We start from the raw sequence: 64724 nt of genomic DNA on the forward strand, positions 1-64724 counted from the left end.
TTTGAAGGAGTCGGGGAGCAAACCCCCCATGGTAATGTATCCCCCGCCCCGGGGTCCCAGGAGTCCTGCCCCAGCCCTCGCTGCTGGCCTGGCTGCTCGCAGACACTTCCTTTGCCTCTTGCTGCTGCCCTTCCCCCGCTCCAGGCTGGCCCCACTCTGGCTCTGGGTCCCCCAGCTTCACGCCCCCTCATGGCGGATACCCCAGGCCCCCCCACCCAGCCTGCATGACTGCTCACCCGGGGCCAGCCTGACCTCTGACCTAACTTGGCTCCTGCCCACAGATCCGATACCGCAAGGACCGAGCTGTGGCCCGACGCGCCCCCTGCTTTCCAACCGTGACCACCCTCCAGGATCTGGCAAGTGGGGCCGCGCTGGCTGCCACAATCCACTGCTATTGTCCCCAGCTCTTGCGACTCGAGGGTGAGTGGGTGCGGGTGGGCCACACTTGTCCTTGGGAGCTTGGCACCCAGGCATCTGCCCCAGAGTGGTGCAGGAATTGTGAGTGCATTTTCCAGAACTAGAAGGCCAGGGTGTGAACATTTCTCCCCCTGCCCCGCCCCCCCCCCCCCCCCCCCCCGCAAGTAGCTGTGTGACCTTGCACAAGTGTCTAAACTTCTCTGTACTTCGTATAATTCATTCCTGCTGCAAGTTTATAGAACTCCAGATCCTGTTTTAGGTGCTGGAGGTCCAGTGAGAACAGTATAGACTGCTCCTGACCTCAGGCAGCTCACATCCTAGTTGGGAGGGAAAGACACTAAGTGAATCCAGAAGAACATTCTGGATGTTAAATGCTCCGGTGGGGGCTGGGTGGTCGGGAAGAGCTTTCAGATTTGAGTTCCTGGGGGGACTAATTCTCCAGGTAGTTGGGAACAGATGCAAAGGCCTGAAGGAGCAGCTTGTCCTAGTACCGGTGTTGTGGAGGGCACCTAGCGTGAGGCTCGGCCTGTAGGAGGCCCTCGCTTCCCCGGGGCCCCGTCCTCCTTCCCATAGAGCTGGGGACCCAGGTCTCTTGTCCCCACAGAGGTGTGCCTCAAGGACCCCATGTCTGTGGCGGACAGCCTGTACAACCTCCAGCTGGTGCAGGATTTTTGTGCCTCCCGCCTTCCTCGCGGCTGCCCCCTGTCCCTGGAGGATCTGCTTTATGTCCCACCGCCCCTCAAGGTAAGGCCGTCCTGAGGCCTCGTGGGCTGAGGCCGGCGTCCCGAGCCACGGGTCCCAGCGGCTGACCCTGCCTTCTGCCTCCAGATCAACCTGGTGGTGCTGCTCGCCGAGATGTTCATGTGCTTTGAGGTGCTGAAACCTGATTTTGTACAGGCCAAGGACCTGCCTGACGGTCATGGTGAGGCCTGGCCCCTGGGTGCGGGGCGGGGTAGGGAGGCCGGGCCCTTGCTCACGTGCTCTCTCTGCTGCAGCGGCCTCCCCCCGGGCCTCGGAGGCCTCTCCCGCTCAGAACAGCAGTGGCTGCAGGTACAGTTTCCCTGTTGGGTGAGTCTCGGTGGCCGTGATGGGCCCTTCCTCCCGCTGGGCTCTGCGGCCGGGCTAGGGGAGGCTCTGTTCTCACTCCTGGGAGAGGTGAGCAGGTGCGGGCGGCGGGGCTGGGGGGGTCCCTCTGCTGACGCGCGTCTCTTGGCAGTTCTCCTGTCTTCAACTTCCGCCACCCACTCCTGTCACCCGGCGGCCCCCAGTCCCCACTCCGTGGATCCACAGGTGAGGGCAGGGGTACGGCTTGTCTCTGGAGAGACCCCTACCCAGACACGGCCTCAGCAGACATCATGTCTCCTCCTGATCCCTCCGCTGGGTCTCCCTCTGGCACCTCAACGGCCCCACGGTGACACTTGTTGACCCCCACAGTGACCCCCAGCTATCTGTCCACATAATGCCCCATCAGTGACACCTCTGACAGACCCCACCCAGGGACCCCAGTGACTCCATAGTGGCCACTGAGTGACCACTTGCCAACCCTCCCCAGGGTCCCTGAAGTCCTCCCCGTCCATGTCCCACATGGAGGCCCTCGGCAAGGCCTGGAACCGTCAGCTCAGGTGAGTGCATGTCCAGGGCCTGGCCGGTGGAGCAGGCTGGGCAGGGGTGGGGCTGGGGCTCGTCCCAGGGGCTGACCCCTCCCTCCTGCCGCCCAGCCGTCCGCTCTCCCAGGCAGTGTCGTTCAGCACCCCCTTTGGCCTGGACAGCGATGTGGATGTCGTCATGGGAGACCCCGTCCTGCTCCGCTCCGTCAGCTCAGACAGCTTGGGCCCCCCGCGCCCTGTGCCAGCCCGGACCCCCGTCCAGCCACCCCCGGAGCCTGGCGACCTGCCTACCATCGAGGAGGCCCTGCAGATCATCCACAGTGCCGAGCCCCGGCTGCTCCCAGATGGGGCTGCCGACGGCAGCTTCTACCTCCACTCCCCTGAGGGCTCCTCCAAACTGCCGCTGGCTTCCTCCTACCCACTCGAGGGCGCCTCGAAGCCACTGCCCGATGGGCCCACCAAAGTACCCACCTACGTGCCCCACCCCGAGGGCCCCTTGAAACCATCTCCCTGCCCGGCCGGGGAGGTGTCGAAACCGTTGGCCCTATCCGAGGGCTCCCCGAAGGCAGCAGCCTCGTCCCCTGCGGCCGGCAATTCCGAAGTGAAGATGACCAGCTTTGCAGAACGCAAGAAGCAGCTGGTGAAGGCTGAGGCCGAGGCAGGGTCCCCGGCGGCCACCCCCACAGCACCGGAGGCCCTGAGCTCAGAGATGAGCGAGCTGGGAGCCCGGCTGGAGGAGAAACGGCGGGCCATCGAGGCTCAGAAGCGACGGATCGAGGCCATCTTCGCCAAGCACCGCCAGCGACTGGGCAAGAGCGCTTTCCTGCAGGTGCAGCCACGGGAGGCCGGAGGGGAGGCAGAGGCCGAGCCGGGCCTGGTCCCCGGTGGGGAGCGGCCGGCGGGTGAGGGCCAGGGTGAGCCGTCCCCACGGCCCAAGGCAGTGACTTTCTCACCCGAACTGGGCCCGGTGCCCCCCGAGGGGCTGGGGGACTATAACCGGGCGGTCAGCAAGCTCAGCGCTGCACTGAGCTCCCTGCAGCGGGACATGCAGAGGCTCACGGACCAGCAGCAGCGGCTCCTGGCCCCGCCCGAAGCCCCCGGGCCCGCCCCGCCGCCCGCTGCCTGGGTCATCCCTGGTCCCACTGCGGGTCCCAAAGCCGCCTCTCCCAGCCCCGCTCGGCGAGCCCCAGCTGCCCGGCGCAGCCCCGGGCCCGGCCCCAGCCCGACGCCCCGAAGCCCGAAACACGCACGGCCGGCGGAGCTGCGGCTGGCGCCCCTGACCAGAGTGCTCACGCCTCCCCACGATGTAGACAGCCTCCCCCACCTGCGCAAGTTCTCGCCCAGCCAGGTGCCCGTGCAGACGCGCTCCTCTATCCTCCTGGCGGAGGGGTCACCTCCGGAGGAGCCTGTGGCCCGGCCCGGCCTCATCGAGATCCCCCTGGGCAGCCTGGAAGAGCCCACAGCCGAGGACGAGGGAGACGGGAGCCCCCCCGGTGCTGAGGACTCCTTAGAGGAAGAGGCATCTTCAGAGGGAGAGCCCCGGGCCGGGCTGGGCTTCTTCTACAAGGTGAGAGGCCCCGGAGTGGGTGGGGAAGGGCCTGGGGGAGCGGGGTCGCTGGTGGATAATCAGGAGGGTGATAGCTGGGTGGGGGTGGGCAGATGGATCAACTGATGGGTGGGTGGTGGGCAGAGGTACACAGGTGGGTGACAGATGGGGCAGGAGTGGGTGGACAGACAGGGCCGGGGTCTGCCGTGGCACCTCCTCCCTCATGTTCTCTCCTTCATACAACCTCCACCGCGGCCCTGCCAGTTCCCCATCCTACACCGCATAGCACCCCCAGCCCGGGCCAGTGGTGTCGCCTGGACGCTGGCAGTCATGTCCTGACTGGCCTCTACTATCCACCCCACCCCTCCATGCCTGGCCGTTTTCTTTCTTTTCTTTTCTCTTTTTAAGAGTTTATTTATTCATGATAGAGAAAGAGGCAGAGACAGGCAGAGGGAGAAGCAGGCTCCATGCCAGGAGCTGGACGCAGGACTCGATCCTGGGACTCTAGGATCGCGCCCTGGGCCAAAGGTGGCGCTAAATTGCTGAGCCCCCCAGGGATCCCCTGCCTGGCCATTTTCAACTGAGGAGCCAGACATCTCTCTCTCTCTCTCACACAAACACACACACACACACACACACACACACACACACACACACTTAAACCTTTCTGTAGTCCCCCTTGTTCCAGATTGTGGAACAAAGTCCCCCTCCTGGCTCTGGGCTCTGCTCACCTCTCCCACCTGCCCTATCCCCTTCCCAGCTCCACACCCCAGCCACCCTGGCCCCTGCTGTTCCAGGCCCGCAAGGCTTGTTCTAGCCTCAGGGCTCTTGCACTTGCTGTCCCCTCAGCCTGGAATATCCTCTTCCCCTCCCAACCCTCCCCAGTGAAGCCCGAGTCATTCCCCCCCGGGCTGCCTGCCGCCTCTTCCGAGAAGCCTCGCTTAGTGCCCCCGGGTGAGGACACGTCCCTCCCCGTGCTGCAGCAGGCAGCTACTTCTGCTCGGTTAGGTGGCCTTCCTCACTGGGTTAATTCAGCGCTTGGTGTGAACAGCACCCAGTCTGCCCAGGCACCCAGCATAGGGCTGTGCACAAAGCAGGAACCGACTAAGCGCCTTCGGACCAGTTACAAAAGTGAAAGGAGGGGTGGGTGGCAGGCGGGGTCGACAGAAGTACTAGGGGGAGGGACAGCCGCTGGACTCGGTGCCTGTCCCCAGGATGAAGACAAGCCCGAGGACGAGATGGCCCAAAAGCGGGCCAGCCTGCTGGAGCGGCAGCAGCGGCGGGCAGAGGAGGCACGGCGGCGGAAACAGTGGCAGGAGGCCGAGAAGGAGCAGCGGAGGGAAGAGGCCGCTCGGTGAGGCTGGGTGCTGCCTGGGACCCCTGCCACCAGTGAACCTGTGACCCACCTGACTGCTTGATTAACTCTTGACCTGCAGGCTGGCCCAGGAGGAGGTGACCTCAGGCCCCCCGGCCCCCCCAGCTCCCGTGGCCCCCTCAGCAACCCCAGCCCCTGCTGCCAGGGCCCCAGTGGAGGAAGAGGTGGGCCCCAGGCGGGGGGACTTCACTCGGCTTGAGTATGAACGCAGGGCCCAGCTGAAGCTGATGGATGACCTTGACAAAGTGCTGCGGCCGCGGGCTGCGGGGACCGGGGGGCCGGGCCGGGGCGGGCGGAGGGCCCCCCGGCCACGCTCTGGTTGCTGTGATGACTCGGCCCTGGCACGAAGCCCTGCCCGTGGCCTGCTGGGTAAGGACCCTGTAGGGCTGGGGCATCAGGGATGGTGCCTGCCCCACACCCCTTGTCCAGGGCTTATTGAGACCCCCCATGAGGACATGGGGGTGATGGGGGCCTTGGGGGGATGGCCCATGCCTGGTGGACTTCCAAAAGGATATGGGGGCTACGGCGGGGTAAGGCGTGCTGGACAGAACCGGCCCAGAGTCCTCTCTAGGGCTTAAGGAATGTGAGGCCCTCTAAGGGCTGTTCAGGAACGAGAGCCTCCTGGGGTGGGGGTGGGGGGAGGGGCTTCCTCACAGCCGGCTGGGCACAGCCCTCTCCCCCGCGGGTCGGGGGAGATCCATCTCAATTGGAGTGTACAGGGTAAGGGTCTCGTGCGGGGCTGACCCCACATTCCCTCCACAGCCTGCGGGTGAGCATACCCCTACCCACCCCCCCAGCCCAGTGGAGGGTAGGGATGACCCCGTGCCCTCTTCTCCCAGGCTCCCGGCTCAGCAAAGTCTACTCTCAGTCCACCCTGTCACTATCGACTGTGGCCAACGAGGCCCCCCATAACCTTGGCGTGAAGAGGCCCACGTCTCGGTGAGTTTGGCGCAGGCAGGTGGGTGCCCTCTCGGTCCGTGTGTGTCTTCCACTGAAGCGGAGGAGAGGGCACAGTCCAGTGCATGTGTGCAAGGGGGGCTGTGGCCAGGCCTCAGGAACACGCCTGTGTGCCTGAGCGGGACCAGGTATCTTACGGCCAGAGTATATACACGGACGTGCACGTCTCCCACTGCAGGGTCCTGGGCCCATCTCTCCCTGGTCCCTCTGCCTCCAGGGAGGCTTCCCCTGCCAGTGACCGCCTCCCTGTCCTCTCCTGTCCCCCCACAGGGCTCCGTCCCCATCCGGCCTCATGTCCCCCAGCCGCCTGCCTGGCAGCCGTGAGCGCGACTGGGAGAACGGCAGCAACGCCTCGTCCCCGGCGTCGGTGCCTGAGTACACAGGTAAGCGGAGCCGGAGCTGGCGAGCCCCGGGCTGGCCTGTGCCCCGTGGGCCCCGCTGACCGCCCTGCCCTCTAGGTCCGCGGCTGTACAAGGAGCCCAGCGCCAAGTCCAACAAGTTCATCATCCACAACGCCCTGTCTCACTGCTGCTTGGCGGGCAAGGTGAACGAACCGCAGAAGAACCGCATCCTTGAGGTGAGCCTGCGCCTGGGGCTGGGGGGCCAGCGGGTGGGCGGGGCAGGGGGTCCCTGCCGGCTGGCCAACCGCTTCCACCACCCAACCAGGAAATTGAGAAGAGCAAGGCCAACCACTTCCTGATCCTCTTCCGCGACTCGAGCTGCCAGTTCCGAGCCCTGTATACGCTGTCCGGGGAGACAGAGGAGCTGACGCGGCTGGCAGGCTACGGCCCGCGTACGGTCACGCCCGCCATGGTTGAGGGCATCTACAAGTACAACTCAGATCGCAAGCGCTTTACCCAGATCCCTGCCAAGACCATGTCCATGAGTGTAGACGCCTTCACCATCCAGGGCCACCTCTGGCAGAGCAAGAAGCCCACTACTCCCAAGAAGGGCAGCAGCACCCCCAAGTAGCCTCATCCCAGAGGTACACAGGGCGGGCCCCAGCCGTCGCCCTCCCGGAGGACAGCCTGGAGGACAATCAGTTGGTATTCCTGGGTCTCGTCTGTCCCCAACTTTGTCTGGGTAGGGCTGGAGTCCCTACCCCCTAACTTCTGTCCTGTCCTGCTGTGGGGGCTGAGCTGGGAGGTTCAGGGACTCAGGGCTCAGCTCAGTCTCCTGTCTGTCCTCCCCACCTTCTTGAATAAAATAATTTAGAAAGAGCTTGCGTGTGGCATCTCCCCAAGGCTGGCTGGGGCGCCCTGTGACATCTCTACCCGGGTTTTCCTTTCTCAGTGGCCCTGATGCGGTGCCTGCCAAGGCTCCTTGGCCGCCTCTTTCTGACCTCCCTCTGTGGCCTCACCACCCGCCCCTCACTCCACTTTCCTCCCAAGTGTGGATGTTACTGGCCTCGTGGTATTTTACTGTGGCCAAGTGCTAAGCTCGACCTTCTCTCCTTCCACTGCCTGCCTCCGTTTCTAGGCTTGGTTACCACCACTAGAGGATTCCCATGTTTCCCTCCTACGAGCTCTACATCCAAGGGTCTGGGCCCATCCTTGGCATGGCCGTGGACGGCTCAGATCGAGGAGCTCCGCCCTGAGCTCTGGCACAGAACCAGCTTCCCCCACCCCACCTCATACCTAATGGCCTCTTTGGTCTCACGCTTCTCTCCACCCCCATGACCCCCCCCCCACCCCAGGCCAAGGACCTGCCCCTCTCCCTCCCCTTCCCACCACAAGCCAATCCCTCACAGCCCACATGGCCTGCTTAGGGCACAAATCTGATTACATCCCATGATGCTTAAAATCCCTTAATAGTTTAGAGCCCACTAATGGCTTCCCAGAGCTTAGGCCTAACGACCACACCCTGGCCCAGGGCTGAGGTCTAGCTCCTGGCTGCTGTCCAGGATGAGGAGTACCTTGCTAAGCTCGCTGACCTGCCTTCCCTTGGGAGGAGGTCAGCGCCCTGGCTCAGGAAGAAACAGTCTGGAGAGCAGAGGCTGAGTGTATCCACCTGCTTCTGTGGGGAAGGGCTGGCAAGACTGGGCAGTCGGGGGCCAGGCCAACCAAGAGGCCTCAGGTGGCAGAGACTGGCCTCTGAGTCCAGAACTGGCTCTGCGGGGTGAGGGTGGAGCATGTGTCCTGGCTTGGAGCCCAAAAATCCCACCTCCTGCGCCAGCCAATCTGGGGCTGGGGTGGGGGGGTGCAGGGAAGGGGGACTGGGCCCAGGGCCAGAGCACTACAGAGCACACAGTCCCTACAGGCACCTGGGCAGCAGGAAGAAGGCTCAGACGGTGACATACAAATACAGGCTGTATTGGAGGATGGGGGGGGTGGGGCACAAGGGCCATCAGGGGTCACGTCAGTCCTCTTTCAGGCTCCCGAACACGGCGGCCGGCACACTCTGCTGCTCCAGCCGCACCTCTGGGGGAGGGGGAGGACATGGTCACTCCAGGAGAAGATCCTGCCCCGGCCACCTCCGAACCACCCTGCCTGTCCAGCTGGTCCCTTACCGTTGGGCTCCAGGTCCATCTCGTCCTCATCCTCATCCTCACCCAGCTCAATCTCCTCGGGGTTGGCTTGCTGCGCCAGCTCAGCCAGCTCCTCCCGGGAGGCATCGCTCCTGTGGGGGGCAGGTCAGGGATAAGGGAGGGGGGTCCCACTGCTCGGCCTTCCTGGCACCTCCCCTCTTGAAGTGCCGCCTCACTCCCTCTCCTAGGCTCCTGCTGTGCCCCCTTACCTCACGAACAGGATCTTGCTCTGGGCCCGTGAGGGCTGATCCCGCTCAGCTTCAGCCGCCAGCTGCTCTGCCCGTTGTTCCAGAAGCTTCATGTCATCCATGCCACTCTGCCCGGGGGCCAGGTCTGACACTGGGGTGGGGAACGTGGGGGTCAGACACCATAAGTGGGTCCTGCCCTCCCTGTGGGTCCTGCCCTCAGCCCCTGGGCCCACCTTGCTCTGGGTGCCCCAACCTGTGTGAGGACCCAGCCCTCAAGGAGTTCCCAGTCTCCAGTGGGGGAGGCAGAGGTGAACCCCAATGCTCCCAGACTGGAAGGTCAGGCTGGGCAGAGGGCAGAGGCCAGGCCTACCGTTAAGGCCTGGCCGGGGTGAGGAGTAGCCTGCAGCTGCTCACCGGTGCCCGTGGCGCTGCCTGACACCTTGAGCATCTGAGAGGCCATGAAATTGACCTGAGTGTTGTATGTGGCCTGCACGCTGCGGCGGATCCGCAGCATCTCCCGGATGGTGTCCTCGTTGCCGTGCCGGACCTCGAAGTCCTTCCATGTTTGCCAGAAAGCGCCAGTGGTCTGTGGAGTGTGAGGGAGCCAGTGCATGAGCTGGCTGGCCTGTGCAGCCTCCCACTGCCCACTCACCAGGTTCTTCCCCTACCCTGGGGTCGCAGATCTGGGAGCAGAAGCTGTAGATGGCACGCGCACGGTCAATCTCGCCAAGCCTGCACTCCATGTCCGCGAACCGCAAGCACATCTCCCGGGCGTGCTCGTCTGACAGCACCTGCGTGGGGGCGGGGTAGAGGAGGTGGGCGTCAGTGGGGCCCCCACACTCAGGGACTCCAGTACGCCCCGTCTGAGTTCCCTTGCACAGGCATGCTCCGATCCTCTAGCCACCCCCATCTGCCCCCACAGGGCACCTCGATGGCCTTCTGGTAGATGCCGCGGGTGTGGGTAACTCCATAGATCTCGGCTGCACGCTTGATGTAGATGTTGAACATGTCATACTGCTGCGCAGGCTCCACGGCTCTGGTGGCACGCTCATACACGGCCATGGCGTGCCGGGCCAAGCCCCACTCCTCCTCCAGCTGTGCGTACAGCAGGTACAATGCTGTGACGGGAGGAGAGCGGGTCAGAGGCTGGTGCCTGGCCCCGAACGTCCCTCCCCTCACCCGCCCTGCCTGTCTTACTCTTTGCATATTTGGGAGGGCAGCCGTCCAGCGCCTGTTCAAAGAGGTCCCGTGCTCGCTCCAGCTTGCGGCCCCCATAGCGGGCGATGAATTTGGTCAGGTAGGTGCTCCAGATGTCAGACACGTTGGGCCACTTGAACAATGAGATGCCACGCTCATACGCCTGCCCCGAGAGAGGGAGTTGTGTGTGGGGACGCACAGCGAGAACAGCTGGTGCTCAGAGTACCAGGAGCTTGCCCACTTCTCCCCTGAGCTGACCAAGGTGGCCTCTTCCCTACTCACCCTTCCCTATAATCACAGCACAGTCAAAAGCGTCTATATGCCTCCCTTAGGCTCCCGGTGACAGGGCAGGACTAGGACTTACCAACACCAGGAGGTGATGTTATGGGCAAAAGAGGTGGGAGTCGGGAGTTGGGGAGGAGTGTAGGAGAGGGGACCCTCAGCAGATACTGGAGCCCAGAGCCCTGCGAGGAGGCTCACATGCCCGGGGCCAAGAGGCACGGCCTGCATTACTCAGGCAGGGGGTGGCACGTGTGTATGCTGCGTACAACCTCGCCATCTGTATCCGTATCACACGTCACCAAAGCTGCCCAAGCAGCGAGGGCCTCACAACATGTGCATGTGCACAGACCTGCAACCCACAGCCTGAGTGGCAGAGCAGGAGCAGCCTGCACACACCCACACCAGCCCCCCCCCCCATACACACAGAAGCCGGACTCAGGCTTCTACGCCATTGAAGCCATAACCTCAGACCTCAGAATGGAACTGTATGTAGAGATGAGGTCTTTAAAAAGGAAATGAAGGTGGAGCCCCTGGGTGGTTCAGTCTGTTAAGCATCTGCCTTTGGCTCAGAGGTCATGATCCCAGGGTCCTGGGATGGAGCCCCCTTTGGGCTCTCTGCTCAGCGGGGAACCTGCTTCTCCCTCTGCCTGCCCTGCCTATGTGCACTCTCTCAAATAAATAAACTCCTCTATAAAAAATGGAATAAAAAGGAAATGAAAATGAGCTCATTACAATGGACCCTAATCCAACGACTGGAGTCATTATGAGGAGAGTAACACACACGCGCGCGCACGTGAGGATGACGGTGGGAAGACAAGGGGAGAAGACGGCCGTCAGCACACCAAGAAGAGGTGCCTCAGGAAAAACCAGCCCCGCCAACCCCATGATCTACTTCCAATCTCCAAGACTAAGACAACGTGTCTACGTTGTTGAGGCTCCCTGATCTGTGACACTTCTTCAGGGTACCCAGAGCACACTAACACAGCGACCGCGGCACTAAACACGAGACTGCTGTCTGGGATCTCAGGATCAGCCCCCCTCACCTTGAAGCTCTCCTCAAAGTACTTATGCTCCTCCAGGAACATGGCATAGTTGATGACGATCTGGGGTGTGGCGATGCGTAGGTCCAGGATGCGGTCGTATACAGCCTTGGTGGACTGTGGGGCAGGGGTGGGTCGGAGTATGTCCTGGGCAGAGTCTGCAGCCCCATCCTACCCCCTGCCATAGGCCCTTGGCCATGCAGCTCACCTGGAAGGTGCCTAGGCTCTCCTCCAGGTCGGCGAGCATCGACCACACCTTCAGTGACTTGTACACACGGTTTTGCACAGGCTCCGAGCCATCGAAGTACTCGGCTCGTCGGGCGGGCAGTGCAGTGGCCTTCTGTGGGGAGTCGGCAGCGGAGGGAGAGAGCTCAGGGACTTCCCGGGCCTGGACAGCCACACAGCACAGCGCACATACACCCCCACCCTGCCCCAAACCCGGGCTGTGTTTACCCGCAGCAACCGCAAGGCCTGATCGTAGTTTTCGTGCCGGAGCTCCAGCTCGCCACACTCACACCACACGCTGGCCAGGTCATCCACCTGTTTGAAGCTCACCTTGGTGGCCTTCTCCAGGATGATGCGGGCCTACCGAGCGGAGAGAGGGCAGGCTAAGACCCTGCCTGCCTGCCCCTCCTCTGGCCAAGGACGCATCTGTGCTCTCGCACACACACACACACACACACACACGCACACAAATGCACAAATGGCACAGCACTCACATCGTCCAGCTGCCCATTGTCTTCATAAAACTTGGCAAATGCGACCCACAGTGTGTGGGGCTTGCCTGTAGCCTTGAAAGGGTCCACCGTCTGCACAGCCTCCGTGTATGTGTTGATGATCTGGGTGAGAGGAATGGAGTCAGGCTGGGCAACCGGGGCCCTGGCAGATGGGGGTGGGGGGGTTGCACGGCTGAAGGGGTGGGGCCATCACACACCTCCCGGGGGCGCCCCTGGTGCAGGGCCACGCGCTTGTGCCACTCGTGTACATGGTGCGGGTTCTGGCGTAGCAAGACGCTGTTGAGGAGCAGGGGCCGCCGGCCAATGAGCTGCTCGAAGCGGGCCAGGCGCAGCTCCAGGTCCACATCATCTGGGCTCCAAGAAGGGGGCCGGGGAGCAGAAGTAAGGGCCTTGGCACACAGCCACCTCTGCCCCTCCACCCTCTCCAACCCCCACTGAGTGCTCTGGCCTTTGCAGAATCACCCCACTGGACACCCGAGGCCAGAGGTGTACCCCCAGTCCTAGTTACTCACTGAGGTTCCACCGGCACTGGCCACTCAGCCGGCCTTCCTCCCTGCTGGCCCCCAAGTGACCTGGAGACATGCCTCTCCCCTGCCCCAGCCACTCAGGACCCTCTGTACCCTGCCAGCCTGCCTGGTCTTCTCTCCTCACCAGCCCAGGACTGCCCTGGCAGCTCACCTTCCTCCTCACGCCCCAGTTCTGAGGCTGTCTCCATCTTGGCTGCAATCATGCTCTCCTCAAACTGGGCATAGCTGTCGAACACCTGGGTGAAGTCCCGCACGGTCATCACGGTCCGGATGGCCTCCTCATACACATCTCGAGCCTGTGGGCACAGGAAGAGTGAAAGAAACATGCTGGCAGGAGGAGGCACACGTGCCCACCCGCCGAAACACAGGGAACCTAACAGCACCACCCCGGCAGCAGTCCAGACCCGGGGTCACCCAGCTCCATCAGGCTCTGAGCAGTGACACTCAGCAGAGCCATGACTGGAGCCGTTCCCTGCCCCTGGCCCCGCTGCAGTGATCTGGGACCCCAGCTCCTCCCCAGTAAACTGACAGTGACAGTCCCTTGCACAGAGTGAATGAGGCTCAAGGGAAATGCAAGGTGCCTGACACCCAGTAAGACTCATGAGGTGACCAACCCCAAGCCCCTACAGGTGCACACTGCAGGGACCCTAACCTCGGCTCAGCCATGGAGGACTCCACAGGTGCTGTGGAGCACCCCTCTTGCCTGCCAGATGCCACTTTTGAAGCTCATATTCTCCTAGTCACTCCCCACCTAAGCCTGGGCCCCATCTCTCCACCCATCCCTGGCTGGTCATGCCCCACTGCTCCCCATCTGGCCACTGGCTCCAGCAGCCTCCTGGCTGGTCTCCGGCCACCAGCCTCAGCCTGTGGTGGCTCCAGGGTACAAAATGCATAGCTGGTCCTGCCTCTGTCCCGTCACACCTGGCTGGCAGATCCCCTTAGCAGGCACAGCCAGCCCCTCCTTGGCTTTCACCAGCCCCCTCTCTACTCCAGCTCTATTCCCTTCTGCTCCCACTTCCCCAAGGCTCCAGCAGCCCCAGCCAGCCCCTCTGGGGACCTCTTGGAGCCCCAGGCACTCCTTGACCCCCGGGCTTGCCATTACATTGCCCCATGACCAGCAAGCTAACACGGACACTGACAGTAACACTAACAATTCAGGAGTGGCCCTCGTGTCAAGCACCTGCACAGCATCACATTCCTCTAAGGTGAGGGGAATTGTTACTCTCATTTTGCAAGTGAGGACACCCAGGCTTAGCGGGTCCAAGGCCACACAGCCAGGAAGAACTCCGGTCTGGCCAACCTGACGTGGGCATGCCTTCAGGAAGGCAGGCAGACGTGTGCAGGGCATGCACCTGTATGCACCAACAGCACGTCTGCATGTGTTGTCTGCTCCCACACTTGTCCACACGTGTCCCCGGAATGCCCTGCACTGGAGGTACCGCCCCCCTCCCCTCATCGGCTCCCGTGCCTGCACACCTTCTCGAAGTGGCCACTGCGGATGTAGTAGTCAGCTAGCGAGCACCAGAGCTTGCCTAGCTGGTCAGTGAAGCGAGTGAGGCCTCCGCGGATGATGGCATCCACGTTGAGTGACTGCACCTTGTCTGGGTTCTGGGAGATGAGGTCACAGAGCTCGTGCCACAGCTGCAGAGCCAGGAGGACAGGTCTCAGCCTTGTGCCCCCGCGGGCAAGCCTTCCCGCCCCACCCCCACCTCCCCACAGGCCCACCTGGTAGTTGGACTTGCCGGCCTTGGACACAAAGCGCTCATCATTCACCACGGTGGCCAGGCGCTGCGCAGCTTCGTCCAGCCGGTCACTGGATTTGAGGTACTCGATGTACTCCTCTGCACTCTCAGGGCTGAGCTGCGCAGTGACCAGCCCCATTAGCAGTCAGGGGGGCCGAGGAGCTACACCACTATACCACTACACCCCCTCCCACTCGGCAGCTCTAGGGCAGCCACTCCCGCACTGTCCTGATTAAGATCAAGCCCGGCCAATCCAGCCTTAGCCACACCTGTCCAGCCTGGGTCCCACTGGTCTGGTTTCAGCCCTGCAGGTCCAGCCTAGGCCCCAGCGATCCAGTCTGGGCCCCAATGGTCCAAGCCCAGCCCTGACTGGTCTGGCTTAGACGACAATGTACATTCCAGGCCCTGCTTTTACCACAAGTCCCCCAGCCGGAGAGCACTGTGTTAAGAGTTTCAAAATGTTATGACAGTTGCTACAAGTTTAAGAAAGCTGCACATCACCTGCACCTTGTTTCCACCTGGAAATACTCCCACAGCCATTCGTCTTATATTACCTGCCCTCTTGTGGTAGCAGTTTTACTAGTTTATGTGATCAGCTCAGGGGCACCTGTCTGCCCAGTTAGACCAAAAGCTTCATGTGGGCAGAGATGGTCTCTGTCGCATTGTCCCACTACCTGTCTCAATACTGGGCTTGCAGCAGATGCTAGTAAATTGTGTGGAGAATAAACAAATCACAGACAAAAGCCTGTCTCAGGAAGCCTTTTCCCCACTTTCTGTCAGGTAACATCCTGCCAGGGGCTAGTGTCTGTTAAGCCAGTTCTGGGGACCTCTTGACGTGAGGAAGCGGCCCATCTGCAGCCCCACCTTGCCCCCCATAAGCTTACTTTGAGAAAGCGCCGGTAGCCCCGCACAGCCGTCTCAGGCAGTGGGTGTGAGCGGAGGAAGCGCAGGTACAGGGGCCAGATGCGAGAGTGCTGTGTAATGGGCAGCGCCCGGAGGGCACGGTCAAACGTACGGCGGGTGTGTGTGACGCGGCCCTGGTCCATCAGGAATTGGCAATAGTCTAGCCACAGACGTGGCATCTGGAGGTGTGGGGGAGAGGCATGCTGTGAGCTGCTGGCACCACGGCCCAGCCACAAAGACACTGGATGTCCTATGGCAGCACCATGGCCCAGCCACAAAGACATTGGATGTCCTATGGCCAAGAATGCAGCAAGACCCAGAATCCCCCCCACCCCAGGACTAAGTCGAGCTCAACAGCAAATATGTAACAGCAGCAGGACTCCAATCCCCCAACTTCGTCCATTTCCACGGGGGGCGGGGGCCCACCTCCCACTCACCCCCAGCCTCTGCCCTCCCCACCTTATGCATGAACACAAAGGCCCTCTCGTGGCAGTTGTTGACATCTTCATAGGCGGGGTCAGTCACACAGCGATGCTTCACCTGTGCCCGGCGTGCCTTTAGGTACCGGTACCAGAGTTTGTAGCTGGGGAATGCAGGAGGGGGCAAAGACTGGTCAGCTTTACAGCACCCTAGAATGCTTTGCCCTGCCCCACAAAGCAACTGTTGGGAGAAGGGGCCTGGGGAAGGATGATAAGTCTCAGCAATGGGCAGGGGAGGGCTGGGACATCAGGGAAAGTGTGCTGACCCGTCAGGGGACGGATGCTTAGTGCCAGAACAACAGCAATCACCTGGGACCTCCTGGCCAGTTCTGTTAGAACAGAATTAGCCGGGGTGGGGGCTGGGGTGGGTGGGGTAGCTGGAATGGTTCCCACCTGCAGGGCAGCAGCTTCAGTGCCCGCTCATACAGCTGATTGAGCCTGGGCTTCGGGGCACCTTGCTTGAACTCAATGTAGCGAAGCCAGCACTTGACGGAGAACTGGTTCCGCATGATTTCCTCCTCATAGGGGAGGTCCTCTTCTTCCTGCAGGAGCCAGGGAATGAGGAGAAGAGAGACCTGCCCTCAGAGCATGGTCCCAGGTCCCACTGTTCATCAGAGCCAGGTCACCAGACACCCAGATACTAGGACTCAGGATTGGATTTTACTCCTTAGAATTCTACTGCCCACGATCTGACCCAGATCATCAGATTCCTCAATCAAGGTTCTAGGGCCATACTTGAGATTGTCACCCAGACACCAAATCAAGCCATCCAGTCTCTAGCCCAAATCACCAGATTCCTTAGACTCCCTGGTCCAATGCCAGGCCTTGCTGGGACCTGGACCCCAAGCTGTAACTCCGCACAACATGCCTCTTCCTGAACACCAGGCCTTTGGCATCTTAGGCTCCCGCTAGCCAGAGCGTAGTTCAACTCTGCCCCAGAACTTGACAAATGAGTAAAGAAACCTCGTTTGAAATGCAATCAGGAAGCCCCAAAGTGGGAACACTCATGCTCTATGATCTGTCAACTGTAGACCCCAAAGGACGACAGCTACTTTGCATCCCCAACAGAAAGCAGCTAACTTTTCTACCCCAGCAGGAAGATTATCTCCTCGCCTGCCAACAGCCAAGCCAATGAGAAACTGCCTGAACTATCACCTTCTTCTCATAGACTTTCCTTCAAAGGAGCCCCTGCTAGCTCACTCCTTTTTCCGTCAAGTGACATTCCTCTCCTTCGTTCTCCAGACTTGCCTCTGGTTTTACCAAAGCTTGCATATCTCTATATTTAAAATTCCTCTGCTGCTCCTGAATAAACCCGCTTTGCTGGTAAAATTACTAGCAGTTTTATTTTCAGGGTCAACAGAAGCTAAACCTTTACCTCGGGAAAGGCATGGACCAACACCAAGCCTCACCAATACTAAACACCAAAAACCTGGTGAAGAGGCCAGACTTCAACAGGCATACCTCACGGATACCGCAGGTTCGGTTCCAGACCACCACAATAAAGTATCACAATACAAGTCAAATGAACTTTTTCCTTTCCTAGCGCATGTAAAAGTTACGTTCACACTATACTGTAGTCTATTAAGTGTGCAGTGGCATCATATCTAAAAAACTGACGTACCTCGATGAAAAAAGTACTTTATTGCTAAAAAATGCTAACCACCACCTGAGCTTTCAATGCATTGTAACCTTTTTGCTGGTGAAGGATCTTGCCTCCATGGTGATGGCTGCTGACTGATCGGAATAGTGGCTGCTCGGGGATTGGGTGGCTGGAGCAATTAAAAAAAAAAAAAAAAGACAAAATGAAGTTTGCCACGTCAATGGAATCTTCCCTTCATGAATGACTTCTCTGAAGTCATGTGGTTCGGTTTGATAGCTTACCCACAGTAGGACTTCTTTCCAAACTGGAATCAATCCTCTCAAACCCTGCTGCCGCTTAGTCAAATAAATTTACGTAATATTCTAAAAGCTTTGTTTCATTTCAATAATCTTCACGGCATCTTCACTGGTAGATTCCATCTCAAGAAACCCCTTTCTTTCCTCATCCATAAGAAGCAACTCCTCCTTCATTCCAATTTTATCATGAGATTATAGCAATACAGTCCCATCTTCAGGCTCCAGTTCTTTTAAAAAATTTTTTTAAAGATTTTTATTTATTTGAGAGAGAGAAAGAGAGAGAGAGAGAGAGAGAGAGAGAGAGAGAGAGAGAGAAGCAGGCTCTCTGCTGAGCAGGGAGCCTGAAGTGGGGCTCAATCCCAGGACCGTGGGATCATGACCCGAGCTGAAAGCAGACACTTAACCGACTGAGTAGGTTACACTTCTAATTCTGGTTCTCTTGCTGTCTTCACCACATCTGTGGTTACTTCCTCCAATGAACTCTGGAACCCCTTGAAGTCAGCCATGAGGGCTGGGATCAATTTCTTCCAAAACCATGTTAATGTTGATATTTTTACCTCTTCTCAGGAATTAGAATGTTCTTAATGGTATCTTAAATGGTGAATCCTTCCCAGGAGATTTTCAATTTGCTTTTCCCAGATCAGAGTAATCGCTACCTATGGCTGGCTGCTATAACCTTATAAAATGTATTTATTAAATAATAAGACTTGAAAACTGAAATTACTCTTTGGCCCGTGGACTATAGAATGGATGTTATGTCAGAAGACATGAAAACAACATTAATCTCATTGTACATCTCTGCCAGAGCTTGTTGGTGACCAGGTGCATTGTCAACAAACAGTCATATTTTGAAAGGAACCTTTTTTCCTGAGCAGGTCTCAACACTGGACTCAAAATATCTAGTAAACAGTGTTGTAAACAGATGGGCCATCCTCCAAGCTTTGTTGTTCCACTTATACAGCACAAACTAGATTTAGTGTAATTCTTAAGGGCCCTAGGTTTTTTTTTTTTAATTTTTATTTATTTATGATAGTCACACAGAGAGAGAGAGAGAGAGAGAGAGAGGCAGAGACATAGGCAGAGGGAGAAGCAGGCTCCATGCACCAGGAGAGCCCTACGTGGGATTTGATCCCAGGTCTCCAGAATCGCGCCCTGGGCCAAAGGCAGGCGCCAAACCACTGCGCCACCCAGGGATCCCCCTAGGATTTTTAGAACGGTAAATGAGCACTGGCTTCAACTTAAAGTCACCAGCTGCGTTTGCCTCTGACAATACAGTCAGCCTGTCCTTTGAAGTGCTGAAGTGAGGCACTCACTTCTCTCTGGCTATGAACATCCTAGATGGTATCTTCTTCCAAGAGAAGGCTTTTCCACTTATATTAAAAGTCTGTTTGGGGCGCCTGGGTGGCTGTGTCGGTTAGGTGTTTGATTCTTGATCTCAAGGTTGTGAGAAATAATTTTTAAAAAATGTTTTTAAAGTCTGTTTTGTGTAATCACCTTCATTAATTATTTTTTTAAAAGATTTTATTTATTTATTCATGAGAGACACAGAGAAAGAGGCAGAGACACAGGCAGAGGGAGAAGCAGGCTCCATGCAGGGAGCCTGACGTGGGACTCTATCCTGGGTCTCCAGATCATGCCCTGGGCTGAAGGCGGTGCTAAACCGCTGAGCCACCCAGGCTGCCCTGCATTAATTATCTTAACTAAATCTTCAATCAGCTTGCTACAGATTCTACATCAGCCCTTGCAGTTGCACTTTACGCTTTTGTTATAAAGGTGGCTTCTCTCCTTAAACCTCATGAACCAGCCTCTGTTCGCTTCAAACTCGTCTCCTGCAGCTTCCTCACCTCTCTCAGCCTTTGTAGAACCAACTAGTTACCGACTTGCTCTGAGTTAAGACTCTGGCTTACAGGGATGTTGTGGCTGGTTTGATCTCCTACCCAGACCACTAAAACTTTCTCTTATAACGGCAATAAGGCTGTTTGTTTCGCTTTTTTATCATTCATATCTTCACTGAAGTAGCACTTCTAATTTTCTTCAAGAGCTTTTCCTTTGCATTCACCACTTGGCTGTTTGGTGCAAGTGGCCTAGCTTTCGGCCTATCGCAGCTTGCAACACGCCTTCATTAAGCTTAATCATTTCTAACTTGTGATTTATTTATTTATTACGGAAAGATGACAGATTTATTTTTTATTATTATTTTTTAATTAAGTATTTTTTTAATTTATTTATTCAGAGAGAGAGAGAGACTGAGAGGCAGAGACACAGGCAGAGGGAGAAGCGGGCTCCATGAAGGGAGCCTGACGTGGGACTCAATCCTGGGTCTCCAGGATCAGACCCCGGGCTGCAGGCGGCGCTAAACGCTGCGTCACCGGAGGTGCCCTATTTTTTATTTTTAAAGATTTTATTTATTTATTCACAAGAGACACACAGGGATAAAGGCAGAGACACAGGCAGAGGGAGAAGCAGGCCCCATGCAGGGAGCCCGACGTGGGACTCAATGATCCTGGGTCTCCAGGGTAACACCCTGGGCCAAAGGTGGCACTAAACCACTGAGCCACCCGCACTGCCCTAGCTTGTGATTTAAAGTGAGACCTGTGGAACTGGAGGGTATTATGTTGAGTGAAGTAAGTCAATCGGAGAAGGACAAACAGTGTATGTTCTCATTCATTTGGGGAATATAAATAATAGTGAAAGGGAATATAAGGGAAGGGAGAAGAAATGTGTGGGAGATATCAGAAAGGGAGACAGAACATGAAGACTCCTAACTCTGGGAAACGAACTAGGGGTGGTGGAAGGGGAGGAGGGCGGGGGGTGGGGGTGAATGGGTGACGGGCACTTGACAGGATGAGCACTGGGTGTTATTCTGTATGTTGGTAAATTGAACACCAATAAAAAATTAATTTATTAAAAAAAAATGAAAGAAAAGAAAGAAAAGAAGAAAAGAAAGAAAAGAAAAGAAAGAAAGAGGAAAGAAAGAAAGAAAGAAAGAAAGAAAGAAAGAGAAAGAAAGAAAGAAAGAAAGAAAGAAAGAAAGAAAGAAAGAAAGAAAGAAAGAAAGAAAGAAAGAAAAAGAGAGAGAGAGAGAGAGAGAGAGACCTGGGCAGCCCGGGTGGCTCAGCGGTTTAGCACCTCCTTCAGCCCAGGGCGTGATCCTGGAGTCCCGGGATTGAGTCCTGCATCGGGCTCCCTGCATGGAGCCTGCTTCTTCCTCTGTGTCTCTGCCTCTCTCTCTCTCTCTCTGTGTCTCTCATGAATAAATAAAATCTTTAAAAAAAAAAAAAAAGTGAGAGACGTGTGACTCTTCCCTTCACTTGACCACTTAGAGGCCACTGTAAGGTACTAATTGGTCTAACTGCAATATTGTTATGTCTGGGGGAGAAGGGAGGCCCAAGGACAGAGGTGGGCAATAACCCAGGAAGCAGTCCTGAACACAGTCCACAACATTTATTAACTTCCCCTTTTATATGGGCGTGGCTCCTGGTGCCCCCAAACCAAAAGTAACAGAAAAGTTTGAAATACTGTGAGAATTACCAAAACGTGCCACAGAGGCATGAACTGAGCAAATGCTGTTGGAAAAAGGTGCCAACACACTTGCTTGATGCAGGGTTGCCCAAAATCTCCAATTTGTCAAAAAAGAAAGAAAAGAAAAGAAAAAGAAAAAGAAAAAGAAAAAGAAAAAGAAAGAAAAGAAAGAAAGAAAACAAAAAGAAAAAAAACCCTACAATATCTGTGAAACGAAATCCAAGGACATATATGCCTGTGCTGCAGATACCAAGACACCAAGTCTCGGACTCTTCAAGATCCCACCGGCGATCGCCCGACCAGCTCCACGCCGACTCCGGAGCTCTCCTAATCCACACACCAAGCCCTGTATTCCAGAAACGATAACGCTCGGTACCAGACCTAGGCTGTTACTCAAAACATTCAAAGACTTTACCACGGAAACCAGAGCCCTGGCTTTGGGTCACTAGCCTTTACTTCAGACGCAGACCTCTACGAGAGTTAGCCTGGCGACCCTCCCCTCTCCCCGCGAGTCCCCATTCCCGCCCGAGGCCCGGGCCTCCTGGCCCTTAACCTCGACAGCAGCTCTTCACTCGGACCACCTGGACTCCGGCGCCAGAACTTTGCTCCTGGCCAGCCTGGTCCGCACGTCCCGCCCTCGGGTGGACACAGTTTTGGTCCGGTCACCCCAGGCGGCCAAGCCCCGAACCCGGGAAGCATCCAAGGTCGGTGCCCCCACACGGGCCACCCCCCGCCCCGCCGCGGACTCACGAAAACTAGGTCCGGCCGCTCGGGCCGGGACAGACGCGCCATCACCACCATTTTCCGGGGACTCCAGGTACGGGCAGGAGTCGCGCTCTAATGACGCCTCCCTCTGAAGGCCCGCCCCCCCAGGGCCAGACTTGTTGCCTATTGGTTGAGCCCTTTCCAACCCCGCGGACCGCGTTTGTTGACTTTCGCTTAGAAAGGGCCAGGGACCGGAAGCAGAGACGAGGCCCCGAAGATGACGTCATCACGAAGCCCCTCTACCAATCAGCTTCAGCAGTGGAGCCCGCGAACGTCCAATGAGCTGCCGTTTTGCTGGAGGGTCGACTTTGGGCGGAAGCGGCTTTGTAGCCTAGGAGGAGCGAGATGGGGGTGAAGCTGGAGGTGTTTCGGGTCAGTGAGCTTCGGAGCCGGGCGGCGATTGGGCTCCTCTGGGATCTGGGGAGGAGGCTCTGAGAGGGGGGGACTCCAAGAGAGGGCCATGTCGGGGGGAGAAGGCGTCTGTGTTTGGAGAGGGACCTTTCGGGTTGGAAGCCCCAGCGGCGGGGCGCTGGGTTAGGGGAGGGCTGTTGGGAGGGAGGGCCTCGGAGAGGAGTGGTCCGGCGACGGGGGCTCCGAGAAGGAGGCTCCGGACCCTGGGGGAGATCTGGGGAAGCTCAGGGGCTCCGTGTGGTTGTGTGTTTCTGATAGGGAGACCCCTACGTTTAGGGGAAGAGACTCCAAGGCTTGGGGGTGCTCCAGGGATCTGACGAGCGGGTGGGGAATGAGGTTTCACGAGGAGGCTTTTGATTTTAGTACGAGGATTTGTACCCTGAGTCAGGGTGTGTGTGTGTGTGTTTGAGAGGGAGTTTCCCAGATTTGGGGGAGACTTGAGGTCTCTTGAATTATTATTATTACCGGGTTGGTGGGAGTTGTGCGATTCTTGGGGGGCCCTGAAGAGGCACTCCTGGCACTGCGGGAGGATGGTCCTCCAGGCTCTGAGCAACATACGCGTATCGTGGAAGGGGTTTTAATCCCTGGCTCTGCCCATTTATCCCCCGCCCCTTCTAGATGACACTCTACCTCACCTTCCCTGTCGCTATGTTCTGGATTGCCAATCAGGCCGAGTGGTTTGAGGACTATGTCATACAGCGCAAGGTGGGCACAGGGAGAGTATTCATGGGTTCTTTCCAGGGGGTGGGGGAGAGATTGGAGCACCCAGCTGCTGGGGACCAATGTCCCCTTTCCACCAGCCAGCCCTGCCGTACAGGGAAGGGGGTGTGTCTGGAGGCTCCTGGCTCATGCTTCCAGCCGTTATTTTGTTCCCACAGAGGGAGCTGTGGCCACCTGAGAAGGAGGACCAAGTAAGTATCATACTCTTCTTCCCCCTAAAGGGATGGAGGTAACCTGGATCCCCGTGGCCATGATGAGTTTGAATGAAAATTTTGCTCTCGGTCGTGAGGAGAGAACCGAGAGCGGAGGGGCATATGGTTTCCTTATTGCCCTCTTCCTGAAACTTGAAGCTGGCCCCACTCGGGCCCTCGCTGTAATTGGCATGGAGTCTCCAGTGTAGGCGCTGAACTCTGAAGCTGTGTCCTGGGGGAGTAAGGGACAGGGTGGTGGGAAGGGGGTCCAGGCCCCTGAGGTGTGTGTCCTCCTCCCTTCCTGTTCCACCCTCCTTCTCCATCCCCAGCGCCGGGAGCTAGAAGAATTCAAAGAGAGGATACGGAAACAGCGGGAGGAGAAGCTCCTTCGCGCTGCCCAGCAGAGCTCCTGAGTCCTAGCCCCTTCACCCAGGAAATAACATACACACAGTTTCTTATTTCTTGTGGAAGTGTTTTATTGTCTGCTTTCAGGGGCCAAGGAGGGCCCAGGATGGTTCGGGCCCTCAGGGGGCTTGTGTCTGGGGTTGGGGGCTGCTGTTCCGACGGAAGCTGAGAGCAGTCGGGTCTTGAGGGGTGAGGAGGGGTTGTGGGCTGAGTGTCCCAGCTCGTTTCTGCACTCCGTCCTGTGAATGAAGAGGGGTCAGCCAGAGGGAGGGACCAAGGGCAGTGCCAGCTGGAGGTGACCCAAACATTGGGGGAGGGTGCAGGTGTCCCACCTCCTGCTGTTTGCCTCCTACCATCCCCCAGTTTCTGTGTACCATAGTTATTCAACATTTAGGGTGGTATTTGGGGCCTTGATCAGAACCCAGGCTATGCATGCATATGTGTGTCATACACACACGAGTGCATGGATGCGTGTGTCCTGTGTATAAACTAATGTGCCCTCTTCCTTGGAAGTGTCTTCCTTCATTCTGTCTTCCCTGAAACCCTGAGACAGGGAGGCAAGAGCCATGACTTCCAGCAGCTGCTCTGACATTAACATGCCCCCAGCCTGACCTTGAGCCCCTCTCAGCCCTGCGTAAGAAAGGGTGGGCGTTTGTCCTACAACCCAAAGCTGGGTATTGGATGGGCCAGGATCCTGTGACTGGCAGGGACCCAGGGTTGCACTCTTACCAGGCACTCACCCTAGGGGGCAAGTCATGGATAGATGGGATAGTGAGGCCCCATTTACTCCTGGCCGGGGGTGGGAGGCAGAGTCAGAGGGCTCAGCCCCACAGGTCTCTGCTCAGCCCCAGCAGAATGTCACCTACCTTGGGGCCTATGGGCTGGAAGCCAGGCAGGGTGCTGACTGTCACACGCTGGTCATCCATACGGCGGCCCTGGGTACTGGCCAGCATGTCCATGAGGCTGTCCATCTCGGGTGCAGGGCCACTCTCTGCTTTAAGCAGAGGCATGTGGGGATGAATATATACACAGACTCCAGGGGACACAGCCCAAGCTGGAGCCCCTAACTCGCTCCTTTGCCCCCACTCAAGTTCTCTAGGAGGCACTCCCTGTCTCTTTCCCTCCCATCCCTTGCCCAGTGTTTCCATTTGCAGCTCACTTTCAGACTTGCCCACCAGCCCCCCAGATGGCCACTCTCCCTGGATCCCCATGCCCTGCCCCATTCATGCCCCCAGATATCACACCGATCCCACATACCCCCCTGCCCGCTCTCACGGCTCTCGGAGGTCGGACCGGGCCCCGCCTGCAGTGAGCACCGCTGCTCCTCCATCCGGTCACCCTGCACGTGGCTCAGCAGGTTGAAGAAGCCCTCCTGGTCTGGAGAGCCAGCCTGAGAGACAGACACACTCAGTCCAGCTGGCCTCAGCTGGGGAACCCCTCCCCTCCCCTCCCCGGCTCTCACCATAGTCTCCGTCAATGTGCTGCTCTGCAGAGCTGCTCAGAATGAGACCTGAGCCTGTTTCCCAATCCCGGCCCCTGCCCCAGGGGCCCGGGCAGCAGGGCCACTTCACGTGGTGCTGCCTCAAGGGAGAGGCTGCTGGTGCCAGCATCCTGATGTTCTAAATTGGGGCCCTGGTTGCATGGTGGCCTGGGGGCTGTGACATGAGCCAGAGAAACATACCAGGGGCCACCCCCAAATCCCAGCATCCCCCACCTGACAGGGGTTAGCTCTGACAGCCCTGACCTCTGCCCCGGGGCTGGGTTAGGCGCTTGGACCCTCATGCCCACCAGCACTTCCTTGGGCGGCAACTGGGTCAGGGGTCCCAGGAGACTTGCTTGCTAATTAGGTGCCCTACAAACTAATTAGTCTTGTCATTCACAGGCCCTTGAGTTGGGGATGTGTGCGGTGGGATCTGCTTACCTTAATGCAGGGGGCTGAGCTCCCATCCACTTTCTCTTCCTGGTCCATCATTGTCCCCACTCCCCTCCCCTGGGTCCCGTCCACTTCTCTGCTGGCCTCTGTCCCTGCCCTGTGCCAGAGAAGGCTTTTTAAAAGACTGGGTTGTGTGTGTGTGTGTGTGGGGGGGAGTGGATACCCAGCCCCAAATCCCCAGCTCACGCCCCATCTGCTCCCACCCACGCTTAAGCCCCATAAAGATGATCCAGATAATTGTTTTTGTAGCAGGATGCCGGTGCTGCTGCAGGGGTAGGACACTGGGTGACCTGGGTTTGGACCTTGTCCAGCAGGACTCACTGGGCCCCAAGAACTCTCAGGTGGGGCTCAACAGCAGGCCAGAGAGCATCCCCACAATGGGGAGCAGGGGCTGGCTGGTCCCACTGGGAGAGGACAGGCCATCGGACAGGTCGGGTGGGATCTGTAGCCCACCAATGGGAGGCTGCAGGATGATCTCACCCTGCTAGAGAGGCAGTTGCCATCTGCAGGTAGTAGGGGAAGAAGCTGGACCTGAGGGCCACTGAGGCACCACCAGGCCAACTAGCTCCATCTCTGTCTCCAGACCTCCCCTCCTACTCACCGTCCCTGGGTCTGGTTGCTTGCCGCGGGCCCTAACATAAGAAGATCTTGGATTTCCCTTTTTCTTTTCTTTTCTTTTCTTTCCTTTTCTTTTCTTTCTTTTCTTTCTTTCTTTCTTTTTTTTAAGATTTTATTTATTTGAGAGAATGAGCAGTAGGGGCAGGGGGAGACAGAGGGAGAAACAGATTCTGGTGAGCCGGGAGCCCACTCAGGGGCTCTATCCCAGGACCGCAGGATCATGACCTGAACCAAGGGCAGACACTTAACCTACTGAGCCACCCAGGCGCCGCGAGAAGGTCTGGGATTTCCTGTCCTGCCACCAGTGCCATGTTGAGCTTTCTCCTGAGATCTGTCATCTGAGTGCATGGGTATGGGAGGCAAGGAGGAAAGTCCCTGGCCCTGAGCCCTTCCCCTCCCCCCAAGCAGCTATACCCTTCTTTCAGTGCCTTGGGAGAGGGTGCCACCAGGAGGATCCCACTTGTACCCTATCCCCTACCCAAGACACCTTCCTGGAAACCAGTTAAAACCTCAGAATAAATGGGCTGCACTATCACACCTGCCTAAGTGCAAAGCTCGGTCCTCCTCCCCAGGCAAGCGTCCCCCCATCCAGGGCCCCCAGCCACACCCTGCCCACGCCCCCAAGTCCTTGATGCCAGTGAGATGCCCTGCTCTTCCACAGGTGTACTAATTTCCTGGAGCTGCCGTAGCAAAGTCACAAACTGGCTTAGAGCAGCAGACACCGTCACAGTTCTGGAGGCCAGAGCCTGAAGTCAAGGTGTTGGCAGTGCCAGCTCCTGAGTCCCATGGGGGAAGGTCCTTCCTTTCCTCCCCCTGGCTCCTCCAGGTTGCAGGCAGTCCTCAGTGTTCCTTGGCTGGTCGCTGCAGTTTTTCGATCTCTGCGTCTGTCATCACGTGACATTCCTGTGTGTCCTTGTCTTCACATGGCTGTCACAAGACATGGACACCAGTCGCATTGCGTTAGAGCCCCATGCTACTGCAGCGTGACTTCTTAACTAACTGCATCTGCAATGACTCTGTTTACAAATAAGGTCACAATCTCAGGTACCAGAGCTTAGGGCTTCAACCTGTCTTGGGGGAGGGTGGGCAGGATACCATTCAGTCCATAACAGCAGAAGATCCCGGTCGTCCTCACAGTATGGTGGGCAGTGGCCAGCCCTCCGGACTTTCACCTCCAGGGGGCAGGCGGAGAAGCTAAAGGGGGGTCTCATGGCCTCCCAGCTCCTCCCTTTGCCCCTGCAATCCATCCTTCCCCTCCTTCCCCTGCTCAGAACTCTCCCTTGGCCCCCACTGCCCTCAGGAGATAACTCAACCACTGTGGAGTATAATGGGATGTTCTAAAATTGGAGATGGAAGCACACCTCTCGACATGCTAAAAGGCATTGAATTGTACACTCAGTGAGTGAACTGTATGGTACGTGAGGTATATCTCAATAAAGCTATAAAAGAAAAAAAAAACAAGAAAGGAAAAGGAGGGAGGAAAAAATGGAAGAAACCCTCCAAATCCTACCTAGAGTAGCCAGCTATCCTTGTTTGCCCAAGACTGTCTCAGTTTTAGCACTGGATGCCCTGTGTCCTGGGAGCCTCTCAATCCCCGGCAAACTGGACTGAGTCAGTCCTACCCTGTTCCACAGAGGTCTGGCCTCTGCAGCCCCTCCAAGCTCCCCTCACTCCCTGCGCTCCTCCAGCCACAACTCTTGCTTCTCTCTGCCTGGATCGCCACTGCGTGGCTGCTTTTTGATGTCGTTCAGGTTAAATCTAAAGTCCACCCTATCAGGGTCCCCCTGTGGGATCACACACAATAAATGATCCCTTGCAACGTGGCACATGCTATCACATCACTGGTTATTTCCTCTAGAGCAGAATTGATTGATCATTTTCTCTCCCTTCCATTTAACTGCCCACCACCCCAGCCCCACCTCCGGAGCAACTGTAGCCCCTTCTGCCCACTTACCTGTCCATCAGCCCCTCTGTCCATCCATCCGGACAGGTACTCATCATGGAGCATCCGAGCATGCGCATCTTGACCTCCTGCTGCAAGATGGCAAACCTAGTCTTACTCTTGCCTGTCCCAGGTAAGTGGCAACGGGCCAGGCACCAGACCCACTCTTAATAAAGATGGCCAAATGAAGGAACCAGTTCCGGACTCCGCATTCACACCTGTGCATCACACTTGAAATATGGGACCTCTTTTGAATGGGCTGTGCCCTCCTTGTGACAACGCCAGCGCACAGCAGCAGCGGGCCATGAAACTTCAAGTCAAACGTGAATCGAGTGTGTATGTAAGTGTGCAAGGGGTTGAGCATGCCGCTAAGCCCACGGATTCATCAGAAGACGAACGCGATTATCAGCCCGTGAGGGTGTGTGTGCACCTGGTGAGGGCAAGGCTTTGACAAGCGGCCCTCCAGGGACGGAGACCTGGCTCAGATCCCCGCGGGCCTATTCACCCCGTGGCCCCAGACAAGGCTCCTGCCGAGCCGCGGTTTCGTCGTCTACACCGCACTCCCCGCCAGGGGTCCTGAGAGCGTCGGGTGAGAATCTGACACAGGTCCTTGACACACAGCAGGTGCCGGCTTCGCTTCAACGAACCTCCTTCCAGGTCTCCTCGTGGGTTGATCAAATGTTGTCCACCTGCTGCTACCCTTTGGGGAACAGAAGGTAAGTGGGTCACGGGCTTAAGGCCCCGCGGCCCCGGGTAGGCCCACAGCGTCGGTCAGCCACGGAGAAACTTCTGGCAGGGTGGCTGGTGGCTGCCTCCCCGCGACCCCGCGACCCCGCGACCCCGCTGCCCCACACAGGGGCAAGCAGGGGAGGGGAGCCGAGCGCGCGGCCGCCTGTGCCGTCGGGGCGCCCCTCTCGCGCCGCCGCCGCACCCCCGCCGCCAGGTGCAGCCCCGCCTTTCCGGGGCCCGCGGGGGCGGGGCCAGCGCGGGGGGCGGGGCCCACGTGGCCGACGCGCGGGCCACGCCCCCACCTTGGGACAGACCCGGAAGCGGCGGCGGCGCCCCTGGGGGAAGATGGCGCCCTCGGGGCTGAAGGCGGTGGTGGGGGAAAGTGAGTGCGCGTCTCCTGGGGGTGCGGGGGCGCGGGGTGCGCGAGCCGCGGGAGCCCGGCGGCCGGGCCGGGCGTCGAGCACCTGATCCTCGAGGGGGCGGGCGGGGACTTGGTCCCGCTGGACGTCGCGGCTCTCCCGCGCCGGAGCCGAACAGCCGGAGACTGGACTCCGGGCACCCCGGGGGGTCGGCTTAGGGGTGGCCTGGGCAGGCGCCGGGCGCGCACCCCCGGGGGGCCCGGGGGGCCGGCAGGGAGCGCGGCTGGACGCCCCGACTGCCGGGTGCCCGAGCCTGGCACAGTGGGCGGGGCTGGACGCTCGGAGGGCCCGGGCTGGGTGCGCTGCGCAGTGACCCCAGTCGGAGTGAGGCTCGGGGACGTGGCCAGGCCGGTGGCCGGGCCCGGGGCCGGGGCGACGCCGTCCTTCTCCCGGGTCCCCGCGGACGTCGTGCGGCGTGAGGACTCGGGCGTCCAGGCCGCGCGGGCCCGGGCTCCGGGGAGAGGGGCGAGGTCGCCCCTGCCCCCATCTCGGGTAGTTCCGGCCTCTGCACCTCCTTCCTGCGCCTCCCGCGCTGGCGGTCCTGATAAGAGTGGACATGACACTCTCAGCGGGCGGGGCCACCGCGTCCCTTCTGCTCCGCCCTCGCCGAAACCCCGGCACCCCAACCCTACACGGAGCCTCCCACACAGGGGCCAGCGGGGGGAAGCCAGGCCCGCCTCAGAGCGAGGGAGTCGGGTGTCCTGCAAGGAAATTGATGAAGGTGGAGCGGGGGTGGCCTGGCTTCCATGTCCCCACCCGGAGGGCTCGAGGTTGCAGGTGGGGAAGCTGACGGTTGACACCTGGATGTGAACTCTGGCTTTCAGTTATTCGTTCATCTATTTTTTTTTTTAAGATTTTATTTATTAGAGACACAGAGAGAGGCAGAGACACAAGCAGAGGGAGAAGCGGGTCTCCTGCAGGGAGCCCGATGCGGGACTCGATCCCAGGACCCTGGGGTCACACCCTGGGCCGAAGGCAGGTGCTCAACCGCTGAGCCCCCCTGGCGCCCCTCTTCATTCATCTAAGGCATGTTTATTGAGTGGTTACTTAAGCCCCAGGCACTTAGCCCTTTAGGGCTGAGGGTGCTTAGGCTAGTCACGTGTCCTCTCTGAACCCATTTCCCTGTCTGTAAATTGGGGGTGACCTTAGGGGTGGCCTCACAAGACTGAGGGGAGAGGAAAACAAACAGGAAAGAAGATGGAGGCCCAGCCCCGAGGCCCAGCAGGCTTGAGAGCATGTTGGGGCCAGAGAACCCGACATCCTGAGTCCTCCCTACCTTCCCTGCAGAAATTCTGAATGGAGTCATTCGGAGTGTCAAAAAGGATGGGGAATGGAAGGTAGGGTATTGGCAGAATGCCTTGTCCCGACCCAAGGGGGGGGCCCTGAATGTGGGACCCACAAGAACTCCCAGAGGAGGCCACTGGAGGGGGGCTTGTTGGGGGCAGGTGGTTGGGTGGTTGGGCCTGGGACAGCGTGGGGTCAGGTGCAGGTCCTGGGTCCTCCCACCCAGCCGGCTCTTGAAGCTGCCAGTCCTTCCCACCACCCCAGCCCCACCTCGGGGGCAGCTGTAGCCCCCCCTTCCCTCTTATCCGTCCATCAGCCCCTCTGTTCATCTGTCCCGACAGGTACTCATCATGGACCATCCAAGCATGCGCATCTTGTCCTCCTGCTGCAAGATGTCAGACATCCTAGCTGAGGGCATTACTAGTGAGTGGACACCCCCACCCCATGCTGCTGAGATGGGACCTGAGTATGGGGTGCCCTAAGATTGTCCAGAACTCCCCAATATGCAGGTTGCTGTATGTAGAGCCCTTCCCCCTCCTGAGTGTGGGAGCCTGTGACAGGTGGACCTCCCAGGCAGGACTCCCCAGCTGCAACTCCTAAGGGGTCAGCTTCCCCGACTATGTAGCCCCTGTGTGTGAAACCCAACATAGGACCCCCAGAGTGAACTCAGTCTGAGCCCCGCTAGAATGCATAACTTCCTATGGGAAACTCCCAGGGGGGTGGGGCTGTGATTTGAATGTACAGAACCCTGCCCATGTAACTCTTACCTGTGCCACCCATGCACGGGCACCTCCCATAGGTGCCGGATGGAGTACAGCTCCCCCTGCCCTAGCATTCTGTCCTCTTGCCCTAGTGTCCAACTCTCCGAGTCTCAGATCCTCCGTGAGCCCTGGCCCCAATGCCACCTACACATGGCCCTTTCTCTTTTCCTACTAGTTGTTGAAGACATCAACAAACGCCGAGAACCCATCCCCAGTTTGGAGGCCATTTATTTGCTCAGCCCCACAGAGAAGGTGCCTATGTGAGCTTGAGTGTGTGTGTGTGTGTGTGTGTGTGTGTGTGCGCGCATGCCTCTGTGCGTGTCTGCACATGTCGGGAGTACAGGCAGTGGGTGGTAGGCTGGGGCAGGGTTCTGGGGGTGCAGGGCCAGGCTTGGGCAATGGTCTGCCTCCCCCAGTCAGTACAGGCTCTGATAGCAGACTTCCGGGGGACCCCGACCTTCACCTACAAAGCAGCACACATCTTCTTCACTGACAGTGAGTGAAGCGAGCTGGGGGCAGGGTGGGAGGGGGTGCTCAGGGCATGGGGCCACTCTCGTCTGATGCCTCCTCTTGCCCACCCAGCCTGCCCTGAGCCCCTGTTCACTGAGCTGAGCCGTTCACGTCTAGCGAAGGTGGTGAAGACGCTGAAGGAGATCCACCTGGCCTTCCTCCCCTACGAAGCCCAGGTACAGGCCCAGGCTAGCCCAGGGTGGGGGTGGGGGTCTGTGACCAAATGTCCTGGGTTCCCTCAGAAACCAGGAACAAGTAAAGGGGATACCGGGCCAGAAAGAAAAAGTTACCTAACACAGAGGATCATGGGTTCTCACCTGCCGTGGGCACCTGCCATGGGAGTGTCCCCCACCAAGGGGTGGCACAGAGCGCACCTCTGAGTTGTCCTGCCCGAGGGCGAGGGGGCCGGGGTATCTCTTTACCTCCTTCAGGCATGAGTTGGAAGCTGGCTGGCCTGACTCCTGGACGGCAAAGCAGGCTCCAGAGCCTGGCGGAGGCCCTGGGGAGCAGCGGGTGCTGGAGGCTGCTCTTGAGCCAGGTGTACACCTGTAGCGGTGGCACTTGTGTCCTCCCAGGTGTTCTCCCTGGATGCCCCCCACAGCACCTACAACCTCTACTGCCCCTTCCGGGTGGGGGAGCGGGCACGGCAAATTGAGGCCCTCGCCCAGCAGATCGCCACGCTGTGCGCCACGCTGCAGGAGTACCCAGCCATCCGCTACCGCAAGTGGGCACCCCACCCTGGTGCCACCCCCAACCTTGATCCCATTCTTCATGCAGCCTTTAACCTCACTTTTGACCCCAGTCCTGGTCCCAACTCCCAGCCCTAACCCCATCCCTTGACCTCTGGTGACCTGGCCCTCCCCCACCCCATGCCTAAGACCCCATGTCTGCCCACCCCACCCCCAGGGGCCCAGAGGTCACGGCTCAGCTGGCCAATGCCGTCCTGGCCAAGCTGAATGCCTTCAAGGCTGACAATCCCAGTCTGGGAGAGGTAAGGGGGGCTACTGGGGAGGTGAGGGTGAAGCCCCAGCCAAGGACAGGGTCAGTGTCCTCATCCCTGCCAACCCCCAGGGCCCCGAGAAAACCCGCTCGCAGCTACTCATCGTGGACCGGGGGGCCGACCCTGTGTCCCCGCTGCTGCATGAGCTCACATTCCAGGCCATGGCCTATGACCTGCTGAACATCGAACAGGACACATATAGGTGGGCGGATCCCAGGAACCCTGCCTGCCCCCCCATCACCTCCTGGGTCTCTGGCCCCCGGCCAGCTGCCTGACCCTCTGTTTCCTGCAGGTACGAGACCACGGGGCTGAGTGAGGCCCGGGAAAAGGCTGTGCTGCTGGATGAGGACGATGACCTGTGGGTAGAGCTGCGGCACATGCACATCGCCGATGTGTCCAAGTGCGTGCACACGGGGAGGCCAAGGGCGTGGGCCACTCTGCACGTGGTCCCCACCTGTATCCCCAGCCCCCTCCTCCCGTGGGCCGGGTCCTCGGCCTTTGGTTCTGGGGAAACGCTCCTCAGCCAGACTCCTCAGTGTGGGCTTACACATGGCCTGGCACAGGGCCACGTGTATCCCCTGGCTCCCACCCCCCGGCCGTGTGACACCGCGCCCCACAACACACACACACACCGCTGTCAAACTATAGTCCCGGTGCCAGTCCCCGACCTCACCCCTGCCCGCTCTTCACCGCCAGGAAGGTCACGGAGCTTCTAAAGACGTTCTGTGAGAGCAAGAGGCTGACCACGGACAAGGTAGGGGCAGGAGAAGCCCCTGCCCTCATGGTGGGGGGAGGGCAGAGCCTGGAGGGGGACCCGGGGTGGCAGGCCCGGCCTCACAGCCTCCCTGTCCGCAGGCCAACATCAAAGACCTGTCCCACATCCTGAAGAAGATGCCGCAGTACCAGAAGGAGTTGAACAAGGTGAGCAGGGACGGGGATCCTGCCCTCCCCCCCCGCCCCCCGCACTGCGGCCAGGCTCCTGGCTCGGACTCAGTTTCTGTTACCCCCCTCCCGTCCCGCAGTATTCTACGCACCTGCATTTAGCGGACGACTGCATGAAGCACTTCAAGGGTTCGGTGGAGAAGCTGTGCGGGGTGGAGCAGGTGGGGCGGGCCTGGGACGGGGTGGGGCCTCAGGGAGGGGGCTGGGCCCGCAGGGGAGGAGCCCGCAGAGGTGTGGCCTGTGAGGGGAGGGGCCTGGGGAGAGGCGGTCCCGGGACAGGGGTGCAGTCTATGGGGGTGGGCAGGTCCACAGGAAAATAGGACCCAGATAAGGGGCGGGGCCTGGCAAAGGGCAGGGCCTATTGACCCGCCGGGATGAAACCTTCAGAGACCTGGTAGTAGGAAGAAGCAGGTCCCCAAGGTCCTGCCAAGGACCCTAGCTCTGGAACCCCACACCCCCCTGCCCCGCAGGACTTGGCCATGGGCTCAGACACAGAGGGTGAGAAGATCAAGGATGCCATGAAGCTGATCGTGCCTGTGCTGCTGGATGCAGCCGTGCCAGCCTATGACAAGATCCGGGTCCTGTTGCTCTACATCCTTCTGCGGAACGGTGGGTTGGGGGCATGGAGAGGCTTCCAGATACCCCCACTCACGGGGGTCTGCAATGATCCTGGGAATCTCTCAACCCCATGATTTTCCTGACCTTGGCATGCCTCCACTCAACAGGCACACCCGACCCCACAGATATACCCGTCTCCAACCTGGGAACCCCGTCTCTATCGATCTGGGCAAACTCTCATTGACATGAGGGCTCCATTGACATAGAGATTCCCGAATCTGTGACTCTTCCAAACTTGGTCCCCTCAATGAATTCTAGACTTCCATCTCTCTGCTCTAGGATCCCCATCCAGGATTCTAGCATCCTCCTCACACCTGCCCCAGTGGCTCCCTCGGTCCTGAGGACAGTCTTGGGACCTCCTCTTGTCACCCCCAGCCCCTTAACCCAGGAATCCCCTGTGTCCTACCTCCTGGTTCCCTGTTTCTCAGCCCTTCCACCTCTGTCCGTACCTTCTGTCCCCCCCGCCATCGTCTCTGAGCCATCCCCCCCCCATGAGACTCCCATCCACAGAAGCCCACCCTCCTCTTCTTCCAGGTGTGAGTGAGGAGAATCTGGCCAAGCTGATCCAGCATGCCAATGTGCAGGCACACAGCAGCCTCATCCGGAACCTGGAGCAGCTGGGGGGCACGGTCACCAACCCTGGGGTATGCCGGGAGCAAGCTGTAGGGTCACAGACTGGGCAGAAGGCAAATGTGGGCATGGGGGTGCCTGGGAGAGTCAGAGCCTGGGTCCTGGGGGGCAGACGGCACATCACGGGGCTGGGGCATTCGAGGCATGGTGTGGCTCTGGGAGGACAGAGAGGTCTGTGCAGGATCAGGTCTGGGGACCAGCGGGCACCGCAGCGGTGTCACCCCCCCACCCCCCCCCAGTCATGGATCACATGATCACATGATAAGCAGAGGATGAGGTGTAGTCAGCACCGTGGTCCTGGTGATGGTGCAGTGTGGGGTTTGTGGCCTGAGTCCCAGGGTCACCAGCTTTGGGATGAGGGCCCACAGTCGACTGTAGGGTCCTGGAGGACTCAGAGAACCACCACACACACACACACACACACACACACACACGCACACACATAAACACAGCCACACAGCAGCTTCCTGTGCTCAGCTGTCTGCTTAGCCACTCCTATCTCTCTCTGGCCCCGTGTGTCCCACCTCCCCTGACCCTGCTTCCACTGTTGGGGTGACTCTCGTGTCCCCCTCACCTGTCCCTCCTCTTTCTCCCAGCCCCCTGTCTGTCTCCCTGTCCCCCACCTCCCGGGTTCCCTGTTTCTCCAAGCCCTTCCACCTCTGTCCCCACCTGGCTCTCCTGTCTTTCTCTTTGCCACACATCTTGGTCTCATTGGCTTTGTCTCTCTCTCCCTCTTGTTTCCCGTCCTCTCCCTCCCCCCCCCCTCTGGCCCCCTCTCTCCCTCTTACTCCTTCCTCCCTCTCTCTCCACTCCTCTGTTCCATCTCTCTATCTTTTTCTGCAATCCTTCCCCCAAGCCAGAGGAGCACCCAGACCCATCTGTGACCCGCCTCCTTCTCCCCCATCCTCCCACCACCCCACTGCCCCCCCCCCAGGGCCCGGGGACCTCAAGCCGGCTAGAGCGGAGGGAGCGCTTGGAGCCCACCTATCAGTTGTCCCGCTGGACCCCAGTCGTCAAGGACGTGATGGAGGTACCACTGGTGGGACCTGACCTCCCCCTGCGCACTCCTGCACCCTTGTACCCTCTCCCCTACCACCTCCAAGTCCTGATCTAGGTGGTGGCTCGGTCCTCTTCATGTCACGGTGCTAAGCCTCAGGGCTTAAGAGAAAATCCCTCATTATGGGCATCCCCCTGGCATCTGATCTACTCTGCAGGGGTGGGGGATGGGGAGGTGCCCCAAGATGACACCAAAGGAATTGGGACAGCAGCAGGCACCTTGAGGAGGGAGCCTCATTTCCTGTCCAGACCCTGGGCCCTTCCTTTGCCCTCCTCTGTTCTCTTCCCCTGCAGCACCCCCCCCCCCACTGCACCCTGGGAAATCCCCTTATTCCCCCTACACCCTCCCCACCACCACCCCTGCCCATCCTGGGAGCCCAAAGCAGCAATGGCAAAAAGGACCAGGCCAGGGGCCTGGCTCCTAGCTTCCTGCCTGCTGCTCCTCTGGAACCTGGAACCTCCCTACCCACTCGGGGGCCCAGCAGCTTTGCCCCTCCCCTCCCCATGGACCTGGGTACCTGGACTCCTGGGTCTCCACGGGGCTAGAAATGCAGATGGTGGCCCTGTCTGCCTGGACCCTGGGCCCCCTCACCTGAGGCTCCTCTCCTAAGCTTCCCTCCCTGGCTCCAGGATGCCGTGGAGGACCGGCTGGACCGCAAGCTCTGGCCCTTCGTGTCCGACCCCGCCCCCACGTCCAGCTCCCAGGCTGCTGTCAGGTGAAAGCCCCCAGGCCCATGTTAGATGAGGGGTGTCTCATGGGGTGGGGGAGTCTCCTGCTCGACTGACCCCTGCCCGCCTCCTCCTGCACAGCGCCCGCTTTGGCCACTGGCATAAGAACAAGGCCGGCGTGGAGATGCGGGCAGGGCCCCGGCTCATCATCTATGTCATGGGCGGCGTGGCGATGTCAGAGATGAGGGCTGCCTATGAGGTGACCAGGGCCACCGATGGCAAGTGGGAGGTGCTCATTGGTGAGAAGCCAGGGCTGGGGCCCCTGGGTGCTGGGGCTGGCCTTGCAGGTGCATTAGAGGGTAGGGCTGACAGTGGACTCCAATTGGATCCCCAAACCCTGGAGCCTGTGTAGGGCCAGTGTCTGGGAGCCCTAGGCAAGCAGCTGGATTCCTGAGTTCTGAGGGGCCGGGGCTTGGGTTCCCAGGGGAGGGGTCACCTGGGGGCTGGACCCCTATGTTTCTAAGGAGTCTAAACTCTTGAGTCCTCAGAGTCAGGGCCTGCTTCCCCAAGGACCTTAGCTGGAGGTCCTGAGGCAGCAGACCCACCTCCCCAACCCTCCCCTGCTGCACAGGCTCCTCGCACATCCTTACCCCCACCCGCTTCCTGGATGACCTTAAGACGCTGGACCAGAAGCTGGAGGACATTGCCTTGCCTTGACCTGCCCCCACTCCCTTCCCAGAGAAATAAATTCCTCCCTTCTCTCTGCCAGCCAGCACCCACCTCGCCTTCTTTCTGAGGGAGCTGTCCTGGGCCAGCCCCCTGTGGGCCCCCCTCCTCACTCTTGTCCTACCACAGGGAGTCTCCAGCCAAGGCGAAGGTTAAGAATTAGGCTTGGTTTGAACATTGGCTCCACGATGGACTAGCTGTAAGGCCTTGGCCGGCTTCCTGGGTTCTCCATTCATCCAAAATGTGGGGCCGGTAATGGCAGCCACTTTGCAGAGGAGATAGAGATGATGCCAGAAAGCTGATGGCATGAGAGCCTGTCAGCTGCTGTTCCTCCGCTGGCACTAGCGTCCTCTTGGCTACTGATGGGACTGCCAGTATTTTTTTTTTAAGATTTTATTTATTTATTCATGAGAGACACAGAGAGATGCAGAGACATAAGCAGAGGGAGAAGCAGGCTCCCTGCAGGGAGCCCCATGTGGGACTCAATCCTGGAATTCGGGGATCACGCCCTGAGCCAAAGGCAGACGCCCAGCCCAACCACTGAGCCACCCAGGCATCCCAGGACTGCTAGTATTAACAAGCAGAATGGGCCCTGCATCCTGCACACACACACCCCCGCCGCCACCTACACCCCCACCCCCACTCCAAGAACTGTCTTGATGAGCCCCGGAGCCATACGAGGCCAGGGGTCTTCTCCAGCTTCTGGGATCAGAGTGCTTTGGGGTGAAGACAGGCATGCAGCAAACCAGGCCCAGTTCCCACCGCAGAGCATTAGAACCCTCCCAGCTCATCCCCCTCCCCACCCCAGGGTGTTCGCAGGGGCTTGGAACTGCAGGGGGTGTCAGAGGGTGTACGAGGTGCTAGGGCTGGCATAACAGAGGTGACTTATTAAACTACAGAGATGTACTCCCCCACGGCCCTGAAGGCTGCAAGTCCAAGATCAAGGTGTCCGCGGGGTTAGTTCCTGCTGAGGCCGCTCACCTGGGCGAATGGAAGCGAGATGCCGACTTCTCCCTGTGTCCTCACGTGGCTGGCCCTCTGCTCCGCTGTGTCCTAATCCCCTCTTCTAAGGACACGAGTCATGCCGGATTAAGGCCCACCCTAATGACCTCGTTTTAACTTCATTATCTTTTTTTTTTTTAAGATTATTTATTTATTCATGAGAGACACACAGAGAGAGAGAGGCAGAGACACAGGCAGAGGGAGAAGCAGGCTCCATGCAGGGAGCTGGACATGGGTGGGACTCGATCCCCGGTCTCCAGGGTCTCGCCCTGGGCTGAAGGCGGCGCTAAACCGCTGAGCCACCGGGGCTGCCCAACTTCATTATCTTGTACAAGACTCTCTCCAAATACAGTCAGATTCTGAGGTGCTGGGGGCTGGGACTTCAACATGAATTGCCGGGTGTTTGGGGGGGGGGGGAGGTGGGATACAATTCAGCCCCTAACGCTCAGCTAAAAGGAGCTAGGAATCTCACAGCGGCAGTGAGACACGATGACCCTTATCCTGGGGCACAAACAGAGCCAGGCGGACAGCGGCAGAGAGGGCTGTGGGAGCCCAGAGGATGCCCTAATCTAGCCAGTGTGGGCGCAGTCAAGGAAGGCTTCCTGGAGGAGGAGGAGGAGGAGGAGGAGTTGAGAATGAAGAGGAGTCCGAGAAGGAAGGGAGGGAGGGCACATTTCTATGTGGAAGAGAGTGAGATGGAGTAAAAAGGATATTGAAGAGAGCCATACAGCCCCCCCCACCCCCACCCCCGGGCCTAGGTGAGGGTTTAGCCCCTGCCGGGGGAGCCACACAGGATCTGAGCAAGGGCGGGTGGGGCCCGGACCAGGAGGGCGTGGGCTGAGAGCGGACCCGGAGGACCCTTCCCCACCGGCCACGGGGGACCTGGCCCTGATTTAAGTCACTGATCCTTTTGAGAATTCAGGGAAATCCAAGGACACTTCCCAGGAAAATCGCCGGCACAGTTTTGCGGGTGGGGGCCCCGGAAAGCGCTCAACACTCCAGTTCCCAGCAAGGCTGCTTCTAGGATTCACGCGAAACTCCTACCGGGGCGGAGCGATGGACGTGCAAGGCCGTGCAGGGGACGGGGCGCGGGCAGGGACCCCGGCGGCGCCCGCCGCCACCCCCGGCTGCGCGGCTGCCCTGCGCGGGGCGGGAGCCGGAGCCCGAGCCCGAGCCCGACCTGGGACGTTCGGACTCGCCTCCCCGCGGGGCCGCTCAGGTGAGGGGGCGCTGCGGGCGCCAGGGGGCGCTGTGGCCCAGTTTCCCGGGTTCTTGGCTCTCACGCGGGTACCGGGAGCTGGGGTGACCCTAACTGAAGCTTCGAGAACTAGGTCAGCGCTTGCTCGAGCTCCGCGCCGACAGACTCCGTCGCTTACGCCGCCCGCGGCCTCTGCAGGGCCCTCCTTCGTGCCCAGCTGGTGGCGTAGCACCCCCGACTTACCGACACTTGGATTCCACGAATACTGGGGGACGCCTGGGCCGCTCAGCAGCTGAGCGTCTGCCTTGGGCCCAGGGTCCCGGATCGAGTCCCACATCCGGCTCCCTGCATGGAGCCTGCTTCTCCCTCTGCCTGTGTCTCTGCCCCTCTCGTATGTCTTTCATGAATAAATAAATACAATCTTAAAAAGAAAAAAACATTCGCGGACCCCTGTGGGCCAAAGCATCTGGCAACCACAGGCCTAACGCCAAGCCCTCCGCCTGCATTACTGAGACTTCTCAGAACCCTCCTCTGAAGGATTCAATGAAATCCAACCTTCCTCTGTGTCTTACAAGGTTCCCCCCACCCCCAACTCCATTCCCCACTGGCTCCCTCAGTGGCTCAAGCAGTGTTGGACTTGCTGCTGTCTCTCAAGCACACCACACTGTTCCAGCCACAGGACCTTTGCACCTGCTGTTCTCTTGGCCTACAGTGCTCTTCCCCCAAATCTTCGCATCCTCCCTCCTTCCCGTTTTAGCTCAAATGTCCCCATGCTTTACTTCCTCGGGACATTTATCACAACTTGGTGTGTTTTCTTTGGGGTTCTCTTCCTGTCCTGCCGTCATTCTGGATTTGGCTGGCTGCTTCTTTTTGACCCTATATAACTTGTTCTTAGCATCTGTCCCCACCATGCTGTGTCCTCAGGTCCACAGGTGGTTAGCGCTACAGCCTGGACCAGGTTCAGCTGGAGGTGCCAGCCATCAAGTCTCAATACCTGGACTCATTCTCTCTCTCTCTCTCTTTTTATTTTTATTTTTTATTTTTTTTTTTAAATTTTTATTTATTTATGATAGTCACGGAGAGAGAGAGAGAGGCAGAGACACAGGCAGAGGGAGAAGCAGGCTCCATGCACCGGGAGCCTGATGTGGGATTCGATCCCAGGTCTCCAGGATCACGCCCTGGGCCAAAGGCAGGCGCCAAACTGCTGCGCCACCCAGGGATCCCTCTCTCTCTCTTTTTAAAGACTTTATTTATTCATGAGAGACACAGAGAGAGAGGCAGAGCCATAGGCAGAGGGAGAAGCAGGCTCCCCTAGGGAGCCTGATGTGAGACTTGATCCCTGAACTCCAGGATCACACCCTGAGCCAAAAGCATAGCTTAACCACTGAGCCATCCAGGTGTCCCTGGACTCACTCTCTTGAAGATTATTTCCAACCTTATTAATCTTCCACTGGAATTAGCTGGGATCCTTCTCAAATGACCTGTGCCTTGGCAACTAGTTGGACTGTGCAGAAAGTAACAGCATGATACATTTTCATAGGTGCTATCTGCAGTATCCCCAGGAGATAGCAGGATATGTGAGTTTAGCGGGGGGGTCTGGGGTGGAGACAGACCTCAAGGTGACCGGTGGTCCCCCTGTAAGCATATAGGAAGCATCCAGGAAACTCTGGCTGACTAATGATAATCATCATCATAATATATTATGGATATAATAATATTATCATTTAACACTCTAGTGGGGTTCGGCCCTGGGCAGGTGAAGAGGGAGGGCCCCACAAAGTGAGCAAAAAGGATTTCTCACATCAGCGCTTTGGAGGGTCTGAGGTTACCCCTCCCCTTCTCCCAGGGGATGAGAAGTGAGGACGGATAGTCTCAGGATCAGGAATGCGTTTTTTTTTTTTTTAATTATTTTTTAGAAAGATTTTATTTATTTATTTGAGAGAGAATGAGAAAGAGCACAAGCAGTGGGGGAGGGAGAAGTAGACTCCCATGAAGCAGGGACCCCAATGTGGGGCTCGATCCCGGGACCACAAGATCATGACCTGAGCTGAAGGCAGACGCCCAACCAACCGAGCCACTCAGGAACGCGTTAGAGGGGGAGTTCTCCATCCGTGCTGTGCAGGGAGCTTCTTCTAGAATATCTCCTCCAAGTCACGGGAGGGATAAGGTTTGTGGTCTGGAAGTTGCTCAACTGAAACAAATGCTCCAGGGCAGGCCGGAGCTGCCAGCTGGGCAGGAGGGGCGGTGGCCAGGGGGTGAAAGCTGGGACCCTGGCAGAGGAAGGGGCAGAGGAAGAAGCACCCCAGTGCCTTCTACTTGGAGGCAGGGGCTTAGTGGCCCCAGGGCAGGGACAGGAAGTGAGTGTGACTCAGCGAGCCCAGCGAGGAAAGCTCCAGGATGCAAGAAGAGTGCAGGATGTCAGCTCCAGGGGAACCCAGACAGTGAGGAGGCAAGGCAAGCTTCCCTTTTTTGTTTTTCTGAAGTTACTCAAAATCTTAAAACACAAGTTAACCAACAGCTGCCAAGAATATTGTGAAAAGGCCCCTGGAGTGAAGAAATTGCCCAGCGAGTGGGAAGGCTCTGTGCCAGGGGGAGCCGGAGATGGAGTCCCCAGGGCTGGGGCGCTTGGGGGGGACAGGCCGGGAAGACAAGGTGCCGGCTGGGGCTCCCCACCCTCGAATGACCACAGTTCCTCATGAGTCCCAGTCCCTGTTGGTGGCCGGGGAAATGCTGGGAACACGATGGCAGGGAAAGGTGACATTATGAAGCATTCACTCTGTGCGGTGCCCTGTCCTGCAGGGTCTTCTCCGCAGATGCACACGGAGCCTCGCTTAGTAAGTCAGAAGGAGAAAAACACACACTGAGTGATTTCCCTTAGGTGTGGAATCCGTGTCCTCCCACCTTATTGAAGTATAATTGACATATAACATCGTGTAAGTGTAAGGTGCACACTGTAGTGATTTGACCCAGGACTATATTGCACGATGATTTTTACGATAAGGTTGGTTAACACATCCATCCCCTCATATAGTTACTGTGCCTGTGTGGGGAGAACCTTTACTTTCCTAGCAACTTTCTTTCTTTTTTAAGATTTTATTTATTGGGGATCCCTGGGTGGCTCAGCGGTTTAGTGCCTGCCTTTGGCCCAGGGCGCAATCCTGGAGACCCGGGATCGAGTCCCACGTCGAGCTCCCTGCATGGAGCCTGCTTCTCCCTCTGCCTGTGTCTCTCCCTCTCTCTCTCTGTGTGTGTGACTATCATAAATAAATTATTCATGAGAGACACACAGAGAGGGCAGAGACACAGGCAGAGGGAGAAGCAGGCTCCCTGCGGGGTGCCCGATGTGGGACTCGATTCCAGGACCCCAGGATCCTGACCTGAGTTGAAGGCAGTTGCTCAACCACTGAGCCACCCAGGCGTCCCTAAGCAACTTTCAAATGTACAATACAGTAGTGTTAACTACCGGAGATTGGAACTTTTGACAACCTTCACCTATTTCTCCACCCCCACTGATCTGCTCTGTTTCTGTGAAGTTTTGCGGTTTTCTTTGTTTATATAAAAGATTTTTTTTAAAGATTTTATTTATTCATGAGAGACACACACACACACAGAGAGAGAGAGAGAGAGAGAGACAGAGACAGAGACACAGGCAGAGGGAGAAGCAGCTTCCATGCAGGGAGCCCGATGTGGGACTCGATCCCAGAACCCCAGGGTCACCCCCTGAGCCGAAGGCAGATGCTCAACTGCTGAGCCACTCAGGGATCCCATTATTTATTTGTTTTAGAGAGAGAGCGGGCAGGGGGGAGGCACCGAGCAAGAGGGAGAAAGAGTCTCAAACAGACTCTGAGCTGAGTGTAGAGCCAACATGGGGTTCCATCCCAGGACCCTGAGATTAGGACCTGGGTGGAAACTAAGAGTCAGACACTCAACTGAGCCACCCAGGTGCCCCAGTTTTTTGTTGTTTTTTTTTTTTTTAAGTTTGTTTTTTAAATTTTTATTTATTTATTTAAGGGATAGAAAGGGAGAGAGAGAGAGAGAGAGAGAGAAAAAACGAGTTGGGGGAGGGGCAGAGGGAGAAAGAAACTCCCTGCAGAGCAGGGAGCCTGAGGCAAGACTCAATCCCAGGACCCTGGGATCATGACCTGAGCCCAAGGCAGACACTTAACTGACTGAGCCACCCAGGCACCCTCTTTATTTATGTAAGTAATGTCTACACCCAATGTGGGGTGTGAACTCATGACCCTGAGATGAAGAGTTGCATGCTCTTCCAAATGAGCTGGCCAGGTGCTCCAAGTTTCTTTTTGTTTTTGTTTTTGTTTTGTTTTGTTTTTTTAAGATTGATATGTGGAATCTAAGAAAGCTAGGCTGGGTTGAAGGGATTTCAACAAAACTCTTCCTACCCCCCCATAGTTTGCCCTCCATGCATCCCTCCATGCATCTCCACCCTGGTCCATGTATTGGTCTCTGATGTAGGAAAAGACATTAGGGTTCAAGGTCAATGGCCTAGAAAGAATTCTTGAGATGTCTTTGGTGCAAAAAGGTGATTTTATTAAAGCATGGGGACAGGACCCATGGGCAGAAAGAGCTGCACTGGGGTCATGAGTGGCCCATTATATACTCTCAAATTGGGAGGGGATTAGGGAGACCATAAGTCTCTGAGGAATTTCTGAAGCAAGGTTTCCAGGACCTTGAGGGGCCAGCTATTGTTGGGAAAGGTCATTTGTTACCATCTAATAAAACCTGAGTCATGAGACCCTTCAGATGTATATCAGTGGGCCATGTGCTTGGGGGATGATTGGCGATATGTATCTTGGCTGGTAGAGATAAAGGAGAATTCTAAAGGAATTTTTATATGTCAAAGTAGACCTACAGGATCCTGGGAGTCAGGCTAAGATAGACTTTTGCCCTTAGCCAAGTATTAACATGGAGGCAGTTGAGTCCCTAGAGCAAGGTCACCCTGCTTCTTCCAAGGACTTGTCAATGGGCTGTAGGTAGTGAGGAAATTCAATAATTCTTCTTCTGCCTTTGTTTCCCATATCGCTCACCCCATGATGAAGCCTTTGGCATGGGACAAATCTGAGTGAAATCTCCCCTTTGAAAGTGAGTCAACCTCACCCAGCCTCATTTTCCCATCTGTGAAACTGCACAGTCGTTGCTTGGGGAATCGAGGAGACAGTGTGCAGAGAGCGCTGTGGCCTGTGGTGGAGGCCCGGGTGTGGGGGAGGCTCAGTTTTACCCCAGGAAGCCAGATGCCACCTCCCCAAACTCCCCTTTTATTCACAGTTCCTCAGTTGAGTGGGTGGTGCAGGTGACCTTATAGCCACTCCCTATGAGTAGGAATATCAGGGAACATTTATTAACTCTTTATTCTTTGAATTCCTTTTTAAATAGGGCCTTTTAAAAAAAGATTATATTTGTTTATTCATGAGAGACACAGAGAGAGGGAGAAACATAGGCAGAGGGAGAAGCAGGCTCTCTATGGGGAAAGCCTGAGGCAGGACTCCATCCCAGGACCCCAGGATCATGCCCTGAGCCAAAGGCAAATGCTCAACTACTGAGCCACGCAGGTGCCCCCTTTCTTTTTATTTTTAAAATAAAGCACTGCGGTCATCCAGGGAGCACCCCCCGCCACACACACACACCAGACACACACGCTTCTTGGGGCTGAAAGGTGCAGGTTCTGAGCCAGACCAGAGAGGTTCAAATCCCAACTCCTCCACCAACTCGCTGTGTGACCCCAGGCAAGTCACTTGGCCTCTCTGGGCCTCAACAGCTCCTTTTGCAGAGATAAAAATCATATCTACCTGACTGGGTGGTGGTCATATGTGTGCATTGCTCACCAAACTGTAGATACGATCATCCCCACACCCTGGGGAGCCCCCAGAAAGATATTCTGTAGGGAGTCCAGAGGCCCATGGAACCCAGGGACACCGAGAGGGTGAGAATGGGTCTCTGCAAAGGCGAAACTCCAGTGGTTAACACTGGAAATCTCCATGGTCTTTACCACCCAACCTCTAGGCTCTCGCTGTTCCTTGTGCCAAGGCACAACCTGGCCCCATCGGGTCTTGCCAGAGCCACAGCCTGTCCTCTCCCTACCGGTGTGGCTGGCAGCTAGCTGGTCAGGCTCCCCTTTTGCCAGGCAGATCCACCCCCCCCCCCACCCCCGCAGGTCAGGAGGGTTTATAAATGAAGCCAGGCTTCCCAGCTTTTGCTAAAGACACCGGGCAGCGTTCCAAGACTTTAGCTTTTATTTGCTGTCATTCATGTGGCACAGGAAGCAAGTGCCAATGGTTGCATTCTGATTTGGCAGAGCCACCTGTCATCTTGGCCCCGTCACCAGGACAGCGAGTTGTTATCTAGCGAGGCAAGCCACCAGAAACTCAGGTTGCTCCTGGAGGGCAGCTTCCCAAGCCCTGTTTGTTCAAAGTCACCCTTCAAGGACAGATGCGCAGTAACAGAGGCGACTATCTGAGAACACTTGTGACTATTCACAACGTGTGCTGGGCCCCGCAGGAAAACAGGAGCAGAGAAAATACTTTCTCTCTCTCTGTGGGTTCGGGACACAGATTTCCTTAAGATCTTTGGGCAAACTCCTTTTAATCCCTCAGCTATCATTTAAGCTATAAGTATTTGGTGGTGATGATCACACAGCTCTAAGCATTTGTCAAAACTCATAGAACTCAGTAAAAAGGGCGAATTTTAATTTTATGTAAATGACAGCTTATTTTTTAAAACTTGGAGGGGCACGTGGGTGGCTCAGCCGCCGGCTGAGCGGACAACTCTTGATGTTGGCTCAGGTCATCTCAGGGTCCTGAGACTGGGCCCCACATCAGGCTCTGTGCTGGCCATGGAGCCTGCTTAAGACTCTCTCTCTCCCTCTCCCTCTGACCCTCCTCCCTCCCTGTATGCATGCTCTCTCTCTCAGTCTCTAAAAATCAAAACAAAACCAAAACAACAAAAATGACAATACTTGGGAAGGACAAAACATCCATGCAGCATGTCAGCACATACGTTTGTCAAAATGCATTCAACTGAACACTTTAGATGCATGAAAATAAAAAAATTTAAAAAAGATGCATCAAAATCATACCTCAATAAAAGTGATGTTAAAATAAGTGACTAAAAATAATAAAATAAAATAAAATAAAATAAATAAAATAAAATAAAATAAAATAAAATAAAATAAAATAAAATAAAATAAAATAAAATAAAATAAAATATGTGACTGCCCTATCATACGCTTTAAGGACCCAGCTCTGAAACTTTGATAGCATTTGAAGCAAACTTGAGGCCACAAGAACCCAGTGTCACTGATAGAAATCAGGGGGAATGAAAATACTTTTTAAAGTTTATTATTTTTTTTAAGTCATCTCTAGGGACGCCGGGGTGGCTCAGAAGTTGAGCACATGCCTTTCGCTCAGGGCGTGATCCTGGAGTCCCGGGATCGAGTCCCACATCGGACTCCCTGCATGGAGCTTCTCCCTCTCTCTTTATCTCTGCCTGTCTGTGTGTGTGTGTCTCATGAATAAATAAATAAAATCTTAAAAAAAAAAAAAGTCATCTCTACACCAGGGTGTGGCTTGAACTCATGACCCTGAGATCAAAAGTGGCATGCTCTTCTGAATGAGCCACCCAGGGGCCCCAAAATATTTTTCTTTTCTTTCTTCTTTTTAAAATATTTTATTTATTTATTCCTGAGAGACACACAGAGAGAGGCAGAGACACAGGCAGAGGGAGAAGCAGGCTCCCTGCGGGGAGCCTGATGTGGGACTCAATCCCAGGACCCCAGGATCAGGACCTGAGCCAAAGGCAGCTGCTCAACCGCTGAGCCACCCAGGCGTCCCAATATTTTTATATTCTTAAAAGACAATTAAAGGACAAGTGGCCGTTTCCTGCTACTTAACCAAGGCTTTCAAACTAAAGCCCCAGAGAATCCCAGGGGTTGCACACATTCCCCCTGCTTTTCATCCACCCTGTAGTCAGAGCTGCCCACTTCTGTGCCCCTCCAAAGCTTTTATCTGTAAAGTTCTGAGATAAAAGGGTTTGTAAGATCAGAGCTCTCAAAAAAATGACTCTTGCTGCGTCCCGAGCTCCCTTGTGCCCGAGCTGTGTCTGGGCATCTTCAAGGAAGGGAGCTGTGAAATGTGTTTACCCCAACCTGGCTCTCTGCTTTCCTGCCCTCTGGTTTTCTTTCGGTTCCTCAAAGCTGGTGCACTCTGTCCTTCCCCAGGGCCTTGGGACATGCAGTTCCTTTCACCCAGAATGCCCTGTGTGACTGCTTCTCCTGCTCACCCTCCTCCTTCCACTCAGTCGTCTCTTCCTGCACAAAGCCTCCCTGGATTCTTCCACTGGGGGCCACATTCTTATGCCAGAAGCTCTCCCAGAACTGGGTTCCTCTTCTTTGAGGCACAGATAACTGGTGGAGGTGGAGGCTAATGAGCCTTCTCTTGGTGTCTGTCTTCCTCCGACAGGCAAGGCAAAGTGTGTGAGGCGGGGTGGGGGGGTCCCCTTGCTCCCCACTACATGCACCATGTGTAGCATCGTATCTGGCACATAGTAGGTGCTCAATAAATATTGCCTACACGTTGGCCCTATATACACACGGTTGTATTTATTTATTTTTAATTTTATTCTTTTAAGATTCTATTTATTCATGAGAGACCCAAAGGGAAGAGGCAGAGACAGGCAGAGGGAGAAGCAGGCTCCATGCAGGGAGCCCGATGTGGGACTCGATCCCAGGACTCTGGGAACAAACCCTGAGCTAAAGGCAGATGATCAACCGCTGAGCCACCCAGGTGTCCCATATTTTTAATTTTTAAAGAAAAATATTTTGTTTATTCATTTGAGAGAGAACACATGAGCCAGGGGGAGGGGCAGGGGGAGAAGGGAACTGCTGAGCAGGGAATTCCATCTGGGGTTTGATCCCAGGACCCGAGCCGAAATCTAGAGTTGGACACTCAGGGGCACCTGGTGGCTCAGTCACTTAAGCGTCTGCCTTCGGCTCAGGTCATGATCTCAGGGTCCTGGGATCGAGCCCCAAGTTGGGCTTCCTGCTCAGCGGGGAGCTTGCTTCTCCCTCACCCTCTCCCTCTGCTGCTCCCCCTGCTTGTACTTTCTCTCTCTCTGTCAAATAAATAAATAAAACCTTAAAAAACAAAACAAAACAAAACAAAAAAACGAGTCAGACACTCAATCGACTGAGCCACCAGGGTGCCCTGCCTTGGTCCTTTTTAATAAATGGATTTGTGTTCTTCTCTGTGTCTGGATGCTTTTGCTCACAGTTATGTTGGCGAGAATCATCCAGACTGTTGCTTGTAGCTGCAATTGATCCACTGGATCTCTCATTCACACTCATTACTATTGACCAGGGGTGGGCAAAAATATTTTTTTTCTGTAAAGGGCCAGATAGTAGCTGGGTTCATCTCTGCCATCCATACCGTCTCTGTCACAACTTCTCCACTCTGGCACTGACCTACGAAAGCAGCCTTGGACCATCTGTAAAAAAGTGGGCATGGCTATGTTCCAAGAACACTTTATTTATGGGCACTGAGATTTCAATTTCATGTACTTTTCATATGTCACTAAGTGTTAAAATGTTTTTTTCCCCAATGATTTAAAAATGCTAGAACTTTTTGGCAGTTCCTTGACAAGTTAAACACAGAATTGCCATATGATCCAGCATTCCCGCTCCCGGATATGTACCCGAGGGAACCGAAAGCAGGGATTCAGAGATGCTCACACGTTCCAAGGTTTACGGGGGCATCATTCACAAGAAGTAGCAACAACAGAGCAGGGGACAGCTAACAGATGAATGGATAAACAAAATAGTGGTGTGTCCCTACAGTGGAATATTAGCCATAAAAAGGGATGAAGTTCTGACCCATGCCAGAGCACGGATGAATCTTGAAAACGTTACCCTGAGTGAAAGCAGAGACATAAAAGGATAAGCATTGTGTGATTCCACTTACTTGAGGTGTGAACAGACAAATTCATAAAACACAGAAAGTAGATGGTGGGACCCAGGGGGTCCAGGGAGGGGGACGGGGAGTTAGTGTTTTGTGGGGACAGAGTTTCAGCTTGGAAAGATGAGAAAGTTCTGGAGATGGGTAGTGGGGATGGTTGTCTAACCATATGAGAGTGCTTAATGTCACAGGACTGTCCACTTAATAATGGTTAAAATGATAAATTTAATGTGAAATGTATTTTGCCACAATTTTAAAAATCTGTGTGTCTTAAAAAGAAGAAGCAGAAAAACAAAAGATGTAAAAACCAGTCTTAGGGTTGCACAGAAATAGACAGTGGGCCAGATTTGTCCCATGGGCTGCAAGTTTGTCACCGTCTGTTGCAGATTTTTCCTTTCAAAGAAAAAAAAAAAAAAACATGCAACAACCATGATTTTATCCATTCTATTGTTGATAGGCATCTTGGTATGAACATGGTATGCGGTTCTCACATTCGGGTTATTTTGGTTGTGCTTGCATTCCCTGCCCCTGCATGCAAACTCCTGGTTCCTTGCCTGTCCCTAAGACAAGGGCTTCTGGAATCATCCCCCAGGCACTACCTCCTGGACCAGTCCCAGTCCAGATGTGAGATGGGTGGACTCTTGAATGGGGAAACTGTGGTTGTGGTGGTGAGGGTGGGGTGGGGGGGACAGAGCTTCCCACCCTGGGGGCCCATAGTGTGCCCTGGGGGCTTCCTCTTGGCCCGGATGTGGGATGGGAGGGCCAGGGGGCCAAGACCCTGAGCCAATACAGGAAGCTCCACATCCAGAAGCCTTAAAGAGGGAGATGTGGTTGGGGCATAATACCAGCGTCCAAAGTTTGGCTTGCTGAGTCCATCCAGAGGGTAAGTGACAGCTACTCTGCTCAGCCCAGAACCCCAGCCCCAGGGGCCCATGTCCCCCACAGGGACTCATGATTCCAGAGCCCACCCGCTCAGTAGGCCTGACCCTCTCCATGAGAAGGGACTGACCCAGCTGGGGGTGTCTTCATTCCCTCTTGCAGCACCAGCAGGATGAAGGCTCTTCCCCTCCTCCTCCCTGTCCTGGGGCTGCTGGCGTGTGGCAAGTCTCTGTGTCCAGTGGATGAGGCCATCCACGAGAAGATCCAGGATGACACCAGCTCCTTAAGTGAGGACCCTCGCTTCCAATGTCAGCCGGGGCCTCGGAGGCCCCCTAACCCCTGACATGCAGCAACCATCAAGCCAACCCCATCCAGAGCCCAACCCAACCCCAGCCCCCAACCAGCTCCACCTTTGGCAGAAGCTCCCAGTCCTCCTTCCTCTAAAACACCCAAGTCAAGACAGAACCTGGGAGTTGGTGGTGAGCTCCCCACCTCATGGCTGTCCACCAGAGCCTGGACCACCTGGGCCTTCCTCAGAAAAGTTTTCTGGCCCCCCTGCCTAACTCCAAACCACAAGGGCCAGGGCCACGAGAAGGGGGGAGGGGTTTCTTGGTATCACGGCTTCCCGGGCTTCCCTCCTTCCTCCCTCCCGCAGTTCTGGAGACAATAAGGAACTTTGGTCTGAGCTGCCAGAGCGTCACCTCCAGGGGGGACCTGGCCACCTGCCCGGCAGGTGAGTACAGAAGTTCCTTTTCCAGGCTCTCACTTAGGTTCCCAATACCCAGTAACCCCTTCCCCTAAGTCCAGCCTCTATTTCTCGAGTCAACTTCCCCAGAGTCCTGGTCTGCAGCCCCAGCCTTCCCCCCGTCCCAGCTCCGGGACCGCATTTCCTTAGCACACAGGGGTCCAGGTCCCCAACCCCCAGCCTCCCTGGCGCACGCAATCCAACTCCCATTCCCGGGTGTAGGAGCTCCCAGCTCCGCCCCCCTCCCCCGCCCCACCTCCCGGCCCGTAGCCTCCTGCTGGGGGGCCAGACTCCCTCCGCTCCCGCCCGCAGGCTTCGCCGTCACCGCCTGCGCTTGTGGCTCCGCCTGCGGCTCCTGGGACGTGCGTGTCGAGACCACATGCCACTGCCAGTGCGCGGGCATGGACTGGACCGCGGCGCGCTGCTGCCGCTTGCAGGCCACCGCCTGACGTCCCGGGAGCGCGGGGCGGGCTGGGGGGCGTGGCCAGGCCCGGAGGGGCGGGGTCAGACCGCAGAGGGGGCGGGGCGAGGCATCGGGGGCGGGGCCTGCGAGGGGCGGGGCTGGAAATAAACACTGAGAACATAGAAAATGGTGAGGGTCTGGGCGCTCTTTTTTTTTTTTTCTTTTTCTTTTTTTTTTTTTTTCAAATATTTTATTTATTTGGGGGAATCCCTGGGTGGCTCAGCGGTTTAGCGCCGCCTGCAGGCCAGGGCGTGATCCTGGAGTCCCGGGATCCAGTCCCATGTCAGGCTCCCTGCACGGAGCCTGCTTCTCCCTCTGCCTGTGTCTCTCATGAGTAAATAAATAAAATATTTTAAAAATATTTCTTCATGAGAGACAGAGGCAGAGACACAAGCAGAGGGAGAGGCCGGGTCCCTTTGGGGAGCCCGATGCAGGACTGGATCCTGGGACCCCAGGACCACGCTCTGAGCCAAAGGCAGATGCTCAACCACTGAGCCACCCAGGCCCCCCGCTGTCTGTATTTTATGGGGTGTGGGGGACTGAGCTGCCGTCTCCGAAAAAAGTGGGGCACATAGACGCTGGAGGAAGGGGTGATAGGGCAGAGGAGGGGGAGCCCTGACTTTCTTCGGCCCATCCCTCCCCTCCCATGCGGTACCCCCACCCCCACCTCCTTGAACAAGGCCTCAACTTCCTCTACGGACACACTCAGGGATCATGACCTCCTTCAGGAGGGGAAGTGAGTGTTACCTTTGAGCCCGCCTTGACGATCACCCTCGGTTGTCTCGCTTTCTGGGAAGTCACTGGGTCATTCTGCCCCAGCCCCTACAATGAGGCTTCATTCAGGGTCTGGGTCTGGTTGGAACAGGGACAACCCCCCCCCCACACACACACACTCCAGGTCTCCAAGCCCCCAGTAGCCCCAGGGTCAAGGTGGATCCCTGAGTCATCTCTCAGCCCAGAGCTCCGAGCCCCAACTTCATGGAGCAGCAGCCTGCAAGGCACAGGCAAAGCTGGGTGGTGGACAGGAAGCAATCTTCACAGGAGCCCGCTAAGAATTCTTACCTGAGGCTACGAACCACAAGTTCACGTTTTCACACGCGCAGCGCAGTTTCGAATAGTTAGTTACAACCTGCAGTACACAGAGCCACGCCGTCCTCCTGAACACTTGAATGTGAAAACGCAGGGCAGGGTACTTGTTTGCTCTTGGGTGTATTCTTGGCACTCAGAAGAGAGCATGCCACATAGGCGCACAGGAAGTGTCTGTTAAATAAATAACCACATACACACGTGGATACACCATCCAGGGGCACACACTGCATGTACGCACACAGTGACACATGGCCATGTGCACACACAGTACACAACCCGGTTACTGTGGTCACACAGAGACCCACCATGCCCACAGACACATACATAGGCACAAGAAGGCACCCCTGGTGCACACAGGCGTGGCCATGGCAAGAGGAACGTGGACACATAGACACAGAGTCTCTTGCTTCCAACATCAAGTCCCCATCTCAGCCTGGATGATATTGGTCCCAGTCTGAATTCTGATCTGGACGATGAGTCATCTGCAACCCCTACCTAGCTTCCTGGGGGCACACAGATCCAGGTGATGCAGGGTCCAGTTGCCTAGGGATCCTAACCCAGGGGTCTTAAAATCTAGCCCTTGAGAGATGCGGACACAGATTTCAGGACACTCGGTGCCCAATCTTGAAAGGGACCCCAGAGTCAAATGTCCCAGTCCCCAGCAGCATACTGCATGGACTGGAGAATGGGTGATGGGGTGAGATCCTGGTTTTCAGGGTGTTTTGGAGTCTCCGGGAGGGAGGAAGGCGGTGGCAGGTGGTGCCCAAGACTTTCTTCTGCCCATCCCTCCCCTCCCATGTTATGCTCCCACCTCTGCCCCCCGTGTGATGGCACGGCCCCGTCTCATCCTGGTAGCCATGAGCTGAGATCACAGACTCTCCTCTTGCCCCTGGAGCCTACCCAAACCCCAATTCAGAGATACCCCTCCTAAATCCTCCCTCCTAACCCCATTGTGGCCATAGGGTGGGGGTGGGACCATCCAGATAGAACTGTGTTGAGGAAGGAGCCAAGAGGGTGAGTCTAGAACCTTGCCTGTCCCGGTCCCTCACTGATGTGGACGAGGTGAGGGGGTTGCACTCCTTTGCCCCCAGACCCTGATCTGAATGCCTCTTCATCTCCAAGTCCCACTCAATTGTCTCCCTGTGTTTGGACCCCAAGAAGGTCCTCTTCAGAGCCCTCAATTCCAGCAGTCTCCTGTCCCAGAGTGCACACTCGGATAACAAGCCCCTTCGTAAGCCCCCATTCTCTCACTTGCCAACTGTTCAGCCCCCCTGAGGTAGCCAAGACTCTTCTAGTTGCAAGTGCCGCAAACCCCACCTCAAGCTAGCTTGAGCAAAAGTAAAAGGAAGTTTCTGGGGGCGCCTGGCTGGCTCAGTCGGTGAAGCATACAATTTTTGTTCTCAGAGTTGTGAGTTTGAGCCTCGTGTTCAGTGTAGAGATTACTTAAAAATAAAATCTTAAAAAAAAAAAGGAAGTTTCTGAATATGTTACTGAGAGGCCCAGGGCTAAAGATTTATTTATTTATTTTATAGAGAGAGGGTGTGGCAGAGAGAGAGGAAGAGAATCACAAGCAGACTCCAATGCAGGGCTCAATCTCACGACCCTGAACAAGGACCAGAGCTGAAAGCAAGAGTCAGACGCTTAACCAGCTGAACCACCCAAGTGCCCCGAGAGGCCCAGGGTTAGAACAACAGATTCAGGTATGGGGGGATCTAGGTCTCAGGTGATGACTCCTGGATCTGACTCTCTCTCAGGTCTGCTTTCCTCAGTGCTGGCTTCTCTCTCAGGTGGGGTCTCCCCCATCACAGCTCCAGCCTTACATCTTCCCGGCTTGGGGGGGGGGGGGGCAGAAATGCCTTTTTATCCTGTGTAATGCCACAAAAGTCCCAGGCTTGAGTTTCATTGGCTGAATCTGGCTATTTGCCCACCCCTGTGCCAAATCTTGGGTTCTGATTGGCTGGGCCAAGATCATGGCCCACTCTAAACCAATCCCTGGTTTATGGTTAGCTGGACTTGAGGCACATTTTCTTTCTTTCTTTCTTTCTTTCTTTCTTTCTTTCTTTCTTTCTTTCTTTCTTTCCTTTCTTTCTTTCTTTCTTTCTTTCCTTCCTTCCTTCCTTTCTTTTCTTCTCTTTTCTTTTCTTCCTTTCCTTTCCTTTCCTTTCCTTTCCTTTCCTTTCCTTTCCTTTCCTTTCTTCTCTTTCTTCTCTTTCTCTCTTTCTTCTTTCTTTCCCTTAAAAGATTTTATTTATTCAGTCTCCTCTTTTCAGGGACCCAGGACCCTCTGACCCTGGGGCATCCTCACCACCCCCCTCCCAGATCAAGAGGGTCTTAGGAGGCCAGAGGTCTCACGGAGGGCCAAGCAGAGAAGCCCATGGACCCAGAGACAGGAACCAGCATGGCCAGGAACGAGCAAAAGAGACACAGAGGCAGAGACATCGGCAAGCTCCCTGCAGGAAGCCCCATGCGGGACTCCATCCCAGGACTCTGGGATCACCATCTGAGCCAAAGGCAGACACTCAACCACTGAGCCATCCAGGGGCCCCCACACATTCTTTCTTAAAAGAAAATTGAGAGTGTTACCCCATGGCAAGGGCTGGTCAGGAAACCTCACAGAGCCCTCTCAGGACACTGCGATTGCTCACTTAGTTTCACAACTGCTATTTTGTCCAGAGGGCTGGATGGTCCTTAGTCTTAATTTCAACCGACCTACAGAAATGTGCAATTCCGCGCCCCACCCCCTGCACCTGTCCATCACAGGTGGAGCCAGCTGCCCATTGGTCCATCTTCTCTGTGACTGCTGCGTCACGGTCCAATCTCTCAATTGCGGACTTCTAAGATCAGAGAGAGAGGAGCTGCCATCTGATCACTGTGAAAGTCAGTCAAGACAAGATTGGCAATAGTTTAGAAAACAGAGCATTGGGCACCTGGGTGGCTCAGTGGTTGAGCGTCTGCCTTTGGCTCAGGAGGTGATCTCGGAGTTCTGGAATCAAATCCTTCATCAGGCTCCCTGGAGGGAGCCTGCTTCTCCCTCTGCCTACGTCTCTGCCTCTTTCTCTCTCTGTATCCCTCATGAATAAATAAATAAAATCTTAAAAAAAAATAAAAGAAAACAACATTATCTTCACCAAACCTTGGGGGACCATCCAAATTATCTCAAACTTAATCACATAGTTAAAAAGCTAAAACAGGGGATCCCTGGGTGGCTCAGCAGTTTAGCGCCTGCCTTTGGCTCAGGGCGCCATCCTAGAGTCGTGGGATCGAGTCCCACGTCAGGCTCCAGCATGGAGCCTGCTTCTCCCGCCTCCTGTTGTGTCTCTGCCTCTCTCTCTCTATGTTATCATGTATGAATAAATAAAAAATAAATCTTTAAAAAAATAAATAAAAAATAAAAAGCTAAAACATACTGACTTCTCCCACATAGAAAGTGTTTTAATTATATTTTACTTATTTTTTCCAAAGGAAGAGAACTGTAATCGTCTAGACCAGTGCTGTCCAATATTGCAGCCATCAAACGCTTGAAATGTCCCATAAGTGCAAATACACGTTTGATTTTGGAGATTTAGTACCAAAAATTTTTAAGTGTCATCTACATGCTGAAGTGATAACATTTTGAGTATATTATGTTAAAAAAATACATCATTAAAATTAATTTAGCCTGTCTCTCTCTCTCTCTTTTTTTTTTTGTCTTTTTAATGTGGCTGCTAGAAATTTTTAAAGATGTGGTCTACATATACTTCTATCAGAAGGCACTCTGCTAAACTTAAAGAATTTCCTACCAACGTCTCAGTTTTAGCTCCAGTTTTCAAGGTCACAGACACAGAGAGAGCTCTAAGACACCTAGACAGAGTGCAGACATGCAAATGCCTGACTCTGGATATTTCTCTGGGGTAAACACATGTAGAAGGCTGCCAACGAGCAAGACACGGGAACATGTGAGCAGGTGTGTAACGGTTCTCGGGAGTGTCTGTGAGTGTGGTTAGGTGAGCAGGCAAGCGGATGAGAGTGAGCATTTCCAAGTGTTTCTCCGTCTGGGGCCCCGGGGAGAGGGGACACCATGTCCAGGGTTAGGGCAAGGTGTGGGTCTGGCCTCAGTCCCAGATGTGGGTGGACCTCCGGTGGTTGATCCCCTTGCCTCACATCCGTTCCTTTCCCCCATGAAGCTTTAGGGAAGTAGAACTTCTTGGAGTGGAGCTGAGGGGCGGGACTGGGGCAGAGAGTGGGGGAGGAAGATGTGGGAGGCCTGGAAATCCTGCCTCCAAGCCCAGATACCCCAAACCTAAAAGGTGAGACTCCCAGGTGTCACAGGTTCTCTCCTGAGAGGGGAAGGGGACGAGGTTCATTTGGGTAGACACATACACAGCTTCCTTTAAAGTTCTTGACCATCCCTGAAGATTTTAAAAATTTATTTATATTGAGTATAACTGACTTATAACATTGTGTAAGTTTGGGATGTACAGGTGTTCATCTGATGCACTTGCATATTGCAACATGATGACCGCCATAGCATTAGCTAACACTCCTATTGCTCGTTCCTGGCCATGCTGGTTCCTGTCTCTGGGTCCATGGGCTTCTCTGCTTGGCCCTCCGTGAGACCTCTGGCCTCCTAAGACCCTCTTGATCTGGGAGGGGGGTGGTGAGGATGCCCCAGGGTCGGAGGGTCCTGGGTCCCTGAAAAGAGGAGGCTGACCTCTCTTCCCCCTTCCCCCAACCCAGAGATTTCCTCATCTGCCATGACACCTTCCGGTGGGTGGGGATGTGTGTGGGTAAACTGGCCCACTGGGAACCATGGAGTCTGAGGAAATCTACACGAATCAGAAGGTCGAGATGCAGGCAGCCTTCAAAGACAAGAAACAGAGGGTCCCAGCTGATAAGGAAGGTTAGGTACCCCGGGGTGATGGGGGTGGGGGTCGGGAGGGCGAGATTGGGATGGGAGAGGTAAGGGGCTGAAAGTGGGGTCACAGGGCTCCTACCCCAAAATATATGTGTGCATGTGTATCCCCCAAATGCTCCCACACACCCTCTCCACCTAACCAAGCAGCAGATCTTATTTTCCCCATTCCTTATCTTTTATCCCCAGAAATCTGTTGTGTGCAGGGGTTCAGTGAGCCAGGATCTCTGAGTGCCCTTCGCACCCCCACCCCTGCCCCAGAGCTCCAGGCAGGTTTCCACTCTCACTGACCCACCCACAGGTGCAGATAACCCTGACTATGAGAATATCACCTTGGCCTTCAGAAACCAGGACCAGCCAAAGGGCAGCCATTTACCACCCAAGAATCAGAGCAAGCAGCCACCTGCCAGGACACATCACACGGCCTTGGGAGGGGCCCACGGTAGGGCATCATGGGAACAAGGATCACCACGTGGAGGCCGGGGTCAGTGGTGTGGGGCTTGGTGGCACGTGTGTTACAGCCGGGGGCAGGGGGGCAGGTGGTTAGCTTCGCAGGTGGTGATGATGATGGTGGTGGTGGTGTTGGTGGAAGTGTTGGTGAAGGTTTGGGTGATGGTGATGGTGAGGAGGTGACCATGTAGTAGATCACGAAGGAACCACCTAGACAGGGCCGATGACGGTGCTGGTGAGACCTGTTGCTGGGGACAATGCTGACAACCTTAGGCACCGATGTTGGTGGGTGTTGGTGACAGCTACTGCCGACGTTGTGAGTGCTGGGAAAGGGGATGGTAAGGGTGGGGGTGATGATGACAGCATTAGAGACGGCTGCTGGTGGCTCTGGCCAGGGTGCGTGTTAGTGGTCACAGTGGCTACAGGATTGGGAAGAGGGGGTGCAGGCGACAGAGCTTCTGAAGGTGTTAGAGTCAGTGGTGATGGCCTGAGTGGTGGTGTTGGGCCCTGGAGGTCACCTGTCCTGCCTCTACCCCAGTCCCAACCCTGTCTAGGCTGCCCTCAGACTCTGGCCAGCTCCCCCGTTGTCTGCACAGAGTCATCATGAGCCTGTACATGCTCCTCGCCCTGTCCTGCATCATTCTCTTAGTCTTGGTCCTCATGAAGAGTGAGTAAGGTTTTTGTTGTTGTTGTTTTGTTTTGTTTTTCCGTGGGGGGCTGGGGCCGTGTGGAGGGTTCCTCAGGAGGTGGGAAGGCCCAGTGTTTCCACCCTGGTTCCCTTCTCCCTCGTTCCTCTCCCTTCCCCCACCCTTGTTCTCAGGACTGCAGAAACAGGGGTTCCTCAAGGGTTTTTCTGCCTCCCCCACCCCTCCTCCTGAACAGATCTGGAGATGTCCCAGGAGTTGCTGGCCCTGAAAAGGGAGCTCTGGAATGGTGAGGGCCGGGACCTGGGGGAGGCCCAAGGGGGTCGGGGTGGGGGTAAGGAGATCAGCAGTGATACAGCTACGCCCACTGCATGCCCCAGTGTCCGTCTCGGTGCAAGAGTGCCAGGAGCAGCAGAATCAGGGCTGGAGCACCGTCCGGCAGCTCCTGGTGGAGGCCAAGCGTGACATTTCCATGGTCGGGAGAAATGCCCAGTTTGCGAGTGAGAAGGTGAAGACGCTGACAGCAGGTGCCTTTGCTGACCTTCGTTGGGTGGAATTTGTCTCATGTTGGGTGCTGGGAATTGGGGGAGGGGACTTTAGGGGGGTCCCACTCCCCAACCCCCAGTGCGGGAGGGTTTAGAGGCATGATGGATGTCACCTTCTGAGTCAGTCAGTCCCATTTAAATGCTGCTGGGAACGCCAAGTACACGGGCTCTGCAGCACCCCAGGGTAGAAGTCGGGCAGGGAGGGGGCTTCCGATAAAGGTGGGGGTCTTGTGTGAGACCCCACCCCAGCTTTCTCCTGTTCTCCTGCTCCCAGACATAAGCCATATCAAGAGTAAGTTACAGGAAATCTCCAAGATGCTGGAGAAGCCAAAGCCATGTAAGTTGGGGCTGGGAGAGGGATGAGGGAGCCAGATTCGGCCCCAGTTTCTCTCCTGGGGGAAGGAGTGGCCTGACCTGGGTCTCCATCCCACGCAGAGACCTCAACATACGCGAGGACATCGAAGCCCTGGCTGCAGCTTGGCGGAGGGGGCTGCGCCTCCCAGTGAAGATGGCCACGTGTGTGCACCACGTGTGTTGTGAGCCTAAGGCGTGACACAGTGGGTGGCTGTGTCAGCAGGGACCACGAAAGTGTGTCAGCGTGTTGTTGGCAGCATGTGTAGCACCGTGAACGCGTGTGACTGTCCTGTGGTATGTTGTGTGTAAATGTGTCACGGCAGAGCCGTGGCGGGGGCACCCCACGTGTCACTGTAATTGTGGGTGCCCTGTCACTACCTGTGTTGGTGTGAACAGGTGTCTGCCAACGAGCGACTGAGGATGTCACGGAGGGGGTTCGGAGCATGTACACATGTATGTCCATTTGTTCCCGCGCTCACGTTGTGTGATTTGTGAAGATAAAGGCCGATGGAAAAGAATGTGGCTTTTGGGTCTGGAACTGGGAGCATCTGGGGGCTTCGGGGACCTGGCGGGGGAGGGTCCGGCAAATGTTGGGGCGCGGGGAAAGCCACACAGTGAGCACGTGGACATGATCCCAGGAACCCTGGGGGACGAGGGCGTGCAGGATGAAGGCCGCCAGGGGGTCCCTGTGTGTCCCCGGACGCGCACCCAGCGAGTCACCGAGTCTCCATGCGGAGATGTGTGCCCAGGCGGGTTTGGGGCCGGAGGTGCACAAGGTCTCCCCGCGTGTAGGCGCCCAACATGTGCCCACGGGCGGAGCTGTGTTCCCGAGTGTCTGTGCCTCTGAGCGTGTATCCACGAGCGCCCTAAGCCCCCGGCTCACGGATGTAGGTCCCTCCCGAGGACATGTGCCCACGGGCAAGCGCCTGTCCCCAAGACGGGTGAACGCGCGCACACGGGCATGCCTGGGCCCCTAAGAGAAGCCGCGCCCGAGAAGACACGTGTCTCTAGGAGGAGAACGTGTCCCGGCGTAGGTGTGCCCCAGGACAAGCAGACACAGGCCCGGGCACACCGGGGCCGCGGAGACAGACGCGGGGGCCCACCGTCAAGCGCGTGCCCCGAGCAGGTGACCCTCCGCGCCGTCTGAGCGGAGCCAAACCCCGCTCGGGCGCCCCGGACACGCGCGCCCCCAGGCGGCCGCTTCTGGAATCTCCGCCAGCGCGCGCGCGCCCCGCCCACGGGCCCGGCCGGCCGCCGCGCCTGCGCACTCAGGGCGGTTTACGGCGCCGTAAAGCAGCTCGGCCGAGCCGACGGCCGCAGAGTCCCGGTGAGCCCCCGCCCGCCCGCCCGCGCCCCCCGCCCGCGCCCCGCCTCCCGCGGGCCTGGGGATCCCGGGTCCGTCCCCTTCGGCCCTCGCCAGGGGTCCTTGAGGAGGGCGGGCCCCTGCCGGCCTCCGCTGCCTGGCTCAGCACCGCCCCCTGCGTCTCCGCTGGGCCCTCCCGGTGTAGACGGCCGCGCCCGGGCGCGTCTTGGAGCCCCCGCCCCGGTGGGCCCATCCCTCTCGTGGGCCGCGTTGGGGGCAGCCCCAGTAGCCCCAGACCCTTCCGGCCTCTGGCCGCTTCCTGCGTCATGGGGACGGGGATCCCGCTCCTCCGCCCCCCCGTGACGGCGGCTTCACGCACCCGCGGGCGGAGGCTGCGGGGCGGGGCTGTCTCAGCGCCCTCGGGGTCCCTGCCCCGCCGCGCACCGTCTCAGCGCCCCCTGCACCCCCAGGGTTTCTCCCGCGGCCCCTTGCGGGTCTCCAACCCCACCCTCCACGGGCTGGGTGCCTGGGACTGCAGGCTGGCGCCCCCTCCTGGCCCCCCCGCGCGCCCCCTCCAGGCCCCCCCCGCGCCCCGGAGCGCGCCGGCCGCCTCTGCCGTGTCTCCCGCCGCCGCGCACGCAGGTGGGCGGGTTCCCGGCGCCTTCTCTGAGCCCCCCGCCCCCCCACGCTTCCTTACGAACGAAAGCCCGTCCACGTCTTCCAGGAGGCGAGCTTCGTGCGTGCCAGAGGGGCGCTGTCAGAGCCCTTTCCTCCTGGTTTGTCCCCCAAGCCCCAAGCCCTCCCGGCTGTTGCCTTCACCTGCGGGAAGTCCGCGGGGGCAGCTGGAGGCTTGCGGGGTGGGGGGGGGGAGAGTGCCTGAGACTTCTCACGGCCCCCCCTCCTTGTCCCCTCCGTGCCCTAGGTCTGATGCCTCCTCCCCCATGCACTAGTTCTCTCGTTGCTCCCACAGGTGGCAGAGGGGGCGCGAGGGTGCTTTTCACGTAGGTGCAACCACCTGGAACCCTAAGGTTGGATGGCTTCCGGTCCCCCCCTTCTGATCTCCCTCTTGGGGCCCCCCTCTTCCCTCCAGCCCAAGCCCCCTCCTCGCCAAGGGTGTGAACTTACTAATTTCCCCATTTTACTTCCCTGGAAGAGGCGTGCTTTATGTACTGGTAGATGCCCCCTCTCCTTCCCCTTTCTTTTTTTATGTGGAGGTCGGCCACGGAGCACGGAAAAGAGGGTGGGGGGAGCAGGGCTCCTTCGTGTCCCCCCCGCGCCACCACACATGTCTCCTTGTGTCCCAGCAGGGCGGCGGAAGCATGGAGGCGCGCTTCACGCGCGGGAAGTCGGCGCTGCTGGAGCGCGCGCTGGTGCGGCCCCGCACCGAGGTGAGCCTGAGCGCCTTCGCGCTGCTTTTCTCCGAGCTGGTGCAGCATTGCCAGAGCCGGGTCTTCTCCGTGGCCGAGCTGCAGGCGCGCCTGGCCGCCCTGGGCCGCCAGGTGGGTGCCCGCGTTCTGGATGCGCTGGTGGCCCGCGAAAAGGGTGCTCGGCGGGAGACCAAGGTGCTGGGTGCTCTGCTGTTCGTCAAGGGCGCCGTGTGGAAGGCGCTCTTCGGCAAGGAGGCGGACAAGCTGGAGCAGGCCAACGATGACGCGCGCACCTTCTACATCATCGAGCGGGAGCCCCTCATCAACGCCTACATCTCTGTGCCCAAGGAGAACAGCACGCTCAACTGTGCCAGCTTCACGGCGGGCATCGTGGAGGCGGTGCTCACGCACAGCGGCTTTCCCGCCAAGGTCACGGCACACTGGCACAAGGGCACCACGCTCATGATCAAGTTTGAGGAGGCCGTCATAGCCCGGGACCGAGCCCTGGAGGGCCGCTGACCCTGTGGGAGATAAAGAATGCAGAGAGCCGCCTTCCCACATGTGTCTTGTGTCTTGTGTGTGTGTGTGGAGGGGGGCGGGCTCACAGATCCATTCATGGCCTTGACCCAGGTGCCTGCCTCAGGCTGGTGAGGGAGGCCAGGATCCAAGCATGTTTATAATACCTCCAAGAGGTGGGGGTGGGCTGGGTCCCACCAGCCCCGGCTTACAGATGGGGCTGGGGGAGGCCAGGGGCAGTGTGGGGGTAAGTCTGCAGAAGGACAATGCTGATCTGCTCTGGAATCACAATTGGAGGCCAGGCTGGAGACGAGGGGATGGGGGTGGAGGGATCAGACTAAGTAAGAGACTCCTTTAGACCAGAGGCTGGCATACTTTTTCAGTAAAGGGCCAGATAGTGACTAGTTTATGCCTGGCAGTCTCTGTCCAGCTACTCTGCGGTGTAGACTGCAGTAGGTCAAGGATTGGGTGTGGCTGTGTGACTAGAAACCGGGCAGAGGGTGGTCGCTGACCCCTGTTCTAGACGCTTCTCAAAGTGTGGTCCGGGACTGGCAGCATCAGCATCTCCTGCGAGCTTGTCAAAACGCGGACCCTCAGGCCCACCCCAGGCCTGCCAACCGAGAGTCTGCATTCTAGCAAGATCCCCGGGGGATTCCTGTGTATCTTATTTTGAGAATGTCCTAACAGGGGTGGCTGGACACCAACACCCCCCCGCCCCCCCAGTTTCAGATTCTGCAGAAGATCTGGGCAGACTGAAGATTTGCATTTCTAACAAGTTCCTAGGAACTGCTGATGCTCCTGGGACCGCACTGGGGTAACTATGCCTCTAGAGACCTGGGGAAATGGGTGGGCTCACTTCAGAATCATCTGGGTGTCTGAAGTTAATACTGATGCCATGTGAGCACATTTGTGTTCCTTGTTTGTGATTTTATTTTATTTTTAAGGATTTTATTTTTAAGTAATCTCCGCTCCCCCGGCGAGGGGGGTGGGCACGGGGGTGGGGTGGGGTGGGAGGGCTCACGAACAAAACTCAACCCTGCGCAGCCCTGGTGGTGCAGCAGTTTAGCGCCTCCTTCAGCCCAGGGCGTGATCCTGGAGACCCAGGATCGAGTCCCACATCAGGCTTCTCCCTCTGCCTGTGTCTTTGCCTCTCTCTCTCTCTCTCTCTCTGTCTCTATGAATAAATAAAAAATAAAAAATATTAAAAAAAAAAAAAACTCACAACCCTGATCAGGATCAAGAGTCAGGCAGGCATGCTCTACCGACCGAGCCAGCCAGGTGCTCTTGTGTGTTTCTTGTTTAAAAAGTAAAATTTGACACTTAAGGCCACCCTTCTTTTCCCTTTGGCCCACCACCCCCTCTGTGTTCCTGATCACTTCTCCTCCCCAGAGTAAATCCTGCCAGACTTTTTGAAGGGAGATTTTTTTTTTTTTAAGATTTGTTTATTTATTTATTTATGATAGAAAGAGGCAGAGACACAGGAGGAGGGAGAAGCAGGCTCCATGCTGGAGCCGGACGTGGGACTCAATCCCGGGACTCCAGGATCGTGCCCCAGGCCAAAGGCAGGCGCTAAACCACTGAGCCACCCAGGGATCCCTTTGAAGGGAAATTTGTTCAAATTTCCTTCCTCTCCTCAGACTTGAACAAACCTGGTGTGAAAGAGAATTTCAGGTCCCCTCATGATTTATGGAGTTTATAAAGGGGTGGGGTGGATGCAATCTTTCCGATGCTCTGTGATGCATTGTGGAGGCCGGCAAGATGTGGGGAGACCTGGGAGGTTTCAGTTATTCCGGCGAGGGGCGAGGGGTGGGGTAGGCTTCTGCACATAGCAAAGAAGATGAGCGTCAACAGCATAAATAGAACTGTCGAGAGCACCTACCATGTGTAGCACAGGAGATGGTCATGGGCAGGAAATAGCTGTTGGTTGGGGGAGGGAGGGGCCCCGAGGGAGCTGGGGGAAGGGGTGATCAGGGTGGCAGTCCGAATCGGGTGAGGGGGCAGTGTCTAGGAGGCCAGCCAGGATTAGAGATTTGGAGTCTGGGAGG

The 64724-nt window shown here is 56.9% G+C and overlaps 8 protein-coding genes across 28 annotated transcripts in view; 6 read left to right on the forward strand and 2 right to left on the reverse strand.

The window, feature by feature from the left end:
- The window catches only part of CAMSAP3 (calmodulin regulated spectrin associated protein family member 3), a 14940-nt gene extending 7817 nt beyond the window's left edge, over positions 1-7123 (forward strand). For 2 of the 8 annotated variants that reach the window (XM_038567438.1, XM_038567440.1), the window contains 14 exons: positions 1-31; positions 282-420; positions 1022-1161; positions 1246-1339; positions 1413-1485; positions 1634-1707; positions 1970-2039; positions 2136-3591; positions 4785-4924; positions 5007-5314; positions 5785-5884; positions 6173-6285; positions 6361-6479; positions 6569-7123. The exon at positions 1-31 is cut by the window's left edge and continues 17 nt beyond it. In XM_038567438.1, the coding sequence (XP_038423366.1) occupies positions 1-31; positions 282-420; positions 1022-1161; positions 1246-1339; positions 1413-1485; positions 1634-1707; positions 1970-2039; positions 2136-3591; positions 4785-4924; positions 5007-5314; positions 5785-5884; positions 6173-6285; positions 6361-6479; positions 6569-6874 (3163 nt within the window). In that variant the 3' untranslated portion in view covers positions 6875-7123. The remainder of the gene's footprint in view (positions 32-281; positions 421-1021; positions 1162-1245; positions 1340-1412; positions 1486-1633; positions 1708-1969; positions 2040-2135; positions 3592-4784; positions 4925-5006; positions 5315-5784; positions 5885-6172; positions 6286-6360; positions 6480-6568) is intronic. The other 6 variants (XM_038567439.1, XM_038567442.1, XM_038567441.1 and 3 more) reach the window with 3 other exon arrangements.
- Positions 7124-8193: 1070 nt separating this feature from the next.
- Positions 8194-21743, reverse strand: XAB2 (XPA binding protein 2). Its single transcript, XM_038567446.1, has 19 exons — positions 21693-21743; positions 15918-16066; positions 15505-15628; positions 15027-15224; positions 14126-14260; positions 13877-14041; positions 12552-12696; positions 12071-12222; positions 11856-11975; positions 11590-11721; positions 11345-11476; positions 11140-11253; positions 9815-9977; positions 9545-9735; positions 9286-9408; positions 9032-9203; positions 8639-8768; positions 8412-8521; positions 8194-8322 (listed from the first exon to the last, which is right to left on the reverse strand). Exons 1-19 carry the CDS (start codon positions 21741-21743, stop codon positions 8261-8263), a joined length of 2568 nt encoding a protein of 855 aa, XP_038423374.1. The 3' UTR covers positions 8194-8260.
- Positions 21744-21939: 196 nt separating this feature from the next.
- LOC611528 (protein PET100 homolog, mitochondrial) lies at positions 21940-23490 on the forward strand. Its single transcript, XM_038567457.1, has 4 exons — positions 21940-22079; positions 22737-22823; positions 22997-23029; positions 23359-23490. The coding sequence occupies exons 1-4, from the start codon at positions 22053-22055 to the stop codon at positions 23440-23442; spliced, it is 231 nt and encodes a 76-aa protein (XP_038423385.1). The 5' UTR covers positions 21940-22052; the 3' UTR covers positions 23443-23490.
- Positions 23485-28852, reverse strand: PCP2 (Purkinje cell protein 2). 10 transcript variants are annotated; one of them, XM_038567448.1, is made up of 7 exons: positions 28575-28852; positions 27940-28019; positions 25969-26912; positions 25356-25464; positions 24692-24824; positions 24301-24428; positions 23485-23673 (listed from the first exon to the last, which is right to left on the reverse strand). In XM_038567448.1, the coding sequence occupies exons 3-7, from the start codon at positions 26205-26207 to the stop codon at positions 23554-23556; spliced, it is 729 nt and encodes a 242-aa protein (XP_038423376.1). In that variant the 5' UTR covers positions 26208-26912; positions 27940-28019; positions 28575-28852; the 3' UTR covers positions 23485-23553. The 10 variants fall into 10 exon arrangements, with proteins under 10 accessions (XP_038423376.1, XP_038423378.1, XP_038423377.1 ...); XM_038567450.1 differs by having other exon boundaries at positions 24710-24824; positions 27940-28852; XM_038567449.1 differs by having other exon boundaries at positions 24301-24425; positions 27940-28852.
- Positions 28853-28966: 114 nt separating this feature from the next.
- Positions 28967-37312, forward strand: STXBP2 (syntaxin binding protein 2). Its single transcript, NM_001003216.1, is given in 19 exon segments — positions 28967-29038; positions 30363-30412; positions 30701-30782; positions 31296-31372; positions 31537-31615; positions 31703-31806; positions 32206-32354; positions 32537-32621; positions 32702-32832; positions 32923-33030; positions 33327-33384; positions 33486-33551; positions 33653-33733; positions 34043-34181; positions 34725-34834; positions 35755-35850; positions 36507-36592; positions 36687-36844; positions 37177-37312. Coding segments are annotated over 19 exon segments (1782 nt in total). The 5' UTR covers positions 28967-29001; the 3' UTR covers positions 37263-37312.
- Positions 37313-50155: 12843 nt separating this feature from the next.
- RETN (resistin) lies at positions 50156-51647 on the forward strand. Its single transcript, XM_038567459.1, has 4 exons — positions 50156-50316; positions 50475-50599; positions 50968-51045; positions 51370-51647. Exons 2-4 carry the CDS (start codon positions 50485-50487, stop codon positions 51504-51506), a joined length of 330 nt encoding a protein of 109 aa, XP_038423387.1. The 5' UTR covers positions 50156-50316; positions 50475-50484; the 3' UTR covers positions 51507-51647.
- Positions 51648-57326: 5679 nt separating this feature from the next.
- Positions 57327-60011, forward strand: MCEMP1 (mast cell expressed membrane protein 1). Its single transcript, XM_038567458.1, has 7 exons — positions 57327-57488; positions 57802-57942; positions 58489-58617; positions 58833-58883; positions 58975-59121; positions 59414-59476; positions 59575-60011. Coding segments are annotated over exons 1-7 (624 nt in total). The 5' UTR covers positions 57327-57397; the 3' UTR covers positions 59577-60011.
- Positions 60012-60749: 738 nt separating this feature from the next.
- TRAPPC5 (trafficking protein particle complex 5) lies at positions 60750-62721 on the forward strand. Of its 5 annotated transcripts, none has more exons than XM_038567460.1 (3): positions 60750-60820; positions 61767-61824; positions 62104-62721. In XM_038567460.1, exon 3 carries the CDS (start codon positions 62116-62118, stop codon positions 62680-62682), a length of 567 nt encoding a protein of 188 aa, XP_038423388.1. In that variant the 5' UTR covers positions 60750-60820; positions 61767-61824; positions 62104-62115; the 3' UTR covers positions 62683-62721. The 5 variants fall into 5 exon arrangements, with proteins under 5 accessions (XP_038423388.1, XP_038423389.1, XP_038423390.1 ...); XM_038567463.1 differs by having other exon boundaries at positions 60781-60820; positions 62101-62721; XM_038567461.1 differs by lacking the exon at positions 61767-61824 and having other exon boundaries at positions 60752-60820.
- Positions 62722-64724: the final 2003 nt, after the last annotated feature.

This window comes from Canis lupus, chromosome 20 (assembly GCF_011100685.1).
Source record: "Canis lupus familiaris isolate Mischka breed German Shepherd chromosome 20, alternate assembly UU_Cfam_GSD_1.0, whole genome shotgun sequence".
Classification (NCBI taxonomy): domain Eukaryota; kingdom Metazoa; phylum Chordata; class Mammalia; order Carnivora; family Canidae; genus Canis; species Canis lupus.

Bases quoted from the DNA above. Each gene is read 5' to 3' on its own strand.
- RETN (XM_038567459.1), top strand. From the start codon at position 50,485: ATGAAGGCTCTTCCCCTCCTCCTCCCTGTCCTGGGGCTGCTGGCGTGT. The intron at 50,600-50,967 runs GTGAGGACCCTC...TCCCTCCCGCAG, and splicing joins GGATGACACCAGCTCCTTAA to TTCTGGAGACAATAAGGAAC. The intron at 51,046-51,369 runs GTGAGTACAGAA...TCCCGCCCGCAG, and splicing joins CCTGGCCACCTGCCCGGCAG to GCTTCGCCGTCACCGCCTGC.
- TRAPPC5 (XM_038567460.1), top strand. From the start codon at position 62,116: ATGGAGGCGCGCTTCACGCGCGGGAAGTCGGCGCTGCTGGAGCGCGCG.
- MCEMP1 (XM_038567458.1), top strand. From the start codon at position 57,398: ATGGAGTCTGAGGAAATCTACACGAATCAGAAGGTCGAGATGCAGGCA. The intron at 57,943-58,488 runs GTAGGGCATCAT...CCTCTACCCCAG, and splicing joins GGCCTTGGGAGGGGCCCACG to TCCCAACCCTGTCTAGGCTG. The intron at 58,618-58,832 runs GTGAGTAAGGTT...CCTCCTGAACAG, and splicing joins AGTCTTGGTCCTCATGAAGA to ATCTGGAGATGTCCCAGGAG.
- LOC611528 (XM_038567457.1), top strand. From the start codon at position 22,053: ATGGGGGTGAAGCTGGAGGTGTTTCGG. The intron at 22,824-22,996 runs GTGGGCACAGGG...TTGTTCCCACAG, and splicing joins ACTATGTCATACAGCGCAAG to AGGGAGCTGTGGCCACCTGA. The intron at 23,030-23,358 runs GTAAGTATCATA...CTCCATCCCCAG, and splicing joins CACCTGAGAAGGAGGACCAA to CGCCGGGAGCTAGAAGAATT.
- PCP2 (XM_038567448.1), bottom strand. From the start codon at position 26,207: ATGATCCTGCGGTCCTGGGATAGAGCCCCTGAGTGGGCTCCCGGCTCA. The intron at 24,825-25,355 runs GTAAGCAGATCC...TCTGTCTCTCAG, and splicing joins GCTCAGCCCCCTGCATTAAG to GCTGGCTCTCCAGACCAGGA. The intron at 24,429-24,691 runs GTATGTGGGATC...CTCTGCTTAAAG, and splicing joins CCGTGAGAGCGGGCAGGGGG to CAGAGAGTGGCCCTGCACCC.
- XAB2 (XM_038567446.1), bottom strand. From the start codon at position 21,743: ATGGTGGTGATGGCGCGTCTGTCCCGGCCCGAGCGGCCGGACCTAGTT. The intron at 12,223-12,551 runs GTGAGCTGCCAG...CTTGGAGCCCAG, and splicing joins ACTGGGGCGTGAGGAGGAAG to ATGATGTGGACCTGGAGCTG. The intron at 9,204-9,285 runs GTAGGGGAAGAA...CACACTCCACAG, and splicing joins CCCAGATCTGCGACCCCAGG to ACCACTGGCGCTTTCTGGCA.